The 64,435-nt window shown below is 38.8% G+C and overlaps 2 protein-coding genes across 3 annotated transcripts; one reads left to right on the forward strand and one right to left on the reverse strand.

Annotated features, from left to right (window-relative positions):
• Positions 1–15,263: 15,263 nt before the first annotated feature.
• Positions 15,264–18,569, forward strand: SLC25A4 (solute carrier family 25 member 4). The gene is given in 5 exon segments (XM_036764525.1): positions 15,264–15,478; positions 16,432–16,918; positions 17,346–17,486; positions 18,114–18,187; positions 18,189–18,569. Coding segments are annotated over 5 exon segments (837 nt in total). The 5' UTR covers positions 15,264–15,367; the 3' UTR covers positions 18,213–18,569.
• Positions 18,570–22,136: 3,567 nt separating this feature from the next.
• On the reverse strand, positions 22,137–58,758 carry CFAP97 (cilia and flagella associated protein 97). 2 transcript variants are annotated; one of them, XM_036764692.1, is made up of 5 exons: positions 58,285–58,758; positions 46,725–47,794; positions 36,040–36,308; positions 30,067–30,217; positions 22,137–24,395 (listed from the first exon to the last, which is right to left on the reverse strand). In XM_036764692.1, the coding sequence occupies exons 1-5, from the start codon at positions 58,455–58,457 to the stop codon at positions 24,268–24,270; spliced, it is 1,791 nt and encodes a 596-aa protein (XP_036620587.1). In that variant the 5' UTR covers positions 58,458–58,758; the 3' UTR covers positions 22,137–24,267. The 2 variants fall into 2 exon arrangements, with proteins under 2 accessions (XP_036620587.1, XP_036620588.1); XM_036764693.1 differs by having other exon boundaries at positions 58,222–58,450.
• Positions 58,759–64,435: the final 5,677 nt, after the last annotated feature.

Below are 64,435 nucleotides of genomic sequence, written 5' to 3' on the forward strand. Positions count from 1 at the left end.
CTGGGCCTCAGTTTCTTTATCTGTAAACTACGTGGGTTGGATTTGATGACCTCTAAGTTCTTTTCTGATTCAAAATCTCTCATCTTAGTATATTTCAGCAACATTTCAAAATTTTCAATAAGAAGATACAGGAGTAGATAAAATTCTATTGGACTAAATACAAAGTTCTACGCTCAAGTTAAAAAAAGTCAGCTTCATAAATCAGTTGAAAATATCTGGGTGTCTGAGTGGACCACAAGCTCAAGACATATCAGCAGTATGGTGTGGCAGCCAAAATAGCTAATGCAGCCTGTTATGGGAACATCTCTGGGGAGGAGACTTTCTCTACCAATACAGGTTTCCACTTTCTCTGCAACTTATAGTCCTAGAGAGGTGCTTAGAACAACAGAGGTTCAGTGACTTTCCCAGCGTGATACAGCCAATATGTGGCAAAAGCAGGACTTGAATAGGTCTTCTCGGCTCCAGCTCTTTGACCGCTATCGCAGGTTGCCTCCTGCCTCCTAGTTAAAAAACTACAAAATATTGTAAAATGGTGTCCTAAGAACCACGTAGCTTTTGGCATTCTAGAAACATCGTCCTGACATCTCTGTCCAGTGACCAATATGTTGATCTCCTACTAGAGGAATCATATCAGCTTTGCCAAGATCATTATAAATGAAATCAGAAGACAAAAGCAAGTGGCAGCTGAATACAAAGATGGCACATACGTTCTCCTTTGAGAGAATGACTTCCACAACAGGACCAAGACACTTCTGTTAAAGTAGAATTGATTTCATTTTTGGGGTGTTCATCCTGTCTAGCACCTCCTGATGCTTTTCATGAAGAAAGTATTTAGGATGCAAAGATGGGAGGCTTCTGACCTCTGACCTCTCATTGTTTTTCACTCCTGGAGCCAGATTTTCCAACATTTTCTTTGCCTACTCCGTATTGAAATCTGAGTATCCAAGAATATGTTGATTTAATTTGAAGGCTCTCATCTAATTCCTCAAAGAATTTCTCTCCCTTTTTTTGTTCTCTGCTGCCAATTACGATCTGTAAGGCCCATTTATTTCCATGGTGATCTTTTTGCAAAGTACCAAATTTCCCATGAAATGTTTCTTGTTGCCCTTGAACACAAAAATAAAACCAATCCCTTTGATTGCCTCTTTTAAGAAAGTGAGAGAACATCAGTATCTACTAATTCATATGCATACTTTCCCACCAATATGACATTTTCATGGGACTAATTTTGAAAGCATTGAGGGCATCCTTGAGGGAAGTGTTAAAAGAGAACAGGCAGGCTTTCATAAATAATATTCCAGCTGTTCCCATTGACCAGACATTTTTGTAACAAAGGCTTTGTTTTTCTTTCTTTTTCTGTTGAGAAGGAAAGAAGGTGGAATTAGGTTAATTGAAAAAAATTAAAAACAAAAAATACGATATGCCATAATAGAACATGTGTTTTCATTCCATACCTAACCCAAAGATACATAGATTATAAAATTTCATTATGCATATATACATGATACATGCATATATGTCATATACATGTATATATCATGTGCATATAAAGTATATCTATGTATATACACACACGTGTATAAAGAATTTTACTTGTTAGATCAAAATACCATCTTCAAAGGCCGTCCTCCAAGATGGTGTCTGCTATACTTATGACAAAATTACCAAAGATTCCTTGAAGGATATAATAATAAAGACAACCTTGATTAATATCATCTGGTTAGGTAAACGTAAGATAGGCCAGTCACTTAGGAAGATAACTGATGGGCAGTTCAAATGTTCCATTAGTATCTTGACAAAGTAACAAACAAACAAAAAACAAACCTCAAAGAAGGCCCCCAGAACTTGGGGTTAATGCCTCGTAGTGAATTTTTGGGAAGATGGGGGTATCTGAGCTACACAAGACTTTTGAGAGTCCCTTGGACAGTAAGAAAATCCAATCAGTCAATATGTAAGCTATTCACTGGAAGGTCAAATACTGAAGCTGAAGCTTAGATACTCTGGCCACATATTGAGAACATGGTACTCATTGGAAAAGACCCTGATGTTGTGAAAGATTGAAGGCAAAAGGAAAAGGAGATGGTAGAAGATGAAATGGATAGCTAAGTGTCATGGAAGCAACAGACGTGAGCTTGGATAGATTTTGGGAGGCAGTGGTGGATAGAAGGGCCTGATGTACTGTGGTCCATGGGGTCACGAAGAGTCAGACACAACTGAATGACTCAACGACAACAACAACAAGGAGTATTTGAATACCAGACTATGAAATTGAATTAATATCAACTGAATGCAAAGCATGTAATGGGACCAGTGGTACCGATATACAGTAAAAATCACGTTACGGTATAAATTGCCTCACTATGGCATTTGGTAAAACTTGGGACCAAATCATCCCCAACACTTCTCCCCACAAATACACACGCACTACACATACAGACACACACAGACACACACACACACACACACACACACACACTGCTCTTTTTGCCCACTATGACAAGGTACTACCATAAGAAAGAAAGATTTTTTTTTTAAGCTTTCCATTTTGCTTTTGAAATCATATCTTAAGGAAAGTATTTCCAATTTCTGAACATATTATGATTGGCTCAGTTATCCCTTTATTAATTTCAAAATCTTTCCTTCAGAGAACCTGTTAGCGGGCTAATACAACAGCATTTGATCAATCAATCCACAAGCATTTCTTCAGCACCTTTCTGCCAGGCACCATGCTAGGCACTGGGTATAAAAACAAAAATAAAACTATCCTTCCTCTCAAGGAGAGTGCTTACATTCTATTGGGGGAAACGATATTTACCCAAATGAGTATTTTCAAAACATACAATAACCAATGTTTTCTTCTTTCCTAAAAGTCAACTATTGTCTTATAAATTTAGTCACCTACTGGTCCCATATGCCACCTTTGGAAGCTCATATGGCACCTTGATAAACATATACAAAGCAGGCAAGAACATTCCACAGAGGGCCTGTGAAACCATAATGTTCTATGAGTCTAAGAGCACAGTAAAACTTCATTTGAAGCAGAGGTTGTGTTCCAATGACAGGCTCCTTTTGGTATGTGTCAAACACTGGCATGGGACAGCTAGATGGTACAGTGCATTAAGCACCAGGCCTAGAGTCAGGAAGGTTCATCTTTGTGAGTTCAAATCTGGCCTCAGATACTTGCTAGTTGTGTGACCCTGGGCAAGTCACTTAACCCTATTTGCTTCAGTTTTCTTATCTGTAAAATGAGCTGGAAAAGGAAATGGCAAACTACTCTAGTGTCTCTAAACAAGAAAACCCCAAATGGGGGTCACGCAGAGTTGGACATTACTGAAACAACAACAAAAACTGGCATTATTACAAAAGGCGGAGTGGTCTAATGCAAAGAATGCCAGAATTGGAGTCAGAAGACCTGAGTTCAAATCCTGATTCTGCTACTTACTATCTTACTATCTCAGTCATTTCCCCACCCTCAAGACCTCAGTGCACTCTATAAATTGTAGGGATTGCCCTAAGTGAGCTCCATAATCTAGCTATGAATCTATGAGCATGGGACACACAGGAATCAATCAATAAACTCTTAATAAGATAATATGCAGATACAGGTATTTCTTAATGTAGCCTAAGATTGCATTAGCCTTTTTAGGACACCATATCACACTACTGACATGTTGAGCTTAAAGTCCATTGAAACCAGAGTAGCCAGGTGGCACAGTGAGTAGAGCACCAGCCCTAGAATCAGGAAGACCTGAGTTCAAATCCAGCCTCAGACACTTGACACACTTGCTAGTTGTGTGACCTTGGGCAAGTCACTTAACCCTTTCCTCCCTCCAAAAACAAAGTCCATTGAAACCCCTAGATCTTTTTTTCCAGAACAACAGCAACAAACTGTAGTCTCTTTAATGTAACCCAAGAAATGAAATCTTCCCCAGCCTGTACTTGTGAAACTAATTTTTTGAAACTAAGACTTCTCATTTATCCATCTTAAAATTTATATGATTTTATTCATTCCGTATCTACAATACCTCAAGGGGAGACTGGAAATAAATTTTGTTGTTTTTACAACCTAACTTTGGGAAGGTCTTATTCACCTGAAATAGGGTGGGAACAAATAAGAGCTGTGCATGAGGAAACATTTTATCTTTCAAGACTATGCAAACTTTCCATTCAATTCAGCAATATTTATTAAATACTTCCTGAATGTAGAGACCATTGTGATAGCTTTGAGAGAGAAGCAAAGTTTAGCTAAGGCAAGATCCCTCCCCTCATGGTACTACAGTCCAGTAGGGGAAGAAGACAAACCATTAAGCAGATGTAAAACAGTGATCTATGTGAGATCCAATGGGGGAGGGGGGAGGAGAGGGTGGGGAGGGTAGCCAAGGACTAAAGGCTAGGTGGGAATTCAGCTGGGGTAGAGGAAAAGGGAGAACATTCCAGGCACAGGAACAGCATGCACAGAGAGGAAATCACAGGTTATACTCAGGGACAGAGTGATCTAGCAAGCTTGAGATTTTACATGTGAAAATGAAGAGTTTCGCAATTCCATGCCTTGTTTCATTAGTAAGTGCTTTAGAAACATGCAAGCCTTGAATGTTTTTCAAACTTTATTTCCTGTACTATTTTTTTTTAAACCATCCTTATTTAAGCCATTGATTAAATAAAATGACCTAGGTTTAAATTCTGATAGCCACTTACTGTCTAACCTGGGTAAATCGCTTAGCCTTCAAAGTTCCACTTTTTCCTTCTGTAAAATGTGAGTGCTGGGGTAGAGGAGGATCTCTAAAATCTTAGCATCCCTAATATGGTCAAACAGGGTCATTGCCTAGAATCTCCCATTTTCTTTTATTTTTAAACACCCTGACTGTTTACTCTCTCTTCCTATCTGCATATTCCCCCCTCCTCCACCCTCAACATTCTAGGATACCATTACCATATTTGCAAACCAAATGAGTTATCTCTTAGACTCCTTGTCAAATCTCATGCTGGCTGAGAGCCAGGCAGGGCTGGATTTGTACAGTGGACGTGTTCCGAAGAGTCCTATTCTCTCTGTCCTTTGGTAAGCGATATGGAGATCCTGTGATCACAAGGCAGGTCATGTCCTTAGAAGCCACTTGAGGCTTCCCTTTTCTTCAGAAAGCCAATGGAGGGCATATGTGTGAATATTCACATATGTGAATATATGTGTATGTATGTATATATGTATGTATGTGTATGTGTGTATGCATGTATGTGAGTATGTGTGTATGTATGTATGTATGTGTGTATGTATGTATGTATATTCAAATGGGAAAACCCTTTGGGAAAAATTCCAGCATCTCTCCCAAGCTAATGTGGCAACTCCAATTAGTGCTAGGGGAAAGAAAGTGAGGTCACTTCTATTTATTGCTCTCTGTAAGGCATAGTATATAAAGTCAACTAGAAATAGTGGCTCTCTGCCTGGAAGGAGTAAATATAATAAGGAGAGCAATATTTCCTAAACTAACGTATGGGTTTAATGTGATATCTGCATAAAATATTGTGGGAGATACTATAAGATTTGAAAAATTGATAGTAAAATTCATCTGGAAGAATGAAGAGGCAAGAACACCAAAGAATGCTTATCCGGTGTGATTTGGAGGAAAGGCAGTTGGATTTGAAGTGAGGGGAACCAAGTTCAAACCTTTGCTTTTCTGTTTACTACCCTATGACCCTGGGTAAATCAGGGCCTCTTGGGCTTCATTTTCCTTATTTGTAAATTGAGGTAGTCCTGACCTCTAACATTCCTTCCTCTCTAAATCCTGTGATCTTTATGTAGTAGGTACTTCACAAACTCTGGGATTTTATCTGTGTGGGTACTCCCTCCAGCAACACTTGGTTGTTGAGTCATTTCAGTCATGTCTGGACTCTGTAAACTCATTTGGGGTTTTCTTGACAAAGAAAATGATTTACCATTTCCTTCTCCAGTTCATTTTACAGATGAGGAAACTGAGGCAAACAGTCATATGACTTGCCCAGGGTCACACAGCCAGTAAGTGTCTGAGGCCAGATCTGAACTCATGAAGATGAGTTTTCCTGATTCCAACCCCAAAGCTCTATCTACTGTGCCATCTAGCTGCCCCTAACATATCACATTCTTTCTATGGCTTCAAAGGTTTCAGGAGTTGGTATTGACAAATAAATGAATCAACCCACCAGCACCAAGCCTGTAAGATCCTAAACAGACTTTTTCTATATGACAAACATATTGATGGGACTATATCTGAATTCTATCCATCCTGGTAGCTCATCCCATACCTGCACAATGCTCTTCTCAGCCATGTTTTAAGCCATGCCCTTCCTCCCCTTCCCGCTGCTACCTCTGGGAATGATAATCAAACCAACACTACCATTCCTGGAGAGGATACATCAACCAATTTCTCCAGGACTCCACTCACCATCCTTATGATTTTTTTGATCAAAATAACCCTTCCCTGGCCCCATTCCTCCATACATATTGTCTTTTCCTGTTAGAATGTAAGCTCCTTAAAGGTGTAGAAAATATTATACTATTTTATATCATTTTTAATTTCAACTAGACCCAGAGCCTGAATTAATGAGTAACTGGATGAAGATCCAGGACCTGGGCTTCTTTGTTCTCTCTAAAAGTTTGCTCAGGACATACCCTTACCACTGTCAACAAGGCCAGATTAGACTGACCTAAGGACATTCTCACCCCTGTTAGCCATTAAAGGATGAGACCCTAACCCCAAGAGAGACTACCTCGCTTAATATTAACTGACCTTTGTCAACATTCTTTACAACATAAAAATAATGTATTTTTAAAACACTAGGAAACATTCCCAATAAGATCAGGGGTGAAACAAGGATGTCCATTATCACCCCTATTATTCAATTTGGTACTAGAAACATTAGCTGTAGCAATAAGAGAAGAAAAAGAAATTGAAGGAATTAGAATAGGAAAAGAAGAAACTAAATTATCACTTTTTGCAGATGATATGATGATTTATCTAGAGAATCCTAGAGAATCAAGTAAAAAACTACTTGAAATAATAAACAACTTTAGCAAAGTTGCAGGATATAAAATAAACCCACATAAATCCTCAGCATTCCTATACATTACTGACAAAGCCCAACAGCAAGAGATAGAAAGAGAAATTCCATTCAAAGTTACTGAAGGCACTATAAAATATTTGGGAGTCTATTTGCCAAGACAAACCCAGGGCCTATATGAACATAACTATGAAACACTTTTCACGCGAATAAAATCAGATCTAAATAAATGGAGAAATATCAGTTGCTCATGGTTAGGCCGAGCTAATATAATAAAAATGACAATTCTACCTAAATTAATCTATCTATTCAGTGCCATACCAATCGAACTACCAAAAAATTTTTTTACTGAGCTGGACAAAATAATAACAATATTCATTTGGAAAAACAAGAGGTCTAGAGTATCTAGGATATTAATGAAAAGACATGCTAGAGATGGTGGTTTAGCCACACCAGATATTAAACTGTACTACACAGCAGCAGTCATCAAAACTGCCTGGTACTGGTTAAGAAACAGGGGTGTGGATCAGTGGAATAGGATAGGTACACAAGTAGGTGAAATCAACAAGTTTAGCAATCTACTCTTTGATAAACCCAAAGAGGCCAGTTTCTGGGCTAATAATTCACTATTTCACAAAAACTGTTGGGAAAATTGGAAAATGGTAGGGCAAAAACTGGGCATAGACCAATATCTTACACCACATACCAAAATAAAGTCAAAATGGGTTCATGATTTAGGAGTAGAAGTTGATACTCTAAGTAATTTGGGAAAGCAAGGAATAGTTTACTTATCAGATTTGTGGAAAAGTAAAGAATTCATGACCCAACAAGAGATAGAGAGCATTACAAAATGCAAAATGGATAATTTTGATTATGTCAAATTGAAATGTTTTTGTACAAAAAAAAGCCAATGCAACAAGAATTAGGAGGGAAGCAGAAAATTGGGAGAAAATCTTTGCAACTAGTATCTCTGATAAAGGCCTCACCTCTAAAATATACAGGGAGCTGAGCCAAATATATAGGAATACAAGCCATTCCCCTATTGAGAAATGGTCAAAGGATATGAACAGGCAGTTTTCAGAGGAAGAAATTAAAGCTATCTACAGGCATATGGAAAAATGCTCTGGATCGCTGCTGATTAGAGAAATGCAAATCAAAACAACTCTTAGATACCACATCTCTCCTGTCAGATTGGCTAAAATAACAAATCAGGAGAATGATAAATGCTGGAAAGGATGTGGGGAAATTGGAACATTGTTGCATTGCTGGTGGAGTTGTGAACTGATCCAGCCATTTTGGAGGGCGGTGTGGAACTATGCCCAAAGGGCTATAGAAATGTTCATACCCTTTGACCCAGCAATACCACTTCTGGGGTTGTATCCCAAAGAAATCACGCAAGCGGGAAAAGGACCCATATGTACAAGAATATTTATAGCAGCTCTCTTTGTGGTAGCCAAGAATTGGAAAGCAAAGGGATGCCCATCAATTGGGGAATGGCTGAACAAGCTGTGGTATATGAAGGTGATGGAATACTATTGTGCCATAAGAAATGGGGATGATGCAGACTTCATAACAACCTGGAAAAACCTACACGACATAATGCTGAGTGAGCGGAGCAGAGCCAGGAGAACATTGTGCACAGCCACAGATATGTGGATTCTGTGAGGACCAACCCTGACATACTGCGCTTTTCTCAGCAACCTAAGGGGCAAGGACAACTCCAAGGGACTCACGATGGAGAATGCTATCTTCATCCAGACAAAGAACTGCGAAGTTTGAATACAGACTGAGGCACACTACATGCTCGCCTTTTCTGCTTCTCTTTTGTTTTTGTTTTTGGGGTTTTTTTTTTTGGTTCTGTTTCTTCTTTCTCATGATTCATTCCATTGGTCAAAATTCTTCTCCATGACTTGACTAGTGCATAAATTAATTCAATGCAAAGTCATTCATGACAGTTATATGAGACTCCATGCCGTCTTGGGGAGGGAGGGGGGAGGGAGGGGAGAAAATCTGGAACTCAAAACTATGGAGAACCGTGTGTGGTAAACCAAAAATAAATAAAGAAATTTATAAAAAAAAACACTAGGAAAAAATTGAATCTCATGTTTACGCTACTATAACTGTAAGATATGAATGTGTGGCTGTGGGAGAAATGGAGGGTGTCTTCAGGGATGGTCATGTTCCAGTATGAAAAAAAAGAAACCTTCATATTCCCCACTAAAAGAAACCACCATCAGTTCCATTCAGCGTTCAAACTGGAAGGAATCCTCAAGATCATGCAATAGAATGAAGATAATGCATATCTCACACATACTTAGTGATGGTTTATTATCCAACTTATGTAAAGAACTGACATAAATATATAAGGTAAAAAGTCAGCAATTTCAGGCATCTCACTGGAGTGGAAAGAACAGTGGGCTTGGAGCCAGACCTGAATTTGAGGTCTCATTTAGTCACTCACGATACGACCTTGGCCAAGTCAAGTAACCTCTCTGGGCCTTAGTTTCCTCATCTATAAAATTAGGAAGTTGAAGTAATTGACCTCTAAGGTCCCTCTCAGCTCTGTAGGACTCTATGTTCTAAAAAGGATCATGAGGAAATATAGAGTATAAATCATTAAATGGAAAAATGATTCTATATTAGGTAAACTAAATAGATATATAGTATACTCAACAATTATTACACATATCCCACTGATATTGTCAAAAGCTTAATTTGGGCAATTAAGAAAATACATCCCTAAAATTACTCCCAACCACATACACAAATACACATTTGACTGACTCTTCTGGTCCTAAGATAAAAACTTAATAAGAGCACGGCATGAACTGTGTCAGCAATTGGGCATAGCACAATGTTTGAAAAGACCAATTGGATGTTTCCATGGCCTTCAGGAGGACTCTGAGAACCCAACTCCAAATGGGTCAATGAAGCCTTTTAGCTAGTGTCACCTGCTTGGGTGGACCCTGGCCTTGAGCCCGAACTGATCCAAAGCTGACTATACCTCCTAAAATGAGCAAAATGGAGTTCAAGACAACTATACAGAATTCTAGCTGAGAACTGCCTAAGAAACCACTGGACTAGATACAAGAGCACCCAATTTTACAGTGCTCCATTATGCATTCTTGATGCATTGGTAGCTTTATAATATCATATGACCTATATCAGCATGTGAGTGAAATCTGTCTATCCATCTATCTATCCATCCAGAACCACCTAAGAAACCATTGGAGACTAGGTGCAAGAGCACCCAATGTTACAGTGTTCCATTAATAGCATTCTTGATGCATTTATAGCTTCATAATATCACATAACCTATACCAGTATGTGAGGGAAATCTGTCTATTCATCCATCCATCCATCTATCCAACCATCTATCCATCCATTATGCATCTATCTACCTACCTATCCATCTATCTATCCATCTATCTGTCAATCCATCTATATGTATGTATATGTGAATGTATACATGTATAGTGCTTTGCAAACCTTAAAGTATTATATAAATTCTAGTTATTATTATCATAATACATACATACATATATACATACATACATGCCTTTTGATTCACTACTAAATGCTTTGGGGATTTGAAGGCCAGTGTGCTCATTATTTTCATTATCATAGGATCATAGATTCAGAGCTGGAGGGGAACTTAAATGCCATTGAGTCCAACCCTCCTATTTCACAAGTGAGGAAACTGAGATTCAGAGTGACTTGTTTAGGGCCACCCAGCTATAAGTCTGAGGTGGGATTTGAACCCAGATGGGCCACTCAGGGTGATTAAACTTAACCTGACCCCTTGTTGTTCACACTAGCTCTGCAAGGGAAATGTCCATGCCTCTTATCACCTTGCAGATGTTATAAGCACCCCTCAGCTGCAGGCTTTAAGCTCTGAGGCAGTGAGTGACCAGTGAGTAAGCCTCATGAAGACTTCATTTTTTTGATGGGAGTGAGCAGCTCAGGATGAGCAGGCAGAAATGGGCTACTACTACATTATCTTTCCTTCTTATAGCAGGAACAAGATCTGCTATGGACTGATACTCAGCTGTTGGCTACTCTTCCCCTAAGAGGCAGAGAAACTGTTCTCAAGAATTGATTTGTCCCAGGGACTAGCATTTGAGCCATTGATGTGGCTTCATGGTTTGCATAGGACAGAAATAGTATATAGCCCATGATAGATTCCTTTCAAATAAAATCCTAGTTGACTCTTCCACACTTCCTTGTTCTCATTCCCTCCTCAGAGTTGCCTGGGCCTCAAGGTCCCTGCCCACTTCAGAAATCTGCATATACCCTGGGGAAATGTCTCAGATTTCCCTCTATGGATAGATCTTTTTTTTTCCCCCACAAGATGGTTCAAAGAACTCCTCGGTTTGAGAAAGAACTTGGGGAAACATGGTGTGAAATTGTTGGGAGACACTTTCTTTGACATAGGGGAAATGAAATTGTCTCTACCTAACTGTAACTATGAAGATTGTGATTTTATCTGTGAAGAATGTCAATCCCTTACCTGGCTTGGTAACAATCCTGAGAACCTGGATGAAGGTGAAGGAGAGTTTTTACCCAGCCCATGTGGAAGAAGAAGGCAGACTTTCAGCAAAGGCCTCTAAAGGGGTAGAGGGGAGCCAAAAAAGGAGCGCGAGTAGGAAAGGCAAGGATTTTGGCCTTTACTCATCACCCTACCCACTTCTCTCATTGGCCACCTCCCAATGAATACAATTAGTTATTTGGACAGGGTTGACTCAAAGTCAAGGTGATTGCCTATCTAGCACTTCCATAACGTGTTTGCCTTAGGCAGGATGGGGGTAGGGTAGAAGAGGGAAGAGTCTAAATTTCTAGAGGCCCTGCAAAGTTTTGGGGGGTGGGGAGACTACATAAGGATCCTGTGGGAAAACAGAACTCAGTATAATTAATGTCAAAGGATTGCCTAGGTGGCAATGCCAACTTGTGTTTCTTCTGAGGGGAACTACTGTATTTTGTCCACCTGAAAGTTTGGTCAAAGGAGGCAAACAAGCTAGGCGATGTGTAAATTCATGTTGTTCATTCCCGTAAAGATAGCAGCATACATACATGTATGGAGCCAGATGAAATCTGACTATCTGAACAAAGAATGACAAGGTTTAAATACATTTTTAGAACAGTCCCAACTCAGCATGTCTGTGTTACTCAAACTTATGATCTCCATGTATGTTTAACCATGATACCAGAAAAGGACTTTTCTTAATTGAATTGGTTGTAAATACAATAAGATAGGAGAGTTGACAAAGTATCAATTGAAATTACAACCCAGGATCTATTTAATTTACCATTAATATGCCATAACATAGTATATGTCCATAAAATATTAAGAGAAGAAAAAGTGTCTCCAGTTAAGGGTCTTATCCTTAATAGTCAGCCCATCTGGCTTTGTTGACATAGGAAGAGGTATTCTCTGAGTTTGCTCAGAGAACAAAGAGGCTGTTAGGTCCAGGCTCTTCTTAGTTCAGGCTCTGGCCCTTATTGAAGTTATTAAATTGATATTAAGTGGTTATCAATTTTAAATATATATTTTTAGATTTAGAGGCAGTTGTGGATAGAGCTGCTGGACCTGGTGTCAACAATACTTGGGTTCAAATCTAGCTTCAGATATTTACTGTGTGATCTTGGGTAAGTCACTTAACCTGTCTGCCTCAGTTTCTTCACCTATAAAATGGGGATAATAGCACCTACCTTCCAGGGTTGTTGTGAGGATTAAAGGAGACAATACTTGTAAAGGGCTCAGCACAATGCCTGACGCATATAGTTGATACTCAAACACTTGTTTCCTTCCTTCTTCCTTGTGCCTTATGTTTTCTCTAGTTCTTTAGGGGTTCCTGTGGATCTTTTTCATCTTTTGCATTTTCTGTGGAATGGAATAAAGGCTATCTTCTACCTGTCATGTTCTCTACATTTGTGGGAAGCTAGATGTGAATTATACCTAATCTGTATTTGGAGATTTTCCTGGAATAACCTCTAGGTGGGGCACCAAGCCAAAGAAACCCATCACCCCAAAGTTGAAGGCTATGACAGACTATGGATTACATTAATCCTAGAGAACGGACCAAGAGAGTCATCGTCTTCCTTTGGCTTGTTGTTCTCACTCACACTTTACTTCAGGAAAATCTTCAAATATAGCTTAAGCAGAGCTCATATCTGTTTCCACAAATGTAGTTAATGGAGGTCCCTAGCTCCCACACAGCAGAACTCCTCAGAAATGACAATTATATGAAATCTATTTATAAACATGTGAGAATGTTTCTATGAAATACTGGGTGAAAAAGCAAATCATACACATACACACATATACACATATTTACACATCTCTATATATACACATATAGAGATATATAATTCATATTTTATTTATATAGTATGTAATTATTTATAAATATTTGTAAATGTATATTTTTATACATTTAATGCAAATTTACATAAATGTAAACATACTTTATGAATTTAATGTAAATTTGCATAAATATAAATACATTCTATGTATACATATTTATAAATGTAGCAAAAGGTTTAAGGTTTACATAGCATCTTTCTTCATAACCTTGTTACAGAAGTAGCAAAGTACAAGCATTTTACCAAAAAGGAAGTTAAGGCTCACAAGGTTGTGACTGACCTAAAATCACATATCTGGTATTTGTCAGTCAGATATTCTGGCTGCAAGGCCAAGGCTCTGTCTTCTAGAGTTAGCCAAGAGTGCCAGTATTTGTTATTACTATTTGAATAACTACCTGGTGATTGCCCAGTTCTCCCCCGACGCCTCATGGCAGTCAGAAAGAGAAGATCCTGGCAATGTCCTACCGAAAGGGTAGGGGCTCCTTCCAGCACTGCCTGTGCTGGGCTCTGTGTTGGTTCTTCCTCAGAGGAGCAGCCTCGCAGAACGTGGACAGCGTCATCACAGAACCCTGGCTATTAGATGTCCACTTCTTCCGGTAGCTCCAACGGGTACATTCTACTACCGTTACCTTGTAGCCAGGATCTCCTGCTTCCAATCCCAGAGCTCTGTCCTCTCCATCACAATGTCTTTTTGTAACGATGTAAAGATACTACAAAGATTTTTAAAAGGTCGGAAGGGGATATGAAATAAGTAGTGCAGTGGGAAAGGTTTTGACTAGAACCAGAGGACCCCGCGATCAAACAGGGTTGCAGTTTTCCGATTCAAACAGGACGGCCTCTGAGGTCCCTGCCAGCATTGGAACTATGATCGTATCAAATTTTCTAACCGTCAGTGCTAACTTCATTTCCTTTAAAGTTGTGTTTATGCTAACATCAGGAAGTCAAAATTCTAACCTCTATGCTCCTGCACATCCCGGCTCATAATCCTTGGCAATAATAAGAATCTTCCCGTATAACTCGTCTCAGTCTCTCAGTCATTATGAGAATACTTTAATCATAGACGTCCTGAATTAGGACGCCTCCAGATGATTAACAGCAGTCTACCATGTTTATTAAATGTCCTTGGTGAACAAAGTCACATAAGAAACCAGAGGTTTCAAAAAAAACATGAAGTAAATCTCTGACTTAAAGTAGATTATATGTAAAATGAGAAAGGACAGAAGCCACACCTACATGAGAAACAGAGAAACGCACATAATACACACCACCTGCAAATGCACGCGAGCTGTAACCCACATCTCCCTTTCAACTCTGAAGGCTATTTCTCCTCGGTACCCTTCAAGGATTGCGAGAGAAGTGGCTGCTGTCAGGGCATGTTGGTCGGAGAGCCAAAGGAACACGCCCTCTCACGCTCCCTGAAGCCTGGGATTATGGGTTGCAAGGCAGTAAGTGGGGTGGCAAAGCTTCAGATCTCTCTCGCGAGGGAACCAGTGCAAGCCCAAGGTTAAAGCACTTGAGGACGTTTTCCGTCTGTCCCCCGCAAGTCAGTTCTTACTGGAGGCCGGCTCCAGTATGCTATAAATACAGCGGGCCACATGCTGTTGTGACATAATGTTCCCTCTACAGCCCAAGCTAGATAATATTAATTTGCCCTTTAAATGTCCCTAGCGGGAGCTGCAATCCCCCGACCCGCTCAGGCCTCCCGGAAGAGCCTCGCCCCCCGTGCCCTCTACTGAGGAATGGGATGGAGAGGGTATCCAGACACCTGTCCAGCCAATACGCAGGGAGCCAAATGGCCCGAGGGCCCTCCTCCTTCTCTCGCGAGACAGAGGGTCATATAAGGAGGTCTGGGGGAGAAGTGCTCTGCCCCTTTTGGATCGTGGTGGTGGGAGAGAGAAGGGGGTCAGGGCTTTTAGCTGGGGGGGAAGGTTAGGGAGTAGTTCCTGAGAGACTGTGGGTGCGACCGACTTCCATCATGAGTGACCAAGCGCTGAGTTTCCTGAAAGACTTTCTGGCAGGTGGCATCGCCGCTGCGGTTTCTAAGACGGCAGTTGCTCCCATCGAGAGAGTCAAACTGCTTCTGCAGGTGAGGATTAGAACCTGAAAGGTGTGTGCATGTATTCGGAAGAGGAAAAGGGTCCTGGCCCAGGGAGACATTGCCGCCTAAGTAGATGTGAAGACAGGTGCTTTGTCCTTGGCCAGGGGTGAAGGCGGGACAGGCCTTGGGCCAGCGGTCCACAACCCAGGGAGAAGTGGGGGGCACAAATAAAGGGGTGAAGTCCTTTGAGAGCCTAGCCTAAGGGAAGAGACGGTATTCTGCCCAAAGCCCAGAGATGTAAATGACATTGCTGGTGTCAGGTGGCTCCTGCACTTAAGTGCCTAAATATGGAAAGCCTCCTGAGGATCGAATTACATCGAGCAGTGCTACACTCTTCCCAAGCCAGGCTGTGCGCAGAACCAGGAAAATTGGGTGGCAGTTTAGATGCCCTCATCCAATCTCCCCTTTGCCTGACCTTCCTTTCCTTACCAAGCCAAGTCACTCCCCTCCTCTGTTCCTACCACCTCTCCACCCTTCTTTAGCCTGTCTTAAAGGCAAACAGCCATGCTGGTGGGGGGGGAACACCCTAGCTGGGGCAACTCTAGGGTAATGCAAAGAATGTGGTATTGAGAATCGGGAGTTCTGCCATTCACTCGCTGATCTTGGACAAATTACTTGGGCTGTTTCCACATCTGTACAGATGTGGTATGGCTAGCTCTTTAGATTTTTTCTGAGCTCCAATATTCTATGATTTGATCTTGTCACAATTTCCATCCACACCTAGTGTGACGTAAGCAGCATTCCCATTACTGCTTAAAAAGCTGGGATGCTGGACCCCAGTGAGATGCAGAGGCAAGAGGGTTAAGTTCCAAAGGGAGGGCATGGAGAGAAGCATTGGCTTTGACTTATTAGGCCTGAGCTGGGAAACCCCTAAGTTACAAATGAATTTTTTGTCCAATCCTTTCCTTTCCCTGTCTTGTCCACCTTTTCCCATGTTCTAGGTCCAACATGCCAGCAAACAAATTAAAGCCGAGCAGCAGTACAAAGGTATAATTGACTGCGTGGTGAGAATCCCCAAGGAGCAAGGCTTCCTCTCCTTCTGGAGGGGTAACCTGGCCAATGTCATTCGTTACTTCCCCACCCAAGCCCTTAATTTTGCCTTCAAGGACAAATACAAGCAGATCTTCTTGGGGGGTGTGGATCGGCACAAACAGTTCTGGCGCTACTTTGCTGGCAACCTTGCTTCTGGTGGAGCAGCAGGGGCCACTTCCCTCTGCTTTGTCTACCCACTGGACTTTGCTCGGACCAGGCTGGCTGCTGACGTGGGCAAAGGCGCCGCTCAACGGGAGTTCCGTGGCCTAGGCGACTGTCTTGCCAAGATCTTCAAGTCTGATGGCCTGAAGGGCCTCTACCAAGGCTTCAGTGTGTCTGTCCAGGGCATCATCATCTACAGGGCAGCCTACTTCGGGGTCTATGATACAGCCAAGGGTGAGAGGTTAATGGGGATGGAATGAAAATTATCCAAAAAACTCCAAGGTTTGAGGGATTCTTTCCCCACTCACTTATCCTGGTGCTCCTGGTTGGGGAGGTGGAGTACATTTAGAAGTAAAATTCTGTCCACTTTGACTGGTGGTCTCTGTCCCAACAGTTTTTTCAGGCACTATCAGAGTAACTAATGCTTCCCCAGGAACAAACACTACTGTTCAATCAGTTCTTCAGGCCCTATGCAAGTCAGGCACCTGCCCATAATTGTGAACTTTTCTGTTAGAAAACTTCCACTTCCCAGTTGACTGCTTGACACTTAAAGAATGTGATAGACTAAATCCAAAGAAGAGGGCATGAAGCACAAAGTGGGGAGAGGGTATCTTTTCTGCCCCTTTTCTACCAAAATGATGTATTTGGCCTTAATCTACAGGAATGCTGCCTGACCCCAAGAATGTGCACATTGTAGTAAGCTGGATGATTGCCCAGACTGTGACTGCTGTGGCAGGACTGGTGTCCTACCCCTTCGATACTGTCCGTCGTAGGATGATGATGCAGTCTGGTCGGAAAGGCGGTATGTTTTTCTTCATCTTCCTCATTACTGCATGCAAGGGGACGGGCAATTTCAGTAATCTGGCATGGCTGGCTTGTCTAGCCCCAGCATCAGGTAGTGACCCTCTGTGATTCATAGTTCTCTTTGTAACCTAAAATGGCAAGAGGGAAGAGGGAAAAGGGTGAGATTATGGATTAAAAAGTAGCTCCTCCCTCTAGGTTGGGCAGAGCACTGAGTTGATTATTCAGTTAACTGATACATTTTGCCTCAATTATTTGGCCATCAAGTGCAACTATCTCTAGTCTGAGGCAGCATGGCAAATCACCTCTGAGATTCAGTTTAAGATTAGCCTATATCTATTTAAAAAAAAAAAAGGTCCCTTTCAATTTAAAGCTTATCATTTTATGGAATTATCTACATAAATATCTACTTATCAATTCCACTGGTAGCCAGAGAAAACTAAGAGTAAGAGAAAATCTTTGCCTAGCAAGCTAAGGAGGATTTGGGCAACTGGTACTACACAGAAATGGAGTATACAATTCCAGCAGCCTGAACTTCATGAAGAGATCCAGGACTCAGGCACAAGACTTTTTAGAAAATAAGCCTTTATCAAGATTATAAATAACTTACCAATTTTTGTCTCCACAGCTGATATTATGTATACTGGAACAATTGACTGCTGGAGGAAGATTGCAAAAGATGAAGGATCCAAAGCTTTCTTCAAAGGTGCCTGGTCCAATGTATTAAGAGGCATGGGTGGAGCTTTTGTATTAGTGTTGTATGATGAGATCAAAAAATATGTCTAATTCAATTAAAACTCTTAAGTTCATTGGTCCCAGATCCATTTTCTGATGTTACCCATGGTTTAGTAGACATTTCTTAGGGAATCTGACAACACCAATATGGGACAATGCCAAAACTGACAAGGATAGTATAGCATAAACATGTTTCAATCCACCGGACCACAAATGAATTTTGCACTATACAGATTTAAAGTATACTAGCAAATATAAGGTAACATTTATTTCTATGCTTCTACAATTAATTTGAGAAATGGTGATGATGACCTGATGTGAACCCTCAATAAATATTACTTAAGGCTCATTCTCTAAATTTTTACTTTATTAAAATCCTAAGTGTCAAACTGGATTGAAGGGCTCTAAATCCCAACTGCGATCATATGAAAAAGCATCCCAAGTAAAGATACAACTGCACATCGTGAATTACTTGTAAATATGTAACAATTCTTGTAAACACTGACCACTACACTGAATATGAAGTTTCAGTTGCAGCTACACTCAAGAACACAAACCTAATGTACAGTCTGGGGGGGAATGAGAGGAGTGGAAGATTAGAAGAGAATGAAATGGATAGCAATGAAAAATGTTTCACATGTACTTTGTTATTTCAAGGATAAGAGATACCTCAAGACAGTGGGACTTTCTGTCAAGAAATTTTAAAACCACTGCTTTAGGTAACATACATGATCCAGAAACAAAAGTAAATCCAGCAAATCTACACATGGAAAGCAAATTAGAGATTGGAGAGGGCTTTTCAAATTATATAATTTTCCATCTAAAACAGAGTAGGGAACAGGAATGAGAATTATGCAAGTATCTGGATTTTGCTCTACTACTAGTAAAGCACTATAGGGACAAAATTAATTAGAATCCAGATATTAACTACTTATTGAATGCCTATGTGCCTGACTGCTAGATAATTTCACCTAATAGTTTCTTGCACATTTGGGAGTTCAAAGAATGTGTACCTGAATTCCAAAAGGAACTAACAGGAGGAATAAATATAAAAAGAAGACAATTAAATGATAAATCAATGTGTGCAAGAAGAGGTCAAAGAGAAAGGCAGGGCCACTATGATTGGGAGTGGGAGAAATTAGAGAAGGCTGGAATGGGCCTTAACGGATAAGGAAAGCAAGAATGGCCTTTGTAGACGTACAAAAGCTAACTTCTAGCTAATCTCATAAAATAACCTGTATTGACTGCAAAGCACTAAAGGTTAGTTTTCTCAACACAATCTCTAATTTACCTTGCCCCCTCCAAAGGCGATTTTGTTGGCCAACTCAAATGTGATGCTAAAAGAAAACATTTCAGGGCTTGCTGGGGGTATCAAGGAGAAAGTCACTGAAGAAGCATTTTTTTCATGATAACTATTAAAGGACACAGCTAAGTCACTCTTAGTCCTAAGTTCAGGAAATATAGGAAAAAGACCAAATATATGCTGAAATATGAAAAGTCAGTCAGATTTAGGTAAGAGGTAGGCTGGTTTATGGCTTAAAATGGTGTACACCCCAGTAGGTTTAGCTATCTGATAAAGGTGAAGTTACTTTACACCAAGGGAAAACTGAACCTTAAGTCTGGATAGAATGTATGTTACAGAACACATATTTTGAAAGATCGTTGAGCTAAAAGCAGTACTTCCCAGATTGGGTCAAGATAGGGTTTCAGGTAGGGTTAGATGAAAGGCTCCATAAAAACTTGAAAATCTCAAGCTTCTATATTGCTTTGTTCTCTTTTCTCCTAATTACCCAGTAGAGCTTTTTAATTCCTACTGTGTGTCTCAGTTTGAGTTAAAGGCTTCTCCTATCCATTCCTGGGCCTAAATGTTACAGAAGCCATTTAAGAACTGGCAGTAGCAGTTGAGAATTAAAGCCAGCTTTCTGGGGTAGGGTCTTTGAGGTCCAGTGACAGAAGCCAGTCTCACACTACTGGGGCTTTACAGTTAATCTGAAAAGCTGGGTTCACCTAAAAAGACAACGTCTAACTGAAAGGTAAATCTTACTTTAATTTCTCTTATAATTTTTCCCCAATCTACAACAAAGATAACAACACAGGTTGTTTAAAGATCTATATACTTATTGACTCTTAAGAACTATATAAGGGAGTGTGACTGTAAACCCACTGGAATTTTATCATACCGACTGTTTTTCTCAACCATCTCTATGTGATAAAACCAGTCACAGGATTCCTCTTACCCATTATAAGGTACTCATTGCACCCAACCATTAGTTTAATGCTAATATTTCTGACAGCACTGTAGAGATATTATCTTCAAAAGCCATAAAACTGGCATTACGCCTGCAAATTTAAAAGGAGAAATCTCATAATTCTATATATGTGAAAAAATGATGTTGGGACTAGATGCTTAAAAAAGCCCTTGAAAATATAAGATAATGTGTATTGCAGCAAAAACTACGCTATATAAATACTGAAGATGTTCATACTGGCAAGCCTATCTTTTAAATGATCTAATTTAGTTAATATATTGCTCAGAACTATTGTCTTATTTTCAAGAAAATGCTGAGACATTGTTAATCCTGTAAGGCTGTTTGCATCATCTTGGTTTCACTCTATTCAAAAGGAAAAACTTGATTTGAATTTACTCTTCATCTTAACAAATCATTTTTCTTATGTTTCAAATGGGAGCAATACATTTTATGATAGCTAAAATCAAAAGCAAAAAATAATGATTCCAATAAATTTTTTCTAAACATTTTTTAAAAATCCATAAACATCTGAGAGCTAAGAACCCTGGCTGCCTGTTTCCTAAATTACTGTGCCAGAACTGTTTGCGGGTTCTGTGTTAATAAATGCAAATTATCCATTACATACTTCATATATGACCCTGGATCTTTTCTCCCCCACAAATCGGGTACAATCACTTATAGACTGAGATAATACACTTAAGCACTTGCCGTATAAAATCACATGTTCTATGACCTCCATCATTAAAATATAGGAGTATAATTAGTGATTATCAATTGTTTTCCATACTCTCCCTTGCTCAGTCAGCATTTGTAAATGAAGGAGATAGAGCTGAATGAAAGTATTTCTCCCACAAGAACCTCTTGTTCAAGAAATGCCTAAAGGAACTGGTGCCAAATTCAAACAAACCAACCTGAATATTTCATTCGGAGTATTAGCTAACAATGTTTTTGTGGAGCCTATGAACATGTTTGACCATGCCTTGAAATAGTTCTCAATACCTCAGAATTTAGGGTAGAAGCATTTTGCTTCTAAAGAGACCAATAGTCAGATTAGCATTTGACCAAGATTAAACCAATTCTGACCTAAGGAATAAGCCACTTAACCTGAACCTTCATTTCTTCATTCATAAAATGAGAAGGACTAAGTGAACTCTGAAGTTACCTTTCAGCTCTAGGGTTTGGGAGTATGACTTCTAGCTGCAGATTCTTTCTAGGATGTCAGGATCTTGAAATGACAATTATTACATCTTTACTGCACTGGCTCAAATGTAAAGCAATTCTAAACATACAATGGTCCTTCCTGTTTACACTTGGCAATCGACTTATCCTTTCATTAAAGTTCTACCTTAAATCCCCTTCAAAGTACCTTTACTTTTATACTGGAGACATCCCCTTTCTTCCTCAACTCGTGGGCTATGGCACAGTTGAGTGACCATGGCAATCCAGTTCTATCCATGTGGAGATAAAAACAAGTAGAACAGGACCAGTAACCTTCCCAACTTTTCTCTCTTGTTCTTTTCCTTCAGGCTTAATCCCTGTTAAGCCCAATACTTTCACACCAGTGAAACCTAGAGCCATTAAGTGGGTACCTAAGATGACTGTGTAGCTTTATTATTCAAGCTATGTGTATGCACTCTTCGGACGGTTTCAGTAGCATTTCAAAGACCTGAAAGATAGCACAAATATTTAATAGATGCATACAAAATGCTCTTGGAGACTAACATAGTTATGAACATAATAAATTATATTAATTTCCCTTCCCCTTGCAACTTACAAAAGCAACATACGAAAACTGACAATTTTCATCACTGAATGTCCAACATGCTGTAAAAATTCAGCCTATCTTATTTCCCCCCAAAGAAAAAGTTAGTATACAAATATTAAAAGTGTAAATTTAAAATGTGATCTTGGTATTAAATACAACTGTATCTCATTTTATAAGCAAAATATTAAATGGCAAAATAGTTTGATCACCAGAGCAGCACATTAAATAATTATGACAGCAGCATCCAATGAACATTACACCCCCGATGAAAGAAGCAAGATAATCTCAGAGCCAGTTTGTCTTCACGTAACTGTTTAAACCCTGAATCCACCCACCACCCCTTCCCTCCCCACAAAACCTAAACAAACTGTTACTAGATGCTAAGGATATGAATTGATACACAAGTCAAAAATTCAGAATCAATGTTTAACATAACATAGTTTGTCTTAATGCCTAGAGTGCTGAAAGAACTTGTCTTGTTGACCATATGTAGTACATTTCAAAACACAGCAAGAGCTAAAACTGGAGAATAAAAATCAACTTCCTTATTTTTGTGGCCATGAATCACAACTCTCTCAAAAAAAGATTTGGCATTTAACACAGAACCCTCCCCAACATTCTGCAGGGAGGCTGAGAAGGCAAGTAGAGAAACAGAATAATATCAACAGTAGTAGCATCACATTTCATCTTATTAAAGAAAAGCCTTTAAATAAGGACAGAAAAAGTTTCTAATTACAACCTACCTTTTATTATCTATACATATACTGAAATCCACTTTCCACTACCAATGTTAAGAGAACTTGCACTATTCAATAAAAGCTTGACAAAAATTACAAATCCAAGGTAAGGCCAAAAAAAAAAGCAACAACATTTAAGAATAAGGATTTATGTTTTATACCACTATTCCTTACAGCCCTATAAAGTACTAGCAGCAACATCAAGGGCTACTATAAAATGTAGAGTCTTTTACCAAGTTCTTCCTTCATTTGGTTAATAATAAATAAGAACATAACATACTAATAATGCTGCCTCCTAAAATAGATTGGTCTGATGCCTCAGGATCTTTCATAATGTCAGTGCCATTTTACTGCAAATCAAAAAATACTTGCTTCGCTGCTTGTTTCGCAAGACTAATATTGTTGCCAATTTGGTCTCTAAAAAGTGCCACAAAGCAGCAGCATTGAGTTCCAAACTTTTCCTCAATTACTCATTAACAGTATTTCTACTCAACTGAAAAAGGTGCAAAAATGTGGAAGAATATTATACTCTGTACTCTCTAATGTTTGTTCACAGTTCAGAGGAAAAGGGAATAGATCAAAGTTTTAAGATCTAATTCAGGGCACCTAGAGAGAATCAAGTTTGATTATTAGGATGGTCCCACTGTAAGCTTCTATCATTCTACCCTACAATTCTCAAACCAACTTAACAGCTCCATCTCAGAAAAAAAAGAAAGAAAGAAAATTTTAGTATATGTTTCTTGATGAAAACCATCACCTAGAAAGTACTACAATTACAAATTCAAGCCACAAATCACACTCACATAAGTCCTGAAGCAGACAGAAAAATAGAATAAATAAATTTAGGAGCAAAGCTCATGGTTTAAAGTTTACTGGAAAAAATGAAAACTAAATAGCTAAAAATCATGGGTCCAAAGTATTGCAACACTACCATTCTGTCAGTGTGACAATGAGTTTTGTTAACGTGGTGAGAAAATTTACCTGTATACTACCATCCCTGTATTAAATACCTATTATATGTGCACATATAATATACATAAATGCCTGTGTATGTATATATACATATATACACAACTCAGATAAATACATCCATGCAGGAAACACTGATTTGACATGAAACTGTGCTTTGGAAAGTAAATATTGCATCATTACAATAAATTAAAACACAATGCTGTATACTTTAATCACTTAAAATAGGATTACAGACTTTTGCACAGAGAATTACAGTAATCTACAAGAGCACTTCAACAGAAATCTGAGTAACAATGTTCAAAATAAAATGTTTGTTTTTTTTTCTTATAACCAAGCAGTACGAACATTATGGGGTTTAGGTCTCAGCAGAGGGCCACTGGATGCATCAGAAAGTGATCTCTCACTCTTTCGGCTAAGTGCACTTGTAGCACTAGATGACCTGGAGGCTCCTCCTGATAACACACAAACAAGATGGGAAATGAGTCAATCATTTAAAATCTGGTACAGATATGTGAGGTGCTTCATTTTCTATCTTTCATCTTAAAACATTTTTGAAGATTAAAAAAATCTAAAAATAGAAAATGGAATTCTCCCTTCTTTTTCTCCAGGATGATACCAATTTTTGGGAGGTGAGGGCAATCTAGAGGGAGAAAAGGACCAAAACAGCTATAACATAAGGAAAAAAAACACAATAGATTTGGAGTCAGCCAAGAGATATGGATTCAAGTCCTGGTGCTGCCACTTCCTGGCTGTAACCATTGCTCTCTGGGCTACAATTCTCTCATCTATAAAATGGAGAGTTCATTAGCACACCCTTCCAACTCTATTGGCTAGGTTTCCAAGAACCATTTACTAAATACAGACAATACATGTTGTACTATTCTAGGCCCTGGGGAGATGATAAGACAATCTCTGCTCTCATAAATTTCCCATCTCATAGAGGAGAATAATTTTTAAAATACATATTTAAACAGGCAGAGATGGAATGAGAGATAATTCTATTACTGGGTTATTTTGAGGAGGATCAAATGAGAGTGCATGAATAGCAATCTGTAAACTCTATATCGATGATGATGATGATGGTAATGATAAATAGTGAATTAAAAGCTATTAGATATGCAACTCTAGCATGTGACTGGATGACAGTACTTGCAGAACACACAGAAGGCTAAAAAGGTTAGGTGGTACCAGATTACAGGAGGCTTTAAGTGCCAGGCCCTCTTTATCTGAGAGTTAACAGGAAGCCACTGCAATAAAGGGTAATTTAAAGTGGGGAAGGGATTCGAGGTGTGAAGATTCAATGGTATTCACAGAGGTTCCTTTACTATCACCACAGGATATCATGTTAAGTTGTACTTATAACTAACAAACAGAATCACAAAATTTCAGTGTTGGGACTCTCGGTCTACCTAATCCAACCCATAGAAGAATCCCCTCTGATATATGATCATCCAGGCTACGCATGAAGACCTTGGAGGGAGAATCCACGACTAATGATAGCTGAATTTGCAAAGCACTTTACATATAATTATTTCATTTGAGTCTCACAACAACCCTATGAGGTAACTACTAAAATACCCTCTCCATCTGTGAGATAGGAAAACTGGGTCAGGAAATTTAAAGGATTTGAATGTGGTCAATGTTAGAAGTGGAGTTAGAATTTAGAGTCTTTCTGATTCCAAATCCATTTTCTGATAACATTGGAAAACTCCATTTTTAGAAAGCTTTTCTTTACATAGAGTTTATAACTGCCCCTGCAATTTCCACCCATTGTTTTTAGTTTCGCCTTTTGGGGCCAGCAGGAAAACTCAAATCCCTCTCCTCAAAAGCCCTTCAGAGATCTGAAGGCAGTCTACTTGGGGAGTTTCCACTCCCCAAATCCCAGGAGTCTCTTCTTCAGGCAAAAGGTCCACAGCTCCTTCAACTAACTCTTAAGTAGCATGATCTTTAGGCCATTCATCATCTAGCTGCCTTCCTCTGGAAACTCTACAATTTACCAAGGTCCTTCCCATGTCATCTAGGCCAGAAAACAATACACCAGATATGACCTGACAAAGGGGGAGAATAGTCAAGATATTAGCTCCCTAGTATCTGACATTACTACTCTCTTCATGCATCCCAAGATCACATGAGCTTTTAAAGTTGCTAGACAGCATATTGTCGACTCTCACTGAGCTTACAGTCAAGTCTACTAAAACCCCTCATTTTTTTTCAGATGTAACACTATCAAACCAGGCTTTTCCCATCTTGCATTTTGTGAAGCTGATTTTAACTCAAGAATAAAACTTTTCATTTGTTTCTAATAAATTTTCTTTTCACTTATTTTTTTTCCATATTTAAATTTATTTAACATATTTAGTTTTCAGTATTGACTTTCACAAGAATCTGAATTACAAATTTTCTCCCCATTTCTACCCTCCCCCCCACTCCAAGATGGCGTATATTCTGGTTGCCCTGTTCCCCAGTCAGCCCTCCCTTCTGTCACCCCACTCCCTTCCCATCCCCTTTTCCCTTCCTTTCTTGTAGGGCAAGATAAATTTCTACGCCCCATTGCCTATGTATCTTGTTTTCTAGTTGCATGTAAAAACTTATTTTTTTTTGTTTTTGAACATCTGTTTTTAAAACTTTGAGTTCCAAATTCTGTCCCCTCTTCCCTTCCCACCCACCCTCCCTAAGAAGTCAAGCAATTCAACACAGGCCACATGTGTATCATTATGTATAACCCTTCTACAATACTCATGTTGTGAAAGACTCACTATATTTTGCTTCTTCCCAACCCATCCTCATTTATTGAATTTTCTCCCTTGACCCTGCCCCCCTTTTGAAAGTGTTTGTTTTTGATTACCTCCACCCCATCTGCCCATCTCTCCATTATCCCCCCACCCTTTTTTTTTAATCTTCTTCCCTCTTCTTTCCTGTGGGGTAAGATACCCAATTGAGTGTGTATGGTATTCCCTCCTCAGGCCAAACCTGATGAGAGCAAGATTCACTCATTCCCCCCTCACCTGCCCTCTCCCCTCCTCCCACAGAACTGCTTCCTCTTGCCACCTTTATATGAGATAATCCACCCCATTCTATCTCTCCCTATCTCCCTCTCTCAATATATTCCTCTCATCCCTTAATTATTTCTTTTAGATATCTTCCCTTCATCTTCAACTCACCCTGTGTTCTCTCTCTCTCTCTCTCTCTATATATATATATATATACATATATATATACACACACATACATATATAGATATATATACATTCACTTATATATATATATACATTCACATATATATATATATACACACACATAAACACACATATATATGCATATTCCCTTCAGCTACCCTAATACTGAGATCTCATGAATCATACATGTCATCTTTCCATGTAGGAATGTCAACAAAACAGTTCACCTTTAGTAAGTCCCTTGCAATTTCTTTTTCTTGTTCTTTTTCTTGATTACCTTTTCATGCTTCTCTTGATTCTTATGTTTGAAAGTCACATTTTCTATTCAGCTCTGGTCTTTTCACTGAGAAAGCCTGAAAGTCCTCTATTTTATTGAAAATCCACATTTTGCCTTGGAACATGATACTCAGTTTTGCTGGGTAGGTGATTCTAGGTTTTAATCCTAGCTCCATTGACCTCTGGAATATCGTATTCCAAGCCCTTCGATCTCTTAATGTAGAGCCTGCCAGATCTTGGGTTATTCTGATTGTGTTTCCACAATACTCAAATTGTTTCTTTCTGGCTGCTTGCAGTATTTTCTCCTTGATCTGGGAGCTCTGGAATTTGGCGACAATATTGCTGGGAGATTACTTTTTGGGATCTACTTGAGGAGGTGATCGATGGATTCTTTCAATTTCTATTTTGCCCTGTGGCTCTAGAATATCAGGGCAGTTCTCCTTGATAATTTCTTGAAAGATGGTATCTAGGCTCTTTTTTTGATCATGGTTTTCAGGTAGTCCAATAATTTTTAAATTATCTCTCCTGGATCTATTTTCCAGGTCAGTGGTTTTTCCAATGAGATATTTCACATTGTCTTCCATTTTTTCATTCCTTTGGTTCTGTTTTATAATATCCTGATTTCTCATAAAGTCACTAGCTTCCACTTGCTCCAATCTAATTTTTAAAGTAGTATTTTCTTCAGTGGTCTTTTGGAGCTCCATTTCCATTTGGCTAATTCTGCCTTTCAAGGCATTCTTCTCCTCATTGGCTTTTTGGAGCTCTTTTGCCATTTGAGTTAGTCTGTTTTTTAAGGTGTTGTTTTCTTCAGTGTATTTTTCAGTATTTTTTTGGGTCTCCTTTAGCAAGTCATTGACTTGTTTTTCATGGTTTTCTCGCATCCTTCTCATTTCCCTTCCCAATTTTTCCTCTACTTCTCTAACTTGCTTTTCCAAATCCTTTTTGAGCTCTTCCATGGCCTGGGACTAGTTCATGTTTTTCTTGGAGGCTTCTGTTGTAGGCTCTTTGACTTTGTTAACTTCTTCTGTCTGTATGTTTTGGTCTTCTTTGTCACCAAAGAAAGAATCAAAAGTCTGAGACTGAATCTGGGGGTGTTTTCTCTGCCTGGCCATATTCCCAACCAACTAACTTGACCCTTGAGTTTTTCAGCGGGGTATGACTGCTTGTAGACTAAAGAGTTCTATGTTCCTCGTTTGGAGGGGATGTGCCAGCTCTGCCACACCAGCACTCCTCCTTCCCCAAGAACCCCCAACCCTGACTGGGCTTAGATCTTCAGCAGGCTGTGCACTCCTGCTCTGATCCGCCACTTAATTCCTCCCACCAGGTGGGCCTGGGGCCGGAAGCAACTGCAGCTGTACTTCTGTAGCTGCCCCACCTCCGCTGCCCCGGGGGGCAGTGGCTGAACTGGGAACTCCTTCCATTCCCGCAGCTTTTCCCACTAACCTTCTCTGTTGTCTTTGGTGTTTGTGGGTTGAGAAGTCTGGTAACTGCTGCAGCTCACTGATTCAGGGCGCTAGGGCCCACTCCTCCTGACTCCTGGTCTGGTTGGTCCGTGCAGCTCACACTGGGCTCTGCTCCGCTCCGCTCCCAGCTCCCAGCTTCGTGTGGGATAGACCTCACCCAGAGACCATCCAGGCTGTCCTGGGCTGGAGCCTTGCTTCCCTCTGCTCTTTTGTGGGTTCTACAGTTCTAGAGTTGGTTCAGAGCCATTTTTTATAGGTTTTTGGAGGGACTCGGCGGGGAGCTCACGCTAGTCCCTGCTTTCCAGCCGCCATCTAGGCTCTACCCCCCTGTTTCTAATAAACTTATCTTCTTAGGTTCAACCCAATATTTTGGCCTATTCAGGTATTTTGGATCCTGTGTCTGTCATCAAACTAATCAGTTATCCCTCCTAGCTTTGCATTATCTGCAAAAATGTTAAAATTTGCCCTCTATGCATTCATCTAAGTCTACAACTGTTAAATAATATAAGATTTCATTAGGGCACTTCACTAGGCAAGTTAACTTTAGGCTATTTACAACTATTCTTTTGATCAAGGCATTCAACTTGTTTCAGACCCATTTAATGATACTACACCTAGGTTTGCAACATGGTTCTTATACTTAACTTTTCTGTGCCTCAGTTTCAGCATTTGTCCAACTAGGAATAACATTCCTAGCACCAATTTCACAAGTTGTCATGAGGAAAGCTTATCTTAAATCATAAAGTACTATATAAATATAAGCTGGGTACTCAAAGAAGCCTAGTTTCCCTATGAAGAGGAGAAAATTCACGAGATTACAAGATGTTAGCAATAACTCTAGTTAAGAATCTTTGATTTTGAAACCCACAAGCCAATGAATTATGTGCTCTTATGTTAATAAACACAATGATGTAAAACAGTTGGGAATTGTCTCTATCCAGCAATGGCACTTCCAACTGTTTCACCTGATGGCTACCATGTAATACAAATGGATCTTAGCACTACAAAGTGCTCTGTTAAATGAAATGTTCACAATCTGTATTCATGTGAATTAAATGTCAGGATGCCACAGAAAATGACATGCTATATTTCAAGTGTTAGCACTTTAAAAGGCCTCTGCCCTTATTATGTTAAAGAAAACTAGTTATATGCAAAAAGGTTAGGTTCAAAGGCATAAACATGCAAAAAGCAAACAGCAATAGACTTACTTAGTGGACTAATTTGACTAAGAGTGGACCTCACTCGTCTGGAGACAGGTGACACATTTAGGTAGCCCATATGGCGATGATAGTCCATCAGTTGTTCTGTGCGTTTCATACCAACTGTTGGCTTCACAGCTTCAAGTCTTTTCAATAAAGCCTTCATTAAGGAAAATCAGTTTAAATGTCTAAGTTAGAAAGAAGAATTAGAAAGATCCTCATCTAGAACTCTGAATTAATATTTGCTATGTAAGTTATATGGAAAAATACTGTGGATCATTTGAAAACAATCCCAACCTTTTAACAGATTCAAAGTATATTTATATTAAGATACCAGACAAATCTTGAGTTTATATACTATTAACTTAGAAGTCAATTTGCCAGCTATTTCAATTCTGATATGTCCATACTGGCTCTTAATTCATTAACTTAGAAGAAAGTCTTGTGGCATAGCAGAAAAAGAATTGCTTCAGAACCAAGAAGACCTGGGTTTCAGACTCACCTTTGACATACCACCTGTGTGACCTTGGGCACATCACTTAACTCTCTGTTCCTCCAAGCATTTAAGACTCTAAGTTGTAGGGGTGGATTCTCTACACCATATAATTACAGGCCTAGGACACCTGCCCCTCTCAGCCTCCCTCTCTCTCTGCAAGTGTAAATGATGTTCAAAGATCTGGATTTTTGATTATTTGTGTGCTCCCTCTACTAGAGGAGACTGTTAACTCGTCTTCTCTGACTAGCCAGATGGTCTGAGTTTGCCGTGACCAACAAACTAGCTATAAGGACACCCAACTCAGCTAAGCTAGTCTTTGCAGTTTGATATAAGGCCCATGGTCAGAGCCTTTTCAGCACGGCAGGGCTGGTCAGTGCTTGTGCTCTACTACTACAGTTTTTGAGAACCAAGTCACCTCCCATTCTGATGAAGCAGCACGACAATAGGTCTTCAGTGAAGTAGTGAAGTGTTTGATTTCCATACAGAAACAGTATTGTAATAGGGGATTAAATTTCTGATCTAAAGAGTGATATCAAACTTTTTATTAACATAACCACAAACACTATACTTAACTATAAATGATATATCTAGACACAAAATAAGAGCACAAATCTTTCTAAAAGGATAATGCAGTAGCTAGTCACATAGTCTATATTTCATATGACACACTATCTTGTCTTTGAAACTCCTGCTTTATTTTTCCTACAACCAATCAGAAGGGAAAAAAAATCCTTCATCTAGGTTTGTAAATCAGAAGTTTCTTTTGGTATCTTTAAATAGTCACAGGTATCCTTACATGCATGTTTTTGTAGCTGCTATAGTACCTTTCATAGGTATCTTTAGGCTGTGGAAGAAACTTAAAACTGATCTGATGCCCTCTTATTTCCTCATTACAAATAATCCTGTACCAAGCGGTTGGTTTCCAAGGATCTGAAAGCAAAAATACTTGTTCATCTCTCTGTGAGAGGCTTTTCTAAGATCAGTTTTGCACATCACCTGCTTATTTGTAAACTCAGGCTTTTTAATGATGCTTATTATAGATGACAGCCTACCTTTATAAGTTTGGTACCTTTATCACTATCACTCTCTGGATTCCCTATCTCTGCTTTCACAACAGGGCACAATGATAGGATGCAGAATTTTCCTCTTTATTTTAAATTACAAGACAGTGACAGTCAGAAAAATGAAGGGGCCTAAAATTCATCTGTTAAAATGGGGAGCATAATCCTTTTACTACCTACTTCACAACGTCACCGTGAGGAAAGTGCTTGGTAAATACGAACACACTGCACAAATGTAAACTAGTATTTCAAATCAAATACTAAAGCAATTTCGGAAAGCAAGATGTCAACTGTGACTGTCATTGTCAGAACATGGATACATTTAAAGAAACACTTTGGCTCGGCTTCCTAAATCACATGTGCCTACCCCAAGTGTCAGTCTGTCAGATGGAAATGCCAAGGCCAGCAAAAGTCGAAGTACGTGCTAGAGCCAAAAATAACCCTTGCTTAAGTGCTGACTATAATTTAAACACTAAAGCAGATTTACATAGGTTTTAATGCATCATAATTTCTAAGAATCTGTGTCCATAACACAGCAAAATGGGAAATCACTCCCATGTAGCATTTAACTATTAGTTTTGCATTATTCTCTAGTTCTTAGCTGTATAGTAATATCTAGATCATAAGCTCTTGGAGAGCCTCAGCCATCTTCTTCCTTTTTTGTACTGCTTCAGTGCCTAACAGAATACTAAGGACAGAGCTGGCATTCAATAAATGCCAGCTGAATGAGTAGGAAAAAAATTCTGCTTGCTTCCAAGTTAAATGTTTTACAAAAACTTTCACCTGTTGCTCAAATCAGGTTCCTATTTTACTGACCCGAACTGCCTAATTGTTTTCTTTTTGTCTGGGAACATACACTCCTAGCTAGGAAGACAATTTATCTTTCTGAATTTGTCTCTGTTTCTGACTTAATGGAAAGACTAAATGCTGGTGAACAGCTTTTAAGAAACTGCCACATGAGTTTTTCAATGTTCCTGAAATGATGCAGTATGGACCAGAGAACTAGAGCTGCTCTGAGGCACCATTTATTCTTCCAGTGGAAGGACAGGGAGTAGAAAAATCGAATAATTAGGCTGAAGAGTACATATTGCTTTAAGTTCAAATAAAGAAACTAATCAAGAGAGAGAGCTCTTTCCTCTGGGGAAAAAATAACTAAAGATATAAAGACCTTTTCATTTTTATACTTATTCTTCCCTTCTTTTTCTCTCTTCTCACACTAAACTCTGGACATTATTATTCCTCTTAGGAGCTTCGTTTTTACTTCATTCACTGATAAAGTGAAAGTGACTTGCTCAGGATCACTCATAAACTGAGAAAACACTAGCAATTATCTGTAAGGCAGATTTCTAGTTAGAGGGAGCATAAACTGGGAATAAACAAAGTAACTTTGTTGCTAACTTTTCCTATGAATCAGGATCATTCTTTTATTCTATAGACACGTATGGAGGCGCCTGTCTGTGAGAAGTTAATTTCAATCTTAAAATTTTCTTTCAGTGTTTAATGAAGTTACATTACAAATTTGAGAGAAATGTCTCGAGAACAATAGCCCCCTCTACTGGTCAAAATTACTATTTGCTTTTACTTGGTTTTACGTATCTACAAGTATAGTGCCTGGCACATAGTAAGTGATTTAATAAATGCCTTAATATTTTCAATACTCTAAGTTTAGTGCTTTAATTTTAAAAATACTTCATTAATTTATCCTGCCCTATGACGAGGGAAAACACTACTCATCCTTTCTTGAAAATAATCGATTAAGAAAGCAATTTTACTTAAGCAATAAGTATTATCTTCAAGTAGAAACAAACAGCAGTTTCTTTCTTCACCAGCCCACTTTACTAAAAATCTTGTTCCAAAGGTATGTAACACTTAGTGCAAAGTATGCTAGAAATACACTGATTACAACTAACTGGTGAGCATAAAAGCAGTCTTTGAAGTTTTCACAGCATCAACACCTATGCTTCAACTCCTCAAAGCTAGAACCTTCATTGGCTTATTCTGGGTTTCAGCAGCAAAGCGATGATTCAAAAGCAGCAAAACTACGAAGGGGGGCGCTCTAGCCGGTACTTTTTAAAGCCACAAGGCTCATTCCCTGTCCATACAATAAGATAATCAGCATAACTGCCTTTCCTTGCTATTCTGCTTCCATCAACCCCACAAGCCTCAAAATGTTCTTGTCCTACTAGCGAAAAAGGAAAGATTAAAAAAAGATGAAGAATCAGAGGAAAATTAAAGCTTCTAGTTCTACAACAGACTCATTAGTGATTCAATAGATCATAAACTGCAGAATACATCCCTGGTATCTCCCTTTATCATCTTTGTCTTGACCTCAGCTCTTGCACAGTGCTCCACAGGCATAGAAGGAGCTCAATAAATGAATGGATATCTTAAAACATTTCACTGCTGCAACAATTATTTTTGAAAAGAATGACCTATGAAATTATTTTGAAAGCTTGTTTCATACAGAAAGTACCATTAATTATAACTTTCGTGGAAAGTTGTTTTTTTTTAAAGATACAAAACATTCCAGTCATCTGGACTTCACCTGAAACAGAAAAGGCTTTTAGCGCAACAGAGACATGAGTCTGGAGATAATATTTTAAAAGCTAGAGTGTACGTACACAGGAACAGCAGTACTGTAAGATGACCAGTTGTGACTGACTGAGCTATTCTCAGCAATACAATGATCCAAGACAACTCTGAAGGCCTTAAAATGCTATCCAACCCCAGAGAAAGAACTGATGGAGTCTTTTTTTTTTTTTTTTTTTGCTTTTTGGCAGGGCAATCGGGAAAGAGTGACTTGCCCAAGGTCACACAGCTAGTGCAAGTGTCAAGTGTCTGAGGCCACATTTGAATTCAGGTCCTCCTGACTCCAGGGCCGGTGCTCTACTCACTGCGCCACCTAGCTGCCCCTGATGGAGTCTTAATACAAATCAAAGTGTACTTTTTTTAAACTTTCCTTATTTTTCTTGGGGGGTTTTTATTTTGGTCTATATTTTCTTTTACAACATGACAAATATGAAAATGTTTTGCATGACTACATATGTATAACTTATATCAAATTGCTTGCCTTCTCAAGGGGGATGGGAAGGGAAGGAATTTGGAACTCAAATTTTAAAAATGAATGTCAAAAATTGTTTTTACATGTAATTGGAGAAAAATTAAAAAAAAAAAGTTGGAATGTACCTTCAAAGTCACTTATTCTAATACCTCCTCAATTTACCAAACAGTGACTTCCCCCAAGGACATATAATTAAGAAGCAGCAGAGTGGGGACTCAAACCTAGTCCTTTTGATTCTAAATCAGGAAGTTTAACAAATCCGTAATGGGAACCAGGCTATCTTAGGGTTCAAGATAGATAAGGAGGGACAATCTGGACGTAAACCCTCACACCACCTTCAATTTAGGAGATCAGATTTCAAGATGTTCAGAGAAGGGATAGGGAGTATTCCATGGCCTGGGACTCTATAGCTGCACAGGGAACTCAAAAAAAAAAAAAAGATAGAAAGTTCATGAAGTTTGAAGTCAGTCAAAGGGCTGCACTTGAGGACCTAGAGGACCACATGAGGCCTTGAGGCTACAGGTTTCCCACCCTTGACTTAGCCTATTCCCTGGGTATAGGATATTCCTCTCCCCCTTCCCCAATCTTTGTGGAACTAGTGGCATTTTAGTGTGACTTTAAAAGATTTTTAAGACAAGATCATCTTGATTTACTAGGTCAGTAACAACTCTCCCCTTCATACCTCAAACAACACTGTAACCCTCTAAGACATTATCACACACATTTAAATATCATATTACATGACATGTAGGTGACATTCTTTCTTAAAACTACTAGAAATTCTGACAGCTAATGTAAGCTCTATGCTAATATACTTTTACTTTCAAGGGCAGAGTCAGCTATTAAGACTGGTACTTCTAAGATTGATCCTGATAGTGACTAAGTTACCCATCATGAAATACAACAAATCCATTAAAGTAACAGTCAATGCACCACCACAAAAATCAACTGGGAAGCTCCAGTCAAAAAAGCACATAGTCTACAACCTGCTATCATAATCTGAGGCTGAGGTGTGGTTATAAAAGGTTCTGGACTAGGTTCTAGAAGACTTGGGCTTTAGTTCCACGACCTGGGGCAAGTACCATCCCTTCTGTGTTAACCTCATCTGTAAAATAAGGGGGCAGTCTAATACTGCAGTGACCTGTAAGGGCCCCTGTCTATGAGTTCAGCGGCTTTCAAAGCTTACCAATAATGTTTGTCCAATGGATAAAATTGTCTATTAATGTCTATTCCTGTTTTCAGATAACTGAGAAGAAAAAAAGCTACGATTTATTTTTTTTATTATATTATTATTCGAGTTATATTTTGAATAGAAAATACACATGCATTTTCTTCAGTACCTCAAAGGTCTGGGGGTGACTTACCAAGTTCTCTCTCTCAATCCTTTGCTGTTCCTTCTGTCTGTTGAGAGCACTATGGTACAACTTTGGCGGTGGAACTACAGGTTTCCTAGGAATGGTACTCTTAGCTCTTGGTTTTTCAGCCTGTTTGGATAGTTCTTTTAGCAACCTTTGATTTTCCCGATCAATCTGTCTTACCTCCTCCTTTGTAAAAGAGAAGTTTTTCTTAGGTGCTGGAGAAGGTCGATCAATAGTAAATTTTTGCTGTTCTTTTTTGTCTAACTGCAGGAAAGCTTTAAGAAATGAAAAGAAAATCCTCAGATAAAATCATAAAGTAATAATATAGTATATCATTGAAATTTCATAAAATCTATCTATCTATCTATCTATCTGTCTATCTGTCTGTCTATCTATCTGTATGATTCTCTGGCTCCTGATATTTAAAGATATGGTTAACTGTTACTTTTTTATTTAATATTTAATTTTTCTCTTAACTATTCTTTCCTTGGATGAACACTTTACTGATAACAGAATTGTACATTTTAATCATTTTAACTACACAGACACAATATATATATAAACACACTTTAATAATAGAGCCAGAGCTCACAATCTATCTTTCAAAATACAGTTTTCAATAGACCATTATTTAATAGACCTTCAAAAACAAGAATAAACTCTTCACTAGCATATTCCCAAGTTTTACTTGTGTGAAATAGCTGGCAGATAAGCACTTGGGAGGAACAAAAAAAAAATGTGTCTTTTGTTTTGTCTACTTCAGGTGGTTCTATATTTAAAGTACTGGATGTTCAAATTCCAGCTCTCAAAGAACAGAATTCCCGTTTGTTCCCACTAACAGTCTTTAAAGTACTACTTGTTCTGCATAAGTATTAAATACTTAATTTAGGAGCTTAGTGTACTAGAAAAAGTCTTACTTCTCCATACAGTAGTCATAAAAGAGGAAAAATAATTCAAAGATTGCAAGAAAAATTTGTTGAAAATATGCTAGAATAGCTCTTAAATTTTAAAGTGCCTCAAAAAAAAATTTTAAAGTGCAAGGTATAAGACCTACTTTGAGAGGTCAAAGGGTTTTTAAGAACCACTACAGGCAACAATGGTTTGTCTGCCAAGGCAAAAATAACTCTGGGTTATCTTAAAGTTATCTTGAAGCTATCATGAAGCTTAATATTTCACTACACAAGCACTACCAATAAGTAAATTTCCAGAACATAAACATTATACAAAATACACATTTGTCTTTAAAAAACAAATCTTTCACTGCTGATTAAAAATAAAAATTAGAATAAGTTAAAGCTATCAAGTAAGAAAATTCTTTGTTGTCCTGATTTCTAAAATTTCTATTGATACATTTAGCTGTTACGACATTTCCTAATTATGATTTTCTTGACAAGTTATTAAAAATTATGCACTTGTGAAAAAGACACTAAAATAGATATCGAAACAATATATGAAATATTTTAAAGATTAAGTTCCTTATCAAAATAAGTTCTGAATTCTAGAAGATACCTAACACATTTAGCTTTTCAGAATTTTGAATAAGAATATTACTAATAATAGCTGACAATAAATTCGACAAGATATTTTGTGAAGCAGTATGCTAAATGTTTATGATCCCAGCTCTTACGGATACAAAACATATGCAACTACTACATAAAAATACAAGGTAGCTGTAAAAAGGCAGGTATGAAGTGCTGTTCTGTGAGAGCCAAAAGAGCAAAACTAATTACTGATTTGGTGAAGGAGAGAATATTCTACAGGCCAAGAAGGGGAGGGAGAATATTCAAGAATTAAAGAGGTGTATGCAAATGAATGGAGAAGAGATAGTACAGTGCCAAGTAGGGATTATTTCTCAGGAGTCCATGGATAGATTTAAAGAAATTCATGAACTTGGACAAAAAAAAAAAATCACATCTTTATTTTTGCTAACCTTTAATTGATACTCAGCATCTCCTTCAAATATTTAAAAACATTCCGAGAAGAGGTTCATCGGTTTCACCAGACTGCCAAAAGAGTCCATAACACAAAAAAGGTTGAGAACCCTCGGTCTAAAGGGTCAACTAAGTGGAAGAAATCAATATGAGATAGAATTGGAAAAGTAGAATAATTCCAGACTATGGGCAGCCTTGAACGCTAGCCCAAAGAGCTTAGTATTTTAACTTGGTAGGCAATAGTGAATAAATGAAGTTTCTGATTAGATATCTATGTGTGAAGATTAGTCTGGTAGTGCCAAGATGAATGGACTGGAGGGGAAGAGAGTAGAGACAGGAAGACCATGGTGTTGGGAGGCTAATGAAACAGTACCCAAAGGGAAGTAATGTGATCAGGCAGCAGTAGAGAAAGAGAAGAAGGTAATAGAGATAGGTAAAAGAGATGGTGCAGAGGAAGAATGAATAGATTTTGATAATTAGATTTGTTATTAGAGATGAAGGAAAAGAAAAGCTCAAAGGTAATACCAAGATTTCAAATATGGAAGATTGGGTCAGTAGTGGTATCATGGAGAAAAAATAGTGATATCAGAAGAAGCAGGTTTAGGAGAAAAATATTAAGTTTGATTTTGGATGTATTGAACTCAAAATGCCAATGGAACAGGTCGGTGAAAAGGCCCTGTAGGCACTGGAGTCTCAGCTAAAGCACAGAGAAGGTAAACGCTAGAGATAAGACATGGGAGAGCTCATTCATATAAAGCTTGTAATTGAATTCGGAGTAATGAATGAGACTGTCAAAGGAGAGGAGTTCCAAAGACATTTATGTAAGGGTGCATTTTAAGATTTACAATGCACTTCACAAAATTTTATTTGACCTTCATGACAATCTAGCGTGATTAGAGAGGTATTTCAAATACTTTTCACCATTTCACAAATAAGGAAAGGCAGGTTCAGAGTACCTATGGTGCATCCAAGGTCACCACAGCTAATAAGTAGCAGTACTACTACAATATGAACCTAGATCATATCTACATATGGTGACCTTTCCAATCCACAAGAGTTGTCTCCCACATTTCTCAGGAAGATTAAACTACTCTCTCCAGGCTTGTCTCTGGACCCTACCATGCCACAGCAGGTTCCTTACCCTCAAAACTTACTCCACCCTTGGAATTCTCACACTAGAAGTACATTTTGCCCATGTGGCCCCTTCCTCTGAATGGCTGGTTCTTCCCAGAACTGCCATGTTAAAAAAAAAGAGCTCAGGTAAGCCATGTCTTCTTCATTCCTCTCTGGGCTCCACTCCAGACTCTCAGGATATCATGCTTTCCACTCCCTCCCCCTTCACCTTCCTTTCATGTGCTGTCTACCTCCCATTAGAATGAAAGGTCCTTGAAGGCAAAGAGTGTCTTAATTTCTGCTTGTGTATTTTTATTCCCAGTGCTTTAACACATATCACAGTAAATGCTTAATAATGCTTTTTGACTTGACTTCTCATACCAGTTAATTAATATACTTGTATCATCCTTTATATTTTTCAAAGCACTAATATACAATATTTGATTTGATCCTTATTATATAACATACAGACTAGACGGCAAGTGCTATACCAAGATGGAAAAATTTAAAGTCTGGGCCAATACTGGATTAGAGTATTAGACTAAGTTTATAGAGGCTTATCACCATATTGGACTTAGGGTAATGAGTTTTTCTGCTCAAATTCATGCAGACCATGTATTATATGGCAGTATCTAGAATCTCTTTCTAAGTGGAAAGGTGGGATGAAAAGCTGTAGCCTGAACTGCAGATCTTTGAAGTTAAAAAAAAACCTTATTTCACCTGAAATTAAAGTAAACTTGGTAGTAATTCATAACATTCAACTATGCATTAAGTATCTAAATGGAGAGTACTGCCCTGACTGAAAGATATACAAGATTTTAGGAAAAACGTGGTATCTATCTTCATAATCTTAAAAAGGAAAAATGATACACAAATAAAGGGAATGCCAACAAAGTAACATGAAAGCCTCAGATTGTAAGGTCTGAGAAAAGAAACACCATTACTAATGGGAAGGAGGGAAATCAAGGAAAGCATCATGAAAAACAAGATATGAATTGAGTTTTATAAGATGTGAGCAGTCAAAGGATCTGCATGAAAAAAATGCTCTAAATCACTAATTAGAGCAATGAAAATTAAAACCCTGAGGTTTCACCTCATACTCATCAGAGCAGCAAAATAAATAAATAAATACAACAAAGGAAAAGGACAAACGTTGGAGGGGCTACAGGAATACAGGCACATTATTGCATTGTTAATGGAACTGTGAATTGGTCTAGCCATTCTGCAGACCAATTTGTAACTATGCCCCAAGTCAGTCAACTGCACATGCTTTTGAAGCAGTGATACCTCCACAAAACCTAGACTCCAAAGAGAACAAAATTATTTATAGCAATTATTTTTATACTAGTAAAAAATTGGAAACTAAAGGGATACCCATCAATTGGATGATGCCTAAACAAACTATGGTAGATGAATGTAATAGAATAATTTATTTGTGCCATATAAAATGACTAAATGAATGGTTTTAGAGAAAATGGAAAGATCTGTATAAAATGATGCAGAGTAAAGTGAGTAGAACTAGGAAAATGATACAATTACAAGAGTATAATGCATAGTTGTTACAAAGGTTTTGTTTTTCTTCTTTTCCAATATCAAGGTAAGAGGAAGAGGGGAGGGTAAGGAAAGAAAAGATCACTGAAACATTTTAAAATGCACATTAGACAACAGAAGGAAGGGCAGAAGGAATTATAGACAAGCAGGGCAGTTTTTGAAAGTTACATGTTGAATTCATCATATATTAAAACAAACTCTACATAACCAACACAACCACACACAAAACCAACTCATATATGAGACAGGCAGTTTTGTATAGAATCCTCTTCTGTTCTACTACCTATATGAAAATGCTCATTTTATTTGGTATTTAAATTGAGAATTTTTAAAAAGAAATAGAAAAAGATGGGCAGGAATTTCATAGCCAGATAGAGTATGCTCTAGGGATGGAGAATGGCATGGAAACTGGCAAATTTCAGTTTGGCTTGAGGTAAGGTATTATTGTTTGACCTTCCTTCTAGAAGAACACCACTACATCGGGAAGGTGATGTCATAACTTGCAAGTGAATTGAATTTAAGTGAGGCAAGCTGCAAAAAGTCATCAGCCTCACTCTCTCTTCCAGAGCTATTTAAGTCCAGTGACAAGATATAGATCAGGATAATGAGACGGCCCTGGATGCAGTGGGAGTTTGTCTGAGGCTATACCCATTCAGTGATTAAGGCTAGGTAAGGAATGAGGCAAAGAATAACGTCTTTTGGGGCAACGAGGTGGCGCAGTGAGTACAGCACCGGCCCTGGAGTCAGGAGGACCTGAGTTCAAATTCGGACTCAGACACTTGACACACTTGCTAGCTGTGTGACCTTGGGCAAGTCACTTTACCCCAATTGCCCTGCCTTCCCCTCTGCAAAAAAAAACAAAAGTGTCTTTTACCTCCTCAAAAAAAAACAATCAATATGGGAGGGGAAGACTCTCAGGGTTTATGGCCAAAACAGAAATGACTGCTATTTACACTCACTCTGAGCCATCAGAGCCCAAACAATGACCAAATGAGGCTTGAGCTGGGACCTACTATTGGCCAATCAATGACAGCGAGAGTGATTTGGGTTTAAGGCATGGTCCTTAAAAAAAGAAATCTAGCCTGTAAACACCAAGACATGTTAAGAGGTTTCAGCAATCAAAATTTATATTCATTTGGGCAGAGTACCTGCAGGTAAGGGTATGATGCTCTACCTGGACAGAGGTAAGGTAGGTAGAAGAGGAGTAGTATAAGATAAGGCTGGAAGGAAGTGTGTCAGAAAGCAAAGCTGAAGACCTTTAACTTTACTCAGTAAAGCAAAGGGGAGAGACAATGAAAGGTTGTGAGCGAAAGAGAGACATGACTGTGTCTACACGCCAGGAAAATTAGTCTGGCAGGAATGTGAAATATGAATTATGGTGCAAGAAGAGATTGGAGGCATAAAAACCACTGGGAATCCAATATAATAGCCCAAGTAGATGATGAGGAACTTGTACTACAAAGCAGAAATGGAATAGAGAGGAAAGTTTAGATAGTGGAGATATTAGAGAGGTAGAAGTGGCAGGCCTTAGTAAATTAGTTATGAGAATTGAAGAAGAAAAGTCAAAGAAAACTTCAAGGTTTAGAATGTAGAAGACTAGGTGAACACAGGTTTAGAAGGAAAGCCAATATAGTTTGGTCATGGAAAATGCTGAGTTTGAGGTACCAATGGGTAAAGCCAAGTGGAGCTGTTGTATAAGTAGTTGGAAACAGGATCTGGAACTCAGGACTGAGCAAAACATCTGCATTGGAAGTCATTTGCCTAAAGATGACAGCCGAAGCTATGACAGTGAGTAAGATTACCCAGGAAGGCTATACAGAATGAGAGAGTCAAGGACAGAAATTTGGGGAGCATCACATTACAAGGCCAGGGAGAAGCAACAAAGGAGACAGGTAAAGTGTCTTAAAGGAATGAATTAGGCAAATTGCCTTTATGTAACCCTTCTCACAGCTATTTCTCAGAAATAGGGAGTGATTTCCATCCCCCTTCCACTCCTCTCCACTCCCTCACCCCCCCCCCCCCCCGCCCTTGACCCATGTCTGCAGGAATAAATTGCTTATTCCTTTTCCAAATTTAAATGAGCTACAAGAACAGGACAGATCTGAGTATTTAAAATTATTATCATTTGAGAAGGGTGTAAAGAAATACTATGAAATTATAGTACATCTTCAACTATTTCTGTCACACAACCTATCCTAATCCTGAACATCCATTATTTTCTAGCCGAGTTACTATGGCTAATTTTGAGATCTAGTTAAGGCTAAATTCTCAGATATAAGAAAGCAACCTCCACTCTAATTTATGGCTGTAATAATCTTTTCATTGCTATTTCTTTCCTTTCCAATTCGTCTGCCCCACACAAGATCTTATGCCTTGTTATCTAATACCTCTTTTATTTGGAAGAGTGACTAAGAATAGTCTCCCTGTTTATACCCAAGGTTTAGAAATCTACATATTTATGCATTCCAATACATTTTCACAATCACCAAACTCAAATCAAATAGTTACAACATGGGGAATAAGGACATTTTTGTAATTTGGAGAGGGTATTTCTTAACATTTTTTAGGTCAACTTTATTTTTAGAAATCTAGACTTGTGAGTTCATCAACCTAAGGATCTCTTGACATAGAAATTCCTCCTATGCAGCTCTGAATTTCTTGGATAGTGCTAAAGATATGCCTGGGGGCACTGAGAAGTAAAATGCCTGCTCAAGCTTACACAGCCAGTCTGTATCAGAGGCAAATCTTGAAAGATCACAATTCAATCCACTTCTATCCACTGCACCAAAATGCCAATGTTTTGGAAATATACTCTTCAAATTCTAAAACCAGGTCTTTTAATCAATGAATTACAGTAATATAGTACACAGTGTTTTATTCATGGCAATGTCTTTGATGCTTTTAATGAAAGCCTAAAAACAAAGTTGTCAAATAAACATTTTCAATATGTACAGATAATCTTTCAGTGACTAAATTGACATTTATCCCACTACTAGGAATATATCCTAAAGAAGTCCAAAGCATAAAGGTCTTGTATAATACCTAAGCCAAAGTAGCAACGAAAAACTGGAAACAAAGAAATACTTCTAAACAGTTCTAAAACAAAGTCTTGCTAGTAACCACCTACTACTGAGTTTGTGGTAGAGTAGTTAGAAATCAATTTTTTAAAATCTAAATGTTCTTAACCTTTGATTATATTTGAAACCTTTGTAAGAATGTGCAAGAGAAATGTCAGCAACATTCATGACCCATTTTTACTCGAGGCAAGATAGGCTATATGAAAGAATCTATAGATTTAGAAAGATTAAAGTAAGGCTGAGTTAGTCATATAAAGTTAATCAAAGCAGAAGGATGGATTAGTCATTGCAGTGGAAAGAGAATGAAGTAGAGATATATTAAAGAAAGAATTAAAGTTGTACCTGTCTAAATTTGGCAAAAGAAAGGAATAAGTCAAAGATCATCTCAAAATTTCAAGTGCAGGTGACTAGGAGATAGCTGGTACAATTTATAGATAGAGGTAAAAGTTGGGAGAATATGCTGTGTAGAATTCCCACAGAAAACATAGTGAGTTTGAGTAACTCACCATTCAAAGGGAAATGTACACTAAGCATTTGAAGGTAATGGAGGGAAAGTTTGAAGACTGGACTGATGACATATATTTGGGGGTTATTAGCATATGGGATGAAGCCACAGAATGGCTAAAAATAATCTAACGAGGGTTCAACTGCTCCAGAGGTAGCACAGCCAGGGTAACAAAACAGGGACCTCTGAAAGGCTTATCTCTGATGAAATGTAGTAGTTACAACTATAAGATGGGTCTTGGGGCTAAATGTTTGCTTTCCCTTTTTATCCCCTTCTTTCAATATTAAACTTAGGGAATTGAGGACTGGAAGAGATAAACTCCTATGTGTCTCCAGGAAAAACAGACTAGTAGTCAAAGGATGTAGGCTCTACTCCTGGCTCTGTTACTAATGAATTTAACTGATATAACTAAAGGCTTTTAAAAAGAGATCTATGTGAAAAGAAAGACAAACACAGGTATACAATGAAAACTAGCCCTGACAACATGTAGCACAAGCCAGATAGAGGGAAGGGAGAAGGGGCAGACTAGAACTATATTCAAAACAATTTGGTACCTGTGTGACCTCAGGCAATGTAGTTCCCTTCTTTAAGACTACTTCTTCATTTGTAAAAACAAGGACCCTTCCAGCTCTAAAATTCTATAAAATGTATCTAATTATGAACATATAGAATTTATAAAATGTAATATACTTAAGATATTAGTAAATATATTAAATCATGACATATATTACACAAAATCAAATGCTTTTTACAATCCAATTATTATACAGCTTCTCCTGTCAATTTCTAGTCCTTGTCTAAGGGTCTAGTTTCTAGTTTCAAAGGACCAGGAAACTGTTCAGGTATTTCTCTATTATCTGGCTTTTTGAGCATTTATTAATCTTAATTGTAATTAAGAGAGGAAGCAAGGTACAGGGGATGGAGCACTTATAAGTGCTGTATAAATGCTAATTACATTATTATTATAATCACATGAGAAGGCAGATACTACAGTTTGCACAGTTCTCTGTAAATAATATCTGAACTGGACCTTCTAGTTACAGATATATTACTGAATTTTCAATGCCTTCTTTCACTCATGCTAAGAATTTATCTCCGTTTTTTATAAGTGAAAACTTTGTTTAGTGCTTAAATAATCCAGTAGCTAAAGTAATCAAATCCAATCAGATACTAATAGGTTTTAAAATTTTATTACTTAAGTTTTAAATGGCAGATTAGAGTTTTCTAATCTATTATGAAAATATATATTGAGTGATATTAGAAAAAGAGATTGACATTTTTTAAATTAATATGGATATGAGCAATTTTACCCTAACCAAAAAGACAAATTTGATTGAGGGCTGATTTACATGTATATTTTAGAGGAAAGGAAATTTCCATACAGTCTGCATACACTCTTAAATAATATGATCAAATTAGTTCTTTGCTTTCAAGTAAAATAAAACGTATGTTTTACACTCACAAAGCCTTACAAAATAAGCAAGTCCTTTCTTTGTCTTTATTAAGCCTTTGTATCATGTAGTGTCTATTGAAAAGTTTTGATATTAAAAGACAACTTCTTCACCTTCCAAGAACTTTTATTTGAATTAAGAAGGCAGAATGAATAATCTGTATTCTTTCCTTCCTAAACTGGCTTTAAAAACTCTTGATTTTGGGAGTTTGTCTCAAAGTCTCATTATCTTTTCGCTTTTTTAAAACTACCGTTTGTGATAAATAGGATTACTTCAAACAAGACATTTTAACTGAAAAATATGTTCCCCCAAATCAAAAGTTTATTTGTCATACAGAAACTTTTAAAGAAAATCTTTGGGCCTTTAACTTAAAATATACATATGATCTAAACCAACTTAAATGTTTTGGTTATACTTTTAATTCATGTTAAATAGTTTCCCCTCTAGATGCGTGTGTTCTGATATTGCCCCAAGACAGCAGTTGTCATTTTTTTTGTGGTAGTAAGATATAGTGGATGGTCCTCTTCCAGAATGAAGGACAAACAACAAGACACAGTGGACAGGACAGTAATCAAACTACAAGTCAAGATCCTTGTTCTATCTCTCACTAGCCATGTGCCTCTGGGCAAATTCCATAGAACCGATCGTTAGTTTCTGCCAATTGTGAAATGAAGAATTTGAAACTAATTATTTTTGAGGTCTCATCCAGTTCTAAACTTGTAGGAGTCTATATTTTATTTGCCTGTATCATTACTGTCCATTTTAACTACAAACTCATAACAGGCAAAGACCACATCTGCTCATAGTGCATGGAGCCCAAAACACAACCATAAATATGTGGAAACCTGACAGCTTTGAAGCCATCATATTCCAAAATACATTCCTCCCATGACAAAGTTAAGATGGAAAAAATAAGTGTTATGGAAACTTTAACTCTAAAGCATAAACATTTTAAAAATCAGTGCAAGTTTATCAAAGATTGAAATACATTTAATTAAATTCCGATTTAAAGCATGAAATTAAATGTCATTACTCTCTAAATCTTTTTTTAAAGGAAAATTACCTTTCAAAAGTTGATTCAGGTCCACTGTATCATGTAAGACTTTTTGTTTATATCTGTTGTCCAAGTTGGATTCTAATGAAAGTGATTTAGAGGTGAGATTGGGTCCATTTTTTTCTTTCCCTACTCTGGCTGATTTCAGATATTTTGAATTACACTTTGAGTCTTCGAAATTTCCAAATGCTTCTTGGCTCACATTTTCTTGCCTTTTTACTTTTGTTTTCTGATCATTTGATGCAGCCAGTTCAAAAGACTGAATAGGGCTGATGTCTGGAGTTGATAAAGGAGTTACATCAGTCACAGTATCTTCAGATTCCTCTGTGAATTCGCCAAGTTTTGGTTTAGAATTTATGGATGGTGCTTCTGTTGACTTTTTTTGTTTTGGTGACAGCTGAGCTAAACCAGGTGCAATTTTCTTTGAAGATGACTGAGGTGAATCAGAGAGACAGATATCAGATTCTGTAGCTGAACAATCTGTATCTGTACTTGTAGAAGATGAAGAAGATGAAGAGGTGGAGGAAGAAGAGGAAGAAGAAGAGAAAGAAGAGGAGGAAGAACTGATTTTGTTATATTTTTTACTTGTGCACTTTTTAAAATTATTAGGTGGTTTAGCCGACTTGGGTCTGATATGACGTCTTTTCCCATCATCACTGCTCTCTTCTCCATCTGTATGGTAATCATCTTCTCCTTTCCTTACTATTTTAGGGACTCTAGTTGGAATAGTTAAATGTATTTTTCCAGCTGTTGAAGTACTACATATATTCTTTGATCCTGGACTTGATGAGGATGAAGATTTTCCAGGACAGTTTTCCAAGGAGTGATCTTCCGATGTCTTCTCTTTCCTTTCATTTCTCTTCTCAATAAGATGATCTTCCTTTGTAAGGACATCCAGTTTAAGATCTAAATTTTCTGCATCTGCTTCTCTTTTTCCCTGTTTGTTAAACTGCTTGTCAACTGGTGAAATACTGCTTCCACATTTCTTTTCTTCTCCATCAAAATCACTATCAAAGAAAGAATGGTCTACTTCACCCTCTGATATATCTCCATACTGGTCCATAATAGCAAAAATATTCCTGAAAAAGTAGAAAGTGTTACTATCAGAACAAAGTAATTTTCAAATACGATAGCTCCATAATGCCACCATATCCACAGGTAAGTTTCTATATTATAAGTACTATGGTAGTACTTATAGGTAGGTTCTCCTAAGCAATTATCCGTTTTTCTCAATCTGATGCTTAATATATGCATAAAAAGCCGGTAATTCTTTTAAAACAGTCTGACTAAGTGACAAGGTCTACTAGTTTTCAAATAATTAATGTGTATAAATACGAAAATCTATGATCTCTGATTATTTAACATGACAAATTACAACACAGGACATATTGCTGACAATATCCAAGTAATCTCCTATTCATAAACCCAGGGAGATATTCAGGCTTTCCGACAACAAGGACAGCATATTGCAATAGAGAGCACAGCCAATTACAGGCACCTTCCGGGCTTGGGCTGTCTGTCTGTCAATGACTTTCAGTCTGCCTTCATTTTAGCTTTGCAGAATTACTTCAGATTACTTCTCCAGCCATCCTAGACTATTCGCCATTCCCCATTCAGGACATTGCATTTCCATCCTCTGGGCCTAAGCGCAGCCAATGCCAGAAATGCTCTTTCAACTCATGATGCTCAGCAGCTGTGGGGCACCGGAGTGCACAGAGAACTGGGGCTGGAGTCAGGAAGACCTGAAATCAAATCCGGCCTCACACTTACTAGCTGGGGGGCCTTGGGATATCGCTGAATCTCTGTCTGCCTCAGTTTTCTCAGCTATAAAAAGGGGATAATAACTGCACATACCTCCCAGGTTTGTGAGGATCAAATGCAGTAACATTTGTAAAAAATATCTAGCATAGTGCCTGGTTACATAACTACATGTATTATGTATGTAGACATCTATATCTACCTATATGCACACATACATAAAACAAGTTATATAAATGCTTGTTCCTTTTTCTCCCCTACCCGTTCCCTAGCTCAGTTCAAGGCTCAGCTCAAGCACCACCTCCAGCCTCACTCTCTAGTTGTTGTCAATTCTCTTCCTCCCCAAATTACTTTCTATTTATTTCATGTGTATTTTGCATTTAACTATTTGTTTACATACCCTCAATGGATGAAGGGCCTAGGCACAGGTTCCCAAAGTGGGTAACACTGCCCCCAGGGGGTACTGAAACGATGGGGGAGGGGAGACAGCAGTAGCTTCAGGTGCAATTGGAGGGAGGGGGCTTAACCTAACGCCAGGGGGGTGCTGAGTAATTTTGTTTTTAATGGGGGTGATAGGGGGTGGAGCCAAGATGGCAGCTGGTAAGCAGGGAATAATGTGAGCTCCGTACGGAGACCCTCCAAAAACTTATAAAAAATGGCTCTGAACCAATTATAGAATGGCTGAACCCACAAAACAGCAGAGGGAAGTAGGGCTCCAGCCCAGGACAGCCTGGATGGTCTCTGGGTGAGGTCTATCCCACACAGAGCTCGGAGCTGGGAACGGAGTGGAGCAGAGCCCAGCCTGAGCGGCGTGGACCATCCAGACCAGAAGCCAGGCGGAGGGGACCCTAGCGCCCTGAATATGTGAGCTGCGGCAGTTACGAGACTTCTCAACCCACAAACACCAAAGACTGCGGAGAAGGTTAGTGGGAAAAGCTGCGGGAGTGGAAGGAGTTCACGGTTTGGCTTCCAGCCCCGGGGGCAGCGGAGGTGGGGCAGCTACAGCTGTTGTTACTTCCGGCTCCAGGCCCACCTGGTGGGAGGAATTAAGTGGCGGATCAGAGCAGGGGTGCACAGCCTGCCGAAGATCTAAGCCCAGTTCGGGTTGGAGGTTGGGGAAGGAGCAGTGCTGGTGTGGCAGAGCTGGCACCTCCCCCCCAAACGTGGAACATAGAACTCTGTAATCTACAAGCAGTCGTACCCCACTGAAAAACTCAAGGGTCAAGTTAGTTGGCTGGGAATATGGCCAGGCAGCGAAAACGCACCGAGATTCAGTCTCAGACTTTGCATTCTTTCTTTGCTGACAAAGAAGACCAAAACATACAGACAGAAGAAATTAATAAAGTCAAAGAGCCTACAACAGAAACCTCCAAGAAAAACAGGAACTGGTCCCAGGCCATGGAAGAGCTCAAAAAGGAGTTGGAAAAGCAAGTTAGAGAAGTAAAGGAAAAACTGGGAAGAGAAATGAGAAGGATGCGAGAAAACCATGAAAAACAAGTCAATGACTTGCTAAAGGAGACCCAAAAAAATACTGAAAAATACACTGAAGAAAACAACACCTTAAAAAACAGACTAACTCAAATGGCAAAAGAGCTCCAAAAAGCCAATGAGGAGAAGAATGCCTTGAAAGGCAGAATTAGCCAAATGGAAACGGAGCTCCAAAAGACCACTGAAGAAAATACTACTTTAAAAATTAGATTGGAGCAAGTGGAAGCTAGTGACTTTATGAGAAATCAGGATGTTATAAAACAGAACCAAAGGAATGAAAAAATGGAAGACAATGTGAAATATCTTCTTGGAAAAACCACTGACCTGGAAAATAGATCCAGGAGAGATAATTTAAAAATTATTGGACTACCTGAAAGCCATGATCAAAAAAAGAGCCTAGATACCATCTTTCAAGAAATTATCAAGGAGAACTGCCCTGATATTCTAGAGCCACAGGGCAAAATAGAAATTGAAAGAATCCATCGATCGCCTCCTCAAATAGATCCCAAAAAGAAATCTCCTAGGAATAATGGGGGTGATAGGCCAAATAAGTTTGGGAACTTCTGGCTAGAGGATGTTATGCCCTGCGGGGGCAAGATGGAGAAACTGGAGTGGGGGGGGGCAGGGCATAACAAGGATAGAGACGGTTTTTATCCTCGTCTTTCTAACCCCTTGACTTCTACCCCAGTGTCTGTCATATTAGGTATTTGATAAATGAAAAAATTAAAACAATAAATTTATCAAGGGGCCCAAAAGGGAGAAATACAATTATACAATTAGCCTATAAACATATAGCCCAGATGTACCAAGGCAAAGGACTGCACCCCATCTCATCCCCACAAAACCTTTAAGTTGGCCACAAATTTCTTTTGGAGATAAGAGTGATAGGGTTATGAATGAAGGCAAGGCACTGATATTTTTAAAAACAAAAAGATTCCTGCTCTCCAAACAATCATAATTTCATATGCCATGAGTAAATACTATATTTCTCAAAAAGGTAAGGTGATTTGTCTCTGAAACAATTTACATAATTAAAAGTTGGGAGTTTACTTTAAATTCTCCCACCAGGCACCATCTAGTGTAAAAAGCTGACAACTGCAGGCTGATATAATTTTAACCCAAACAGGAAATCTAGGGAAAAGAGGGTCTATGTTTACTGCTATTTTTTCCTCACTCACTTCAGAAGTTACTGATGACCTATATATATATATAAGTTCAGGAATACCACTGTGGTTTTTGCACTTTTCTATGAGTTTCTTCATTTTTAGAAGTGAACTGTGAAAAGCCATGTTCAGCATTCTGTGGAAATTAAAAACTAAGAACAAAAAAAAATCATAGATCTAAAAAGCTAGAAGGGACTTCAGATGCCATCTACTCCAAATTCCTTTTGTTATAGATGAGAAATGTGAAATTGAGGCAGAGTAAGTACCTTGCCCAAGGTTATATATGTATAAAGTGGCAAAGCCAGCATTCAAACCCAGGTTCTCTGGTGTCAGTGATCTTTACACTGTACCAAAACATACGAAAAGTTAACCATGCTATTTTTTTTTTTTTGCTTTTTTGCCAGGGCAGTTGGGGTTAAATGACTTGCCCAAGGTCACACAGCTAGTACATGTGTCAAGTGTCTGAGGCCGGATTTGAACTCAGATCCTCCTGACTCCAGGGCCAGTGCTCTACTCACTGCACCACCTAGCTGCCCCAACCATGCTATTTTAAAATGTGGTCAGACAATGGTACAAAAAGAATATGCCTAATTTCTAAAGGGAAAATAAATAAAGCCTGGCTTAAGGTTGTTTTGCACCTGTAGGCAGTTATGGGATGATAGAAATTAAGCGATTATAACTAAAGAATTTTTTTAAAATACAAAACTATTTCAATTTTATTGAATATAGGATGATGAAACTAATATGTTGAGAGGCAATATGATGTACAGCAGAGTTGGCTTGAGAATTGAGCAGATCTGGCTTCAAGTCCACCCCCCACACCCCCATGTAACCTCTCAGTGATGCAGACAACCACAGAAGACTTTAAATTGCAAGCAGATATCAATCTGCATTAGAAGAGGAAGTTCCCTTTACAGATTCAATTTTTTAAAAATTAAAAATAAGTAAAATACCTTGCAAATACTAGAGATAATAATATGGAATAAGGAGAATAAGGAAGATGAAGAGAATGACAGTAATGCAATTATAAAGAGGAATGAAGTTTAAAATTAATAATAAAGCAACAAGAATAGAAAATAGACTAATTTCAGAAGCCAAACCGCTAGTGAAAAATGTATATTGTTAAAAACTGCACAAAATTTTTTTAATAGTGGTCATTCTCTCAGATTAATTTGTATGACACAATGGCTTTTCTTTTTCTCATTTTAATAAATGAACTAGTGAAATAATTTCAAAGGCCTTTATTTGCTACAGGGAAATTTATGAAGAAAAAGGATACGAAATCAAATTTCTCTGGATAGTCTTATAAAGAAACTTGAGTCACTAAGAATTCCAAAGTCTTTCTAAAAATTTAGGCAGCAACCAAAATAACAATTAAACAGTTTAAATTATAGTTCTTATACTGAAATCCTACTCCCACGCCTCATCAAGGTTCTTTAAGGCTATTATGATGGCAAGGCCCAAGCTTTGGCATATCCTATAGCAAGTGATTAGCTGGACCATCACCAAGACAAAGGATTGTACTATCTTATAACCCACAGAATACTTGTCTGACTCCTGAGGTCCAATCAGTCAAAGTTTAGAGAGGCTAGTTAACCTGGAAGCTTGGTTTAACTGATTTTCTGTGATCAAAGCAACCGATGAAGATCATCTACTAACAAATGGAAAGGTTGATAAATTGCCCGAAGTGATGAATGGATCTTTTATTTTTATTTTATCTAGTATGTTGGCTGTAAAGACAATTTATGATACATTAGTATTTTTATACATGCTATTTATACCATAACTGTACCTACAAAATTTCTACATAATCAATAAAAGTATAACTTCAGTTATCCTCATTTTACAGGACTAGGAAAATAAATGTATTACTTTCTAGGGGTTTATAGTTGTATATTTGCTTTTATGTCATATTTATATTTATGATTCAGGGGTGAGTCTTTGGTCACAAACCCTGCTCTTATGGGAAATTCTGATTCACTTTACAATGAGAATTTCCAGGGGACATTACAGAGTAGAAGGTAGGGAAAGTAGACTTTACACAGAAAAAAAAAAAAAAAGCTGTCCTTTTGCTAGGAATCATAATACAACTGCGCTGTGGCTACTGGACCAAAAAATTTTCTCTGCTTCCCATCTTAAATTTGTCTCACTGACATCCTAAACTAAGTTGACCAACCATTATTGCAAAAGGACTACGCAAGCGCACTGATGATTTATGCCATAGGTCCCCAACTCATTCAGTGTCAGCTGATTCCACAAACTACAGCCTTCGATCACACAACCTGCACTGGGTGGGAATGAGGCTATGCTGCTAAATCTAGTATTTTGCAGAGAAGAGCAATGGAGGCCAACGCCAGGAAGCTTACTATGTCCATCTCAGGGGCATGCTGACAGGATTTGTTTAATGAAGTATCTACCCTCTTTCAGTACAGAATGTAACTCAGCACACTACCATCTTTCACTCCATTGAATAGCTTTTTCCCTACAAAAAGTCAGAGACTCCAATTTAGACTGATTTCAAAGCATCTGGAAATTATTTAGTTTCATGATGCCCTCCCTCCTACCTTCCCCAAATCTTCCTAGAAATGACTAACATATTCATATTTTACAGTTGATTAAAATAGGTTTTTTAAAAAAAGAATCTCATGACATCAGAATGTCATAATATTGGTTGTATAAGAAAAGAGAGCTATTTCCTACTTGGTTATAAAATAACAATTTCTCTAATATGATACAGGTTTTGTACTTCAGAATCTTAAATCCAGAGTAGTCGCTACACAGAGCAACTAATACATAGACTTAGACTGGGACTTCAGAGTTTATATAGAAGGGACAGTTTAACTTGGGATCCATGAACTTTTTTTTTAATTTATCTTTATAATTTTATTTCAATATAACTGTATTCCTGTAATCCTATATATTTTATGCACTTAAAAACATTATTCCGAGAAGGGCTCCAGAGGCTTCACCAGACTGCCAAAGGGGTCAGTCCACAGCACAAAAAGTTAAAGAAGCTTTGATCTAGCCCAAATAACTGCTCCATTTTTAAAGATGGAGGAATTTAGACTGAAAGAGGCTAAATAACTCAATTAAGGTCATATTTAAGAAATAAGTAGGAGAGCTGTGATTTAAACCCAGGTCCTATAACTTCAAAACCAGTGCTCTTTCCAGTAAACCATGCTTCCTCTCCAAATTCTGAATCTTATGGTTTAATACCAGCTCTTATGAAACAACTAGCTGTCAGCTTCATGTGAAACATGGAAAGGCATTATTTTTTTGGTTGAAAAAGATAAAAAGAGCTTACTATTTAAAAAAAAATATGGTTTTCTTTCAATTTCAAAATTAAATTCTGAAAGTAATGCTGTTGGAATACAGTGAATACCATGGCAACATCAACTTCAATGCTGTAAGCAATCCTGTTAATTATCGTATAGGAACAATATTTTAAAAATAGTAATACTTGACACAATTAGAATTTTAGAGTTGGAAGGGGCCTTAGAGATTACCTAATCCAACTCCATCATAGATCTTAAATGTTATGCAACCTTGGACAAGTCTAAGTGGCAGACCTCAAGAGCAAATTTATGGATGACACAAAGCTAGAAAAGGTATTTAAGTTGTATGAAAATATCAGTATTTCGAAAAATGATTGATACTTCATTTTAACATCACCTTCATTTACAAATATAGCCTTTTCCACTTCATTTAACACAGAAAAGGGGGGAAAAAATCAGTTTAACAAAACTAGCCAAAATACAAATCAGGAGTTTGACAGTATATGCAAAGCTCTGTGACTACAGTCTACCCCTTCTGTAAAAGGAGTGAATTTCATTTTCTCATCTTTTCTCTGGGGGCCAGCATTGGTATTTCTTTTTTTAATTTTTTTTTTGTTTTCAACATTCCTTTTTATAAGATTTTGAGTTCTAAATTTTTCCCCCTTTTTCTCCTCCCCCCACCAAGATGGCATGTAATCGGATATAGGCTATACATGTATAATCATATTAAACATATTTCTACCTTAGTCATGTCATGAAAGAAAAATCAGAACAAAAGAAAAAAATCACAAGAAAGAAGAAAAAGAAAATAGTATGCTTTGACCTGCATTTAAAACTCCATAGTTCTTTCTCTGGATGAGGATAACATTTTCCGTCATGAGTCTTTTGGAATTGTCTTAGATGATTGCATTGCTGAGAAGACCTAAGTCTACCAAAGCTGGTCATTGCACAGTGTTGTTACTGTGTACAATGTTTTCCTGGTTCTGCTCATTTCACTCAGTATCAGTTCATGTAAGTCTTTCCAGGTTTTCTGAAGTCCTCCTGCTCATCATTTCTCATGGAACAATAGCATTCCATTACATTCATATTACCACAACTTATTCACCATTCCCTAACCAATGGGCTTCCCTTCAATTTCCAATTCTTGGCCATCACAAAAAGAGCTGCTATAAATATTTTTGTACATGTGGGTTTTTTCCTCTTTTTTATGATCTCTTTGGGATACAGATCTAGTAGTAGAATTGCTAGATCAAAAAGTATGTAGTTTTATAGCCCTTTGGGCATAGTTCCAAATTGCTTTCCAGAATGGTTGGATCAGTTCACAACTCCACCAACAATGCATTAGTGTTCCAATTTTCCCATATCTTCTCCAACATTCTGGAGAACTGTTTTGTCATGTTAGCCAATCTGATAGGTGTGATATGGCACCTCAGAGTTGTTTGATTTACATTTCTCTAATCAGTAATGATTTAGAGCATTTTTAGAGCATATTTTTAGCTTTAATTTCTTCATCTGAAAACTACCTGTTCATATCCTTTGACCATTTATCAACTGGGGCCAGCATTGTTACTTTAAAATTCAATATCTATTAAGCATGTACTCTGTGTAAGAGATTTGCAATTTAGTAGATACAAAGACGAAAAAAAGGCGGTCCCTGTCTCCAGTGTAACTAACTGAATAAAAGAGGATGAAATAATGGATGTCAGCTATTATACTCAGGTTAAAAATTTAATTGCACCAATTCTGGCTGGTTGGTAAATCTGACTTAACAGTTCATGTGGAACAAGTTCAACATTAACAAAGAGACCTTGCCAACCTCCACCACTCCAAAAAAACAACAACCCCAACTCCATATTGTATTCAAAAAGGTGTCCAAAATGGGGATATTTACACTACTATGTGACAATATTGTTATGAGGATCAAATAATTTAATGGATGTAAAACCCTGTCACATGTTTTATACGATAACAAGGGAAGGTAACAGTTCCAACGCATACAGACAAAACACTACAGTTGTGAGTACTATTTTAAGGACAAACTCAAAACACAATGAAACTAGGCATATAGCCCAATGAAAAGAAGCTTAGGGTAGAATATTGCAGCTGACTTCAAATATCTGAAGAGCAGACATACAAAATGAAAAGATTGGTGTTGTTCCAATAAGGTATAGCTATAACCTGTGGATTATAGAGAGAAGTTATAAAGAAAAAGATTTCAGTTCAATATGAGGAACAGCAATCATTTAAAAATGAGAATGGATCATCTGGATGGGATTTAGAGCTAACAACAGGGTCCTAATTGAATCCACACACCTCATTTTATAAATGAGGAATGGTGAGACCCAAAACTGCTACATAACTTGCCAAATGCCACAAGGTACACAGGTAGGCATCTGAACACAGGTCCTCTGACTTTAAGTCCAATGTTTATCCATTACACTACATATGTTGCCTAGAATGGGTGAAGTGGTGATTGTCAAAGATGGTACAGAAGAGATTCCTGAAATGGGTGCTGGACTAAGATGACCTTTAAAATTGCTTCCAACACTAAGATTTTATGAGCTGGAACTAAGATCTGACTTTTATTCAGTAAGTTGTCACATTTCCTAAAATTCCCATTTTCCCCAATCCTAAATATGTATACGTTCACAGTCGCAGAAACAACTTGTATGATTTGCCACCACGTGATGCAATCTACAGACTGATATTTTTGAGAGAATTTACTATGAAAATGGTAGTGGGGCTCAATTTAGTATTTAAATTAGACACAGAGGCCCAAAAAAGAGAATGATTTTGCTCATATATCATCAATTATCATGAGGAGTTAAAATTGGGCTACTTCTTCCAAAAGTGTTGTACATCTGGCACACAGTGAAAAGGTGAACGCAGATTCCTCCCAAATATAGACCAAGCTGCCTTTGTTCCACCAAGATGCCCACTTGTGTATTTAAAATAAAAAGCCTTTACATCACCAGGCAGCAAAAAGCTATACAAATTAACCAACCTGTCATTTGGGGGGGGGGGCACAATTAGGTGAAGAGGGTAGAGCTCTAAACCTGGAATCAAGAAGACCCGAGTAGAAATCCGGCCTTTGACACTTAAATATCTGGGAGGCCACAAGTCACTTAACCTCTGCTTGCCTCAGCTTCCTCAACTGTAAAAATGAAGATAAGAATACTACCTACTTCACAGGGTCGCTGTGTGGGATCAAACAAGATTTATCTGGAAAGTCCTTAGCACCCGTGCTTGGCAACTAGAGGGTGCCTATTAAATAAATATATCTTTCCTTGCTGTCTTTTTCAAATGCCAAGTCCTCCCCCACCCACCCACCCACCCGCTTTTTTAGAGAGGTATTGAAGCCTCCTTCTGGATTCTGTACTTGCTGGGGGAGGGGGGAATGTATCACGGGAGGGGGAGGGGGAGGATGCTTGGTACAACGTTTTCCAGCTAGGCCTCCTTAAGTCAAACCTTATTACCTGCCTAAAACCGGCTGGCTTAATCCTGCATGTTCTCCCCAAATTTAGAATGCCCGGATCCCGTTAGGAACCAAGCAAGCTCCCCCACCTGACGGGGGAGGGTTGGGGGAAGGGGAGGGGGTGCTGGGAGCTCGCAGACAAGGGGAAGGATGAGCGGGGGCGGGAAGGCCCTTCTCCCCGGGGACAGATGATGGCTTCCTCTCGGGTCCTTCATTCCCTGACCCCGGCTCCAGGCAGTAGCATCTCCCAGTCCCAACCTCCTCCTCCTCCATCCTTCGGCTTCCCACCCGCGGCCCAGGCCCGCGCCCACAGCCCCCCTCCCTCAGGCCGAGGGGCCGGTACCCACCGCCAAAGCCCGAGAGAAGGCTGAGCTAGGCCGGCGGGAGCGTCCGGCGAGGAGGGTACTCACAGAGGAGACGCCGCCGCCGCCGAAAAGGCCGGAGCCGCCGCCGCAGCCGCCTCCACCACCGCCAGCTCGCGCCGCATCAGGGGCGTCTCCAAGCTCGCGCACGGGCGCCCTCCGCCCCGCCCCCTCGGCTCCTTACAGCTCTCCAGCTTCGCAGGCCTCGCGCCCTGGCGCATGCGCTCATGCAGTGGCTGCTCGGCCCCGGGAGAGCGGGGCGGGGACAGCGAGGAGAGCGGTGGGGGGGTGGAAAACGCCGAGAGGGAGCGAGGGCGATGGCGCCTGCGCAATCCAGTTTCCGGCTGCTGGGACGAGAGTAGGAAGTGGAACTGGAGGCCAGAGGGGGTAGAAATGAGAGCTGCGTGGAGCGCGCCAGCTGCGACGGCGCGGGCGGCCGAGCTCTCCGGGACCCAGCGTGGCTGTGTCTCGGGCTGCTTTCCCCGCCCCTCCCCGACTCCCCGTGGGCCGCCCCCGTGCGTGTCTCCTAGGGGGCGTCACAGAGCAGGTGCCTAATGTTAAGTCAAATGCAACCGCTGAAGAGGAAAAGGGCCCGCGCCGGGCGTTGCGGGGTCAAGTTCAAGGGCGCGCGGGCGCTGCCGCTGTGGGAGATGGGCGGGTCACTTCAGCTTCCAGTAACCGAGTGATCTTGACCTCTGGCTGCGAAATGGGTCGGAGCATTATGAATGGGCTCTCTGACGCTCGGTTTGCTTATAGCTCCGCAAAAGGGACCACGCTGCCGGCTGCTGACCCCGATCCATCCGCCTGCTTCGTCTTTTCTTTCATTTCGAGCTCCTTGTTTTGTTTTGTTGTTTTAAACATCCCTTAGGTTTTCTCAGGGATACTTTCCCCTCTTTCTTCCCTCCTCCTCTGCTAACGTCTTCCCCTTTCAGATGGCCTTTTAATACTCTGTATATGTCTTTTATATTTAAATATAGGTGATGTATTTTGTTTTTATATATTATATTATAGTGTCTTCAAGAAGCTCTAACATGTGCAGCGGGCACACCCTGCTAAACCATATGGGCAGATAGCCTAAACCAGGGTCAAACCCATAGGTGAGTTAGAGGGCTGTCTACCCCAAGTACGTGAAGACCTCCTCCAGTGGAATGGGTGCATGAGAACACTTTGTTCCAGTGGCGTTGAAGGCAGGTGAAGCAGGTGCTGAGGAGCACTTGGAGCTTGGTCAGATATCAAAGATGCCAAGGTCAGCCACTTCATCCAGGGGGCCATCTCTGGTCAGTCCCTGACATTTTTCTTGCCACTGGGCTTTGAAGACTCTAAAAGAGAGAGTGAGGCTGAGGACTTTGTGCAACTCTGTTTCACTTAAATCCAGTTCTCACAAGTCAAGATGATGTCACTGGTCCTCTGAAAAATGAAGGATAAACAACAATCTTATCTTTTATGTACCTGCCCTATTACAATATAAGCTCTTTGTATACAGGGGCTGCATATGTGTGGCTTTTTTCCCCCTTCAGTTTCTTGTAACCCTGGCCTTCACATACTCTGTATTTGTTACTTACCTAGCATTATCTTCTTCATTACACTATAAGGTCACTGAGGCTAAAGGATGTCTGGTTATTTTTTTTTAATATTTCCAAATTTTTTGTAACCCTGCTCTTTTATATGCCAGCTGTTTATACCTTATCTCCCTCACTGTGATATAAGGTCCTTGAGGGTAGGGACTGTGGTTTTGTGTGTGTATGTGTGTATTTTTCCCCCTTTCTTTGAAACTCTGACTTGGTACCACAGTGCCTGGCACTGTAATTAGTGTTTAAACAAATGCTTCTTGATTTGACACGAGCCATGTCTACCCACATGCTTCAGAGAAAGGAAGATTTGCTTTGGTGTCACTGGATAGAACATTGGGCCTGGAGTCAGGAAGACCTGAGTTCAAATGTGACCTAACTTTGTGACCCTGGGCAAGTCACTTAACTCTGTTTGCCTCAGTTTCCTCAACTGTCAAAAGAGCAAATGAGAAGGAAATGGCAAACCACTCCAGTATCTTTGCCAAGAACCCCATCCCATGGGGTCACGAAGAGTCTGATGTGACTGAAACATACATACGTATATAGATGTTCATATACATTTAAATGTATAGACTAATGCATTCAAATATATGCTATATGTCATAAAAATCATGTCACATATATACATATCTTTAAGGCTTAAAAATAACTTTTTATATATATTATCTCATCTGATTCTCATAACCCAGTGTTATTTTTATCCCATTTTACCCATGAAGAAAATGAGACAGAGGGGGTAAGTAACTTGCCCAATAATAGCCATTAAGTGTTTGAACTCAAGTCATCCTGACTCCAAGGCCAGCACTCCGTCTACAATACTACCAGCAGGTGAGTTAGTCAGTAAGTTTTTATTGAGTTCCTACTAATGCCAGGCACTCTGGGATACAAAGATGAAACAGTCCCTACTCTCAAGGCACTCATAATCTAGTGGAAGAGACATCATTCAAATAAACAGATGAAGCAGATAAAAGAAACCACTAGCAGCCATCCTTGGTATGCCTGTGTGGTTGTTATTATATATGGTGCAGTTGGTAGGATCTGCATAAATTAAAAGGAAAGTACAGGGACTGGGATAATCGTTGCCTTCAGAAGGACAAAGAACCCCAGAGCTCAAAATTCAGCCTTGGGGCAAGATAAAAATTGAAGCAAGGTGCTGAGTGTGCTTTTTTGCTTCGTCCCCTTGGGATGGTTTGGGTTGGGGGGGGAGGTGGAGTTATCTGTGTTGGGGAAGTGCTGTACCCCCAAAGCCCCACTCTGTCAGCTTTGTTGCCCAGCAGCCCCACGGGACTTAGAAGCAGGGCCTGGAGCAGTGTAGGGAAAAGGACATACCCCCAAGAGAACTTTTACTTGGACTTTTTAATTTAGGATTGAGGGAGGAGGAGCTGGTTGCTCACTCCCCCAAGATTTTGACTCCCAAAGAATGATGTTATTTTATGTTATGTTATATACCTTTGTATATATTATATGCCTTTGTGTCTGTTTAAGGCCCTGTGGCCACTCTGGTGATGAGTTATGCATTTAGCTCATAATGTGTTTATTTTGTGTGATCCCTTTTATATTGTCATGGGAATTATGTTGATGCAAGTTGCTCCTAAAAGCCCCAGTCAGCTTATATAATGGATGGGTAAAGATCTTGAGGCCGAATATAAGGTTAATGAGGAATGAGATCTTCCCTGACCATCAATAGGCCTCATGTGGAGCCCATTAAGGGAAGGTTGCTTGCTTGTAGGAAGGCTTACACACCTTTTATTAATTTCTAATTAGGCACTGAGCCTAAAGACTACATATTCTGAGGAGTGAGCTTTTGCTTTGGGGGTTGGCTTAGGAGAAGGGTGTTGTGATTCCCTGGTTGAGACTCTGAGTGGCTGTATGTTCAGAGGTCCCTGATTCCTCAGAGGTAAAGGCTCCCTCAATACAGTGGTGGATGTAAAGCTTTGATTCAGGCAGTAGAGGCCTGACTGTTGGTCTTTATTTCTTCTCTGTATTTTTTCTGTTTAATTAAAAAAGATTGTTGACCCCTGAAACAGCTATCTTTCCTTAGTAAAGCAGATCTAAGAACCTGCGCTAGCAGCCATCCTTGGTATGCCAGTGTGGTTGTTAGTACAAAGTGTTAGAAGGGTAACTAGGGGAGCCATCATCAGGAGGGAGCCAAGTCTCAGTGACTGAAAGAAAATAGGAGGAGTGAGAAAAGAAAAGGTTTAAAATGAAAGCTAGTTTGTTACTTATGGAGCAGGCATTCTAGAGAGCACTCCGGAGGATTTTAGCTTTACCTAACTGCAGAGTTTCCTTTCACAAGAGTTCCTGTGCCAACTAATTGACAAGCCTAGTCCCCATCCCCTATTTCAGTGGTTTTCCAAGTGGTTTCAGGGGGGTCAGTGAAGTAAAAACTAATAGTATTAAAACATCCTAATTTCTCATATGATAAATATTGACAGATATAACCAGTGGTGTGCTGGTAAATGTTTAATAACCAGCTCTTGGGGAAAAAAAATGTACCTGCAACACACTTTTAAGATTAATCTATATTATGAATATTTTCCCATTACTTTCTTAAGTCTAGATAGTCAACAAAACAATAAATGAAGCCTTGATTTGTAGCATTTGTTGATTTCTGAGGTATAAATGTTCACACTGGAAACTTTAAATTGGTTTCCAAGATGGCGCTAGGATACTGGGATACAACCCACATAAACAAAAATTCTGGGGAAGTGGGAGAGAAAGGGGAAGTCCTTAATAATTTTTAAAGAGTGTAAAGTAGTCCTAAGACCAAAAAGTATAAGAACTTTATATTTTATGAATGAGTATAATTTTTTAAAATAATATTTTCCCTCAATTACATATAAAAGTCAGTTTTTAACAATTTTTTTTAAAGTTTTGAGTTCCAAATTTTATCCCTCTCTTTCTTCTCTTCTTCTTCACTGAGATGGTAAGCAATCTGATATAGGTTATACATGTGAAATCATGTAAAACATTTCCGTATTAGTCATTTTGTGCAAGAAGACTTGAAAACAAAACAAATCAAAAAGTAAGTGAAAAATAGTATGCTTCAGTCAGTATTCAGACAATATCAGTCCTTTCTCTGTAGGCAGATGGTGTACTTCATCATTAGTCCTTTGGGATTGTCTTTGATCATTGTATTGCTGTGAATAGCTAAATCAGTCACAGTTCATTGTACAATATTGCTGTTACTGTGTACAGTGTTCTGGTTCTTCTCACTTCACTTTGTGTCAGTCAATGTAAGTCTTTCCAGGTTTTTCTGAAAGCATCCTGCCTGTCATTTCTTTTACAAAAAAAATTCCATATACCACAGTTGGTTCAGTCATTCACCAACTGATGGGCATCCCCTCAATTTCCAATTCTTAGATACCACAAAAAGAGCTGCTATAAATATTTTACAAATAGGTTCTACCCCCCTCTTTTTTTAAATCTCTTTGGAATACAGACCTAGCAGTGGTATTGCTAGATCAAAGGGTATACACAGTTTCATAGCCCTTTGGGAATAGTTCCAAATTGATGAGTATAATTTTTGTTTGTGTTGGTCTCTGATTTCATTAGTGTACAGAAACTCCAGGTGTGGAACCTTCTTTCATTTATGTATATCACCAACTCCAAATCTTTTGTAAACTTGATTACAGAGTTGCCTGGGGCACTGAGAAAAAAGTAGATATCAGAGGCCTGATTGGAACCTAAGTCTTCCTCTCAGTTCTGTTCCCCCATCCACTAGATCTGGCTGTCTTTACTCATTATGATAATTTTTAAAAAATAAAATTTTACTTGTGGAGCTAGCATGGTATAATAGTATGTCCCTTAGTCTCAGAACCAGAGTATCACAGAATGTCAGGGCTGGAAGGGATCACAGATGGGCAAATGTTTAGCAATTAGGTGACAGATTATTTTTGAGAAAGCAGTTTGAGAGTGATTTGTACATAAATCAGATAGCAAGAGAGTATGTAACAGTCCAACCTCCTCATTTTACAGATGAAGAAACCAAGGGTCACTTTAAGGAAATTACTTGCTCAGGGTCACATAGGTTATGCTATTTAAGTACAAATCTGGGAGTTTAGAAACCGAGTACCCTCACTCCAAACACTGGGTGCTATTCTTGCCAAGTCATTAACTAGCTTTATGACCTTGAGAGTATTGTTTTATCCCTTTAAATCAATGTCTTTATCTGCAAAATGGAAGTGAGATGTGTCTTCCCCTATTACAGCCAAGATGAATGCTTACTATAATTTAAAGTTGAAAAATGAACAGCAAGGGGCAGCTAGGAGGTGTAGTGAGTGGAGCACTGGCCCTGGAGTCAGGAGGACCAGAATTCAAGTTTGACCTCAGACACTTGACACGCTAGCTTGGGCAAGTCACTTAACCCCAATTACCCTGCCTTCCCCCCTCTGAAAGAGAAAAAGAAAAATGAACAGCAAAATAATACTTCTTATGGAAAGAGGCTTTTGTTAGACCTAAAAAGACATGAAGGGAATTAGTTATTTTCTTGGTTCTATTGTTTACATGGCCCTACTATATTAAATTTTACTCCAGTGCCTCTTACATGGCATGGTGATGACCCACAGCTCTCAAAGCCTATTCAGCACCAAACAACAGTGCAGACTGTATCATATTGATGATACCTGAAA

Source organism: Trichosurus vulpecula, chromosome 6 (assembly GCF_011100635.1).
Source record: "Trichosurus vulpecula isolate mTriVul1 chromosome 6, mTriVul1.pri, whole genome shotgun sequence".
NCBI classification, from domain to species: domain Eukaryota; kingdom Metazoa; phylum Chordata; class Mammalia; order Diprotodontia; family Phalangeridae; genus Trichosurus; species Trichosurus vulpecula.

Coding starts and splice junctions, on each gene's coding strand:
- CFAP97 (XM_036764692.1), bottom strand. CDS start 58,457: ATGCGCCAGGGCGCGAGGCCTGCGAAGCTGGAGAGCTGTAAGGAGCCG. Junction 30,218..36,039: donor GGATTGAGAGAGAGAACTTG/GTAAGTCACCCC, acceptor TCCTTAATGAAG/GCTTTATTGAAAAGACTTGA. Junction 24,396..30,066: donor TAGTCAAATTAGTCCACTAA/GTAAGTCTATTG, acceptor GTGTGTTATCAG/GAGGAGCCTCCAGGTCATCT.